Source organism: Cibotium barometz, chromosome 17, assembly GCF_041138505.1.
Source record: "Cibotium barometz isolate CiBa-2024 chromosome 17, ASM4113850v1, whole genome shotgun sequence".
In the NCBI taxonomy this organism is placed as follows: Eukaryota; Viridiplantae; Streptophyta; class Polypodiopsida; order Cyatheales; family Cibotiaceae; genus Cibotium; species Cibotium barometz.
The window spans coordinates 28,290,794-28,362,882 of NC_141062.1; the positions used below are offsets into that span (position 1 = coordinate 28,290,794).

A 72,089-nucleotide genomic window follows, 5' to 3' on the forward strand; every position below is an offset into this window, starting at 1 on the left:
AACAGTTCTCTTCGTCGATCAACTTTTATAAGGGCATTGAGCATTACATCTCAAGACTATACCCCTTCAGATTTACCTTTGATTTCTACAAATCAATCCTAAATCTGCTATTATTATCTAGGCGTACGCTAATCCTTCAAATTAGTACTTCTAGATAAACCATTCAGTTGAGCACTGCTAGCAGCGCTACTAGCCCCTTTATCCCAAGTAATACACACCTTAGGGATTACTTTTACCAGGCAATCACGTGACTAAATCAAACTAGTCACCACTCTCTAGGCCCAAGTAGTGACACTATTGTGTTACTTTTAACAAGGGGCCAAGGCCTTTTGTTGCTACAAACAGTAAGCAACTTGTTTGGACACGAGGCATAACCACATCAAGACTACGCTTGTACATGGTTCTCATTTGCCAAAGTTTATCACAATCTTCTAGCATCTGTTAAAAGATTGTGAAGGGTTATGAGCACTATGGCTCAATTAGGCTTACCTTGATTTCTCGTGATAAGCACTTCGTCTAATTTGGGCACAACTGACGCCATGCCGGTCTTAGCCCAAGTAAAACACACCGCGGTTTCAGATTTACACTATAGCCAAACTACATGACTTTGATGGTCAATACTAAGTGTATGCTCAGCTTTCATTTAGTCTCTCCGAACCAAATGTGTGATCACCACATGTGTTATTCTCAAGGCGTTACGGCCATAGACGTGTTCACTAGGCACAACGGCCATAGAACGGCTCTCTCTCGAAGGACTCGGCACTACGGTCGTGGGATTTGTCTCTCTCTTAGCACGCAGCGTTACGGCCATGTGCGGTGGGTCTCTTTCGTGGAAAACGGGCACTACGGCCACACGGCACGACGGCCGTGTTGGGTTTGTTTCGTGGGGTGCGCCATTGTTTTGTATTTTTTTTTTAAGAAAAAATAAAATAAAATAACGGGCCGGGCCGACCCTCGCCGCTTCGAGCGTGGCCGCCCGCCCGTGGGGAGTGTTCTTTTGGCCGTCTCGCCGCCGCCGCCGCCGCCGCTAGGGCTGGCCGCCTCCTGGGCTGGCCGCCCGCTTCATTTTTAATAAATTAAAAATGAACAATTTAAATATATGTTTTTTTTATTAAAAAAATAATGGACCGGGCCGGCCATTGCCGCTTCCGCCCACCCATGGGGAGTGTCCACAACGCGCTCAGTTTGGCCGTCTCACCGCCTGGCTGGCCGCCGTTGCCAGCTGTGCGCTAGGCAGGCCCATATATGATGGCGCGCCTAAGGGCTGGCCTCCCGTTATTTTCATTATTCATAAAAATGAATAATGAAAATGTATTAAAAAAATAAATGGTTTTTTTTACCCGTTCTTTTTTTTTTTCATCCGATTTGTGGCTGCCTGGCCGGCGCCGTCGCCTGGCTGGCTGCCTGGCTGGCCTGGCTGGCCGCCTAGGCTAGCCGTCGGGCTGGCTGCCTATTCCTTAGACGGCGCAGATGTCAGAGCCGCACGCCTGGGCTTTACGCCCCCACCCACTCGACGTGGTCTTCGCCACCAGCCGCACGCCTGGGCTCTACGCCCCCACCCACTCGACGTGGTCTTCGCCACCAGCCCCCCACACGCAGGTCAATATTTCTTCGCACATTTGTGCTCTCCTCCCGAGTTCTGAGACGACGACCACTAGACACAGTGGGGCTGCTCTTCGCCCCCCCCCACCTCCCCCACACACAGTATAGAGGCGATCTCCTGTCTATGAAGCGAATTTCAACGCAGACAAAGATAATTTCAACCCACAAAAGAAAAAAAAACGAAAATTGCCTACCTCCATTGCTTGCTGTGTGTGACGGGGAGAGAGAGAGAGAGAGAGAGAGAGAGAGAGAGAGAGAGAGTTCTTCCCCTCCATTCTTCCTTGGCCGCCTCCCTCCACACCCTCCATTGGAGATAAGGATAAGGAGATGAATGGTTACAAACCATCGAGTGGGCTCCGGTCCCCCGGTCACGCGCGGACTCTGACGATCCCATCGAACCACGCTCTGATACCAGTGTTACATTGCCGTAACACCGCTACGGCATTAGGGGATGGCCTCTGGCTCACCACCCAGCCATAGAGGAAGAATGAGGATTGCCCCTCATCCCCCAGGCTATATAGTGTGTGGCTTGCCGTCCACACTAGCCTGGCCGCCCATGACTTCGCATGGGCGTCCTCTCCCGCTGAACCCCGGACATGGCCATCCGGTCTGCCGGTCGGTCACACAGGCGTTACAGTCTACATGACACGTCATGTAAAGCAAGGGCAAATGTTAGTAGAGCTTTATGTGGAGATTGTGCTATGGTAGCATGTAAATTAGGTATGAATATTGATTGTTTTGATCCCGAAGAGGATGTAGTGGAAGGGTGTCTTGATGAAGATTTCATTGTAGTGTAGTAAACATATTTATTTGTGAATATTCAAGTGGCGGGGTCATGATCTTATTTGTAGCAATTTGCTTATGATTGTGTCATGATCTTATTTTTCATATTAAAAAAGAGAGAAAGAGGACGAGAGCAACGCATGTTGGGGTTTTGCAATAAGACATCATTCCCCTCTACAACGATATTTATATACAACACGTCATACAAACCAATAAAGAATCAACATTTTCTATTTTGTGTGAATGAATAATGTAGTGAAGCGTTTGTACACTTCAGGATCTGTACACAAAACATGAGTTAAGTAAAATTTGTTGAGTAATGAGAAAGAAATATAGAGAGAGTGAGGAAAGAGAAGGATAGAAAGAGTGAGTGAAAGAGAAAGAGAGAGAGGGAGCGAGAGCAAGGAGAAGGGAAGAGAGAGAGGGAGGATAACGAGAGTGAGCAAAGAGAATGGTGAGAGAGAAGGGTAGAGAGGGGGAGAGAGAGAGTGAGAGAGAGAGAGAGAGAGAGAGAGAGAGAGGGAAGATAGAGAGAGTGAGAAAAAAAAAGGACTTAAAGAGAGAGAGAGGGAGCGAGAGTAAAGCGAAGGGTGGAGAGAGAGAGAGAGAGAGAGAGAGGGAGGGAGGTGAGAGTGAGCAAAGAGAAGGACTGAAGAGTTAGCATATATATATATATATATATATATATATATATATATATATATATATATATATATATATATATATATATATATATATATATATATAGAGAGAGAGAGAGAGAGAGAGAGAGAGAGAGAGAGAGAGAGAGAGAGAGAGAGAGAGTTAGCAAAGAGAAGGATAGAGAGAGAGAGAGAGAGAGAGAGAGAGAGAGAGAGTAAAGAGAAGGATAGAGAGAGTGAGCCGAGAGAGAGAGAGAGAGAGAGAGAGAGAGAGAGAGTGAGTGAGTGAGAGAGAGAAGGGGCATAAGAGGTAAGAGAAGGATAGAGAGGGAGATGAGGATATAGAGAGCGAGAGAGGGAAGAAGGATAGGAGGATAGGAGAAGGATAGAGAGGGAGGGTGGGAGAGTGAAAGGGAGGGAGAGAAATGGATGGTGGTAATAGAAGAGAGAGAAAGTGTTAGCAAAGAGAGACAAGGAGTGAGAGAGGGAGGGTGGGAGAGGGAAAGGGTAATAGAAGAGTGACAGTGGGAGAGGGAAAGGGACGGAAGAAACAGAGGAGGAGGGAAGAGGCTGGGAGAAGGAGAGAGAGGGTGGATTGGGCGGTGGTGAGGCAAGGAGATAGAGAGAGGGAAGAGGGTGGAGACGAGAGAGAGGGAGGGTGGGAGAGTGAAAGGGAGGGAGGGAGAGAGAGGAGAGAGAGGGGGGGTGGGAGAGTGAAAGGGAGAGGGAGACGGAGGGTGGGAGAAGGAGAGAGGATGATATAGAGATGGATATAGCCCACGCCACACACTCTCTCCTAAAGAGAGAGAGAGAGAGAGAGAGAGAGAGAGAGAGAGAGAGGGCAGGATAGGGAAAGGGAGGGAAGAGAGAGAGTGGGAGGGAAGAGGGTGGGAAAAGGAGAGAGAGGGTGGTGTGGGTTGGGCGGTGGTGGGCGGAGATGATGGTGGCAATAGTTAGAGAGAGATTGTTCAAGTAGAGAAAGAGCAGCTAAGAAAAGCTCCCTCAGTGACCATCCCCATTTTGAAGATGCTAAATAGATGCCAGAAAAATTCTTTCGTTCTTACCAAATCTCATCCACTCTTTCGTTCTCATACCATTCATGCAACTAAGGTCAATTGCAACTCAAGCAAGAGAGAATGTTAGTCATAACCTATATGGGGATACCTATTATTTTATCGAAGATATTTTTAGTTTGGATGCGCCTTTTATTTATATGATTTTCGAGGATTAATGTGTTTAATCAACTGTGTGTGCTGGTATGATGTAGTTAGGATTAATGTGTTTAATCAACTGTGTGTCCTGGTATGATGTAGTTAGGATTAATGTGTGTCCTGGTATGATGTAGTTAGGATTAATGTGTTTAATCAGCTGTATATGCAATGGTATGATATAGTTAGGATTAATATGTTTATGCAAGGAACATGAAAATGAAGAAATTGAAAACATGCATAAATATGCCCAAAAAAACAACATGCAATGAACGTATTTCCATGAACCCATATTTCTAGCTTTCTTTTTCACTACCCTCAAAGAAGAATCAGTAACGAGTTGCGGGTCTACATTTTCTTTCCCTATGGATGAGGGACTTTTAGCATGTACATGCAGCGAGTCATTCATAGGTTGTAATGTAGCATGACCGAGAGGGACCGTACTGTGAGTACAGGCCCTCGTCCAAGGTCTCGCTCTATAAAGCCCCTATTCGACAGATGCTTGTCTTGCACCATGGAGATCAAAAAAGAAAAACATACACATATATAGGCCAAGCAAATTTGCAAGAAATCAACCTACACGACCAACCAATGGAAGAGCTTTTACACTCAAAAACTCAAAAGCACTTATGCTTTGTTTTTGGAGTTATCTTTTAAAGAAAACTTTAATACATATAAATATGGTGAGTGGTACAACAGGTCACACTCATCGAGGGGAGATTCAACCTAGTCTTGTGCCGATGATGATCTCTCTCCTATTTTCTAGCTCTCCTGTTAATTTAATTTTTGTTTATTAAGATTTATGCTTTTAATTTATTCCAAGTCTATAGTTTACTCTAATTTTTATGTTGAGAATTAAAGTTCTTCTCCAAGTGTCATAAAGATCTTAACATACATACATACATACATACATACATACACACACACACACACACACACACACGTATGTATATATCTACACATACGTACATATATATACATACATATGTATACATACACACACACATACATATACACATACGTATGTGTATATGTGTGTGTGTATATATATACACACACATACACACACACATATGTATGTGTGTGTGTGTGTGTGTGTGTGTGTATATACACACACATATACATACATACGTATGTATATGTGCATGTTTGTGTACGTATGTATACACACACACACATATATATACATACGTATATATATATATACATACGTATATATATATATATATATACATACGTATATATATATGTGTGTGTACGTATGTTTACACACACACATATATACATACATATGTATGTATATATATATACATGTATATTTGTATCTATATACATACATATGTATAATATATATACAATACATATGTACATATATATACAATACATATACAATACATATGTACATATATATACAATACACTTGTGTGTGTGTGTGTATACATATGCATGTATATATATGTACATATGTATGTATATATATGTGCATATGTATGTGTATATATACATATATGTATATATATTACACACTTACACATACATGTATGTGTGTGCGTGCATGTGTATATACATATATACATACATACATACATACATACATACACACACATATATATATATACATAATATATTATATATGTATGTATGTATACATACATACATATATGTATGTATGTATATGTGTGTGTGTGTATATGTACGTATCATACATACATACATACACACACACACACATACACTCACACACACATACACTCACACATGCACACATTCACACACACACACATTCACACACACACACACATGTACATACATTCACACACACACGTTTACACATAAACACAAGCACAAATACACACAAACACATACACATACACATGCACACACATATATATATGCACACATTTACATGTACACACCCATAAACACACAAACACATATATGTATATATGTGTTTGCGTGTGCGTAGATATATATGTGTGTGTATGTATGTGTGTGTGTGTGCGTGCGTAAATATATATGTATATATATGTGTTTGGGTTTGTGTGGATATTTACATGTGTGTATACGATAGGTATATGTGTATGCATCTATATGTGTGTGTGTGTGTATACATATAGTATATGAACACACACACAAACACACACACACACTCCCACACACACACACATCTACACACACACATACACATGTGCATGTATATATACATATACATATATGTATATGTACACACACATGTCATGTTGTGCGTGCATGCACACACACACACACACACATAAACACATTCACATGCGTGCGCACGCACACACACACACACACACACACACCCACATGCACATGCACATGCACATTCACGCTCGTACACATATTCACATGCACATTCATGCTCATACACACATTCATATGCACATGCAACACAACTCATGTACTAGAGGGACTAGTGCCCTCAACACAACTCTTAAGGAACAGATCCACATGTGAGTGAAATGGATGTGAACATTCCAAGGACTAATTTGTACTCTGATAATGTTTTAGAGTGTATTTTTGGGTTATAATGTGCTTGGAGTTTTTTAAATGATTTTTTAGGTAAAAAGGGGTAAGTTCAAAAAACCACTAAACCTTGTGAGACTCCCATCATTTGAAAAGTAGGTTATAACGTGCTTGGAGTTATTTTTCTGATTTATTTGGGTTAAAAGGGGTAAGCTTCAAAAAGCCACTAGATATACACCTTATGAGGCTCACATCATTTGAAAAGTACGTTAATGGTTTGTTAATCCTAATATATTTTCCCAACCTAGCCTTGGCACCTCAAGAAATTCAAACCTACTAAAAATGTTACCAAATAGATAATGTTTGTTTTGTGTGTGTGTGTGTGTGTGTGTGTGTGTGTGTGTGTGTGTTTTATGTCATTATGATGTGTTAGATGGGCGATATGTTGTACATAAGATGCTGCTTCAAGTCTAAATTTTGTTGATATTTGTATTTTATGTTATTATGATGTGTTAGATGGCTAATGTGTATAGTGTTGTACATAAGATGCTACTTCAAGTCTGAATTTTGCTAAGTTCTATAGGGTAATGATATTTGTAAAAACTTTTAGTTAATGCATCAATTGGTATAGCATACTAATACATAAAATCATTTAAAAAAAGGAAAAAGAAAATCACTAACTACTTGACAACCTAACTAAGTGGGTGATTTTATGGCACCTTATGCAATCTAAATAAGATTAAAAAGGGCCAATAAATTGATAACCTAAGTAGGTAGGCGGTCATTATATGCAGCAAAACAACAACAATAATTGGATGGCATTCTACTCATATGCAAGATAGCCAATTAGCTAGGATGCATGTTATCTCCAACATAAAATACATCGACTCTCATAAATTTAAACATGTTATCTCCAACATAAAATACATCGACTCTCTCCAACATAAAATACATGGACTCTCATTGCAAGCCTGCTCATTTAACATATATTTTGGTGTCCTCATGGATTCAGTGCTCATTGATTTCTTTCTTTATGTGAATTACCCTTGGTCATGGATTAGAGACATTAGTACAAACTTTAACGAAGGTATATAAACTAATGGATAATGCCTCATCATTAAAAAACTCCCTATCTTATGTATGTAATAAAAATAGTTATTTATACTAAGCCTATTTGGTACGACACATCCATTTCAACAAGTGCTATCCCCATGACACATCTGTTCCATGAACACATTAATCATTTATATTTTGGAAGGATGCAAGCAAGCACATGTCTAGACTCCAAATTGATTGGAGTACTTCACAATTTGTGCTATACTTATATTTTTTAAATATAACAAGTTGTTACATTGAAAGCCTTTAACTTATCCCCATTGTGAGCAATCCAAAGTTTATTTCACACACTCAATGAGTATGTTCATTTATGTATGTGTGTACAAGATCGAATAAGAATCATATCCTACTAGTATGCCTTGATCTAGATGTAGATGCAAGTTTACAAAACTCAAGAATTAATAAATGTCTCTTTGTCTCTCTCTAAAATTATGAATGAGCATGAAGGCTAAGGGGGCTAGGTGGCGACGTGGATAGGGAGTAGAGTTGAGATCATATGGAGGCTAAGTGTGAATGGGAAAGTAAATTGATGGGTGTACTTGGGTCAAGGATTCATGTGATAGATTAATTTTGTGGCACATATGGTTTTTTGTTTTGGGGAAATGGATTTATGTATTAATCATATCTTTGCCATGGATGCTTACTTATAGGCATCACAAATTTTAATGTCGAGGAAGTGCATGAAAGAGAACACATCTAAGTCTTTGAGGTAGGTAGGCTATGACAACAAATAATTAGTTATCTTGGAAGGCTAATCCTTTAAGAGCTTGCACAAAATGTTTAAGCATGGCTTAACTTCTAGGAAAATGCAAGCAACACTTAAACCAAACTTTGGGTATCACACTTGAGCTTATAGTTGTGAGCCCCATAAACATTAATGAGCCATATTCTTTCCCCCTTTACAAAAATTTATACCATTGGGATGGTTAGCTATGATATTGGGATTGAGATCATTCTTTACTAGCATCATAACACCACTATATCTTGAGTTTACTCCCTTGGACACATAATCGTCCAATCTTTAAACCACTATATCTTTACTAGCATCATAACACCAATTCAAAGGCTTCAATATCTTTATGGCTTTGTGGTGAGCATAAGGAAGAGAAAAGAGCACGGATCCTTGAAGTGAGGCTTAAGGTGAAAAATAGTGGTTTGTATTACAATACAATTTTCTTGTGAGATTCAAACATTGTCTTGTCATGCCTTCCTGACTCACTAGGGTGGTTTGTGGGGTTTGGATCAATTTGAGTTTTTAATAGCAAAAGAGAACCAAAGTTGCTCTAGGGTAGTTTGTGGGGTTTGGATCAACTCGAGTTTTTAAAGCAAAGGAGGATCAAAGCAAGTTTGGTTCGCTCTTATAAAATGGTGATGAGATGTTAAGTTTGGTGCAAAAGTTATTGTGGTGGGTGCTCTCTCTCTCTCCTCTTCTCTCACTTAGTTTAGAATCTTAAGGGGGTGGTTGTTGGTATTTTCTCTCCGTGCCTCTCTTAAGGGTAGGCACCACATTCTTAATCTGCTAACTTTGATGTAAATGGACTTTTGGCAAGCGATGTGTGTGAAGGCGTCCTCCTCCACGCCTCCTCGAAAGACAGAGGAAACACACGCGCTCGTCTTCGCGCACCTGTGACCTGCACCCTGTTTAGAAACGCTTCTGCTCCGCATAGCTGAACCCCTTACCCTCTTTCTTTTTTCTTTGGAAAATCCAATCACCGTCGCTTTCATTCCATAGCCGCGCTTCCTGGGAAGCGCAAGCTGTCCATAAAAAAGGATTCCTGCACTAACTGCAGCTTTCCATACCTGCAGAAAGCTCCGGTAATCCTAACTTCCTCTGCGGAAACCCCAACTTTTCCTGCTGAATCCTCACTTCCCCTGCAAATGTCCCACCTTTTTGCATTCGCACTGCTTGCATTTCTGCATAAGCCCTAATTTTGCCTGCGTTTCACACTCCATTGTGCGGAGGCTTTACCTGCGCTTTCCTTTCTGCACAAATTTTACCCTTCCCTGCGTTTAAACAGCGTCTGTCACCCTTGGCCATTTAGTGTATAGAGTCATATAGGCATCAGGTGGACGGTGAAGGATTCTGCAGGTGCGCAGAAAGAGGCAGCATTTTTCGGATATGAATATGAGCATCGGGGGCCAGCTATTGTGAAAGTGCAGGGGCCAGAAATTGTGAGGTAATTCCAGGCAAGAGTTACTGTCTTGATAGCATTCTCCACTTTCTCATTGCATCGCCATTTCTCTTCATTGCAGCTGTGTTGGCGTGCTACGAAATGATCCATCCTGTGGTTTGATCTCTTGTTTGTACTTGGTTTACTTTATTGCCTGATGACCGGTTTAATGCTTGGTATCTGTCCGCTTGTGTCTTGAGTTTGGTCTAATGCTCGTAGATGGTTGCCATTCTAGATGCTAAATGATGTTGATCCCTAGCTTATGCATAATACGTAAGCATTATGGACGGCCAGGTCCTCTTATCAGAGAATGTGATATTCAGCTACTATGGAGACGTTTCCGACATCTAGGACAATCAGCTTTTGGGTTGTCGGGTAAGGGCTACAGTGCTTCTTCCTGCCTATATGCTTCATCACTCCTGAAGTCTGTCGGGGTCTGAAGGGTAAGTTTTCCTTTCTCGATCAGCAGAAATCCCTCAATCCCCCCCCCCCCAACCCCTTTCCTTACTCGAATCGGCAGGGGATCCCTGGCCTGTGAGTTACAGGCTGGTGAGATCTCCCCTTTTTATGGGAAAGGTTTGTCTATAAAGCTTCTTAGTTTTCTTTATTGATGGGCTGTGGCTATCACCGCTTACAAGGAGCCTTCCACCCATTTACTTCATTGCCTCTTAGGCTATCACCAGGGTCGCCCTTCAGACATGGAGTCTTCCTGCCCATTAACTTCATTGCCCCTTGTCATAGGGTACCTTTCAAAGGCCCTCCAATACTGGAGATTTAATGGATTGGCCAACGGATGGATGCATGTTTTGAAAGGCTTTCTTGCCTTCAGGATCTCTGCCATTGGGCTGCACTGCCACAATCCTCATTTGTGTTTGGCGCACTCTCTTCGCCCCCGTTCCTACATGCATTTTGATTATAGAACATTAATCCCATTTCGTTTCTGGAATATTACAGAGCAGTACAGAAAGGTGATGCAAACGGGTTAGAACTGTGCTAGAAAAAGTGCCTCTGCCCAAGCATATGGTTGAGTCTGTCACAATTTTGATAGATGGGTCTTGAGGGTTAGTTTTAGCAGGTGAAAAAAGGACAATAGTGCAATTCTTACCTCTCATCGCTCCCCTATTTGTGCATCCAGTCCTCCTTTCAGCCCTCAGCTTTTTACCTGCAGAAATTAGCTCCCTGTAAGGACTGCAATCCCTAGCCCTGACTCAGGCTGCATGCAAAAATGTGATGAAGAAGAAGATGAAGATGGCTTCCGAAAAGATGAAACCCTAGCATGGCATACTATGTTTAACCACCCTACCATTTTATATACTAGTGGCCTTTGTGTCCGGTGTGAACCTTGCTGGCCTCGAACCATACTCACATGCCCCTTGTGTCCCTGTTGGTACCCCGTGCTACACATCATTGATTTTTTGCCTTATAATCATCGCTCATAAACGTTACGTGCGCACACTTAATATGCTTTGTCACCAACATGTCCCACACTTTGCCAACATGTATTCGTTAGGGTTGTAACATTTACCAAATGTAAAGGCTCCAAGCCCTAACCCTGACTCAGTCTGCATGCAAAAATGTGAAGAAGAAGAAGAAGAAGAAAGATAGCTTCCAAAAAGATGCTATCATGTGCACACTCTCGCAAGTGTGACGTGGACATGCTTCTACCCATTGGCTAGCGCAAAGTTCGAGTATGTGGTTGGATTCATGTGTTTGTAAGGGCTATTGTGCCAATTCATTGTAACATTGTCTAGGTGCCCAAGGAGCAGCCAAGTGTGGACATAATTATTGGGTTATCTTTGTTTAAGTCCAAGGATGGCTCCAACCGCCCCTTACCCCGGCTCGAAAAACAAAAAACTTAGTTGGACATTATTATTAGGGTTGGTAGAGTTCGTAGCCAACTCACCAACGTTACGACACTATAAATGGGAGTCTAGGTCTTCATCATATTCATTGATTGATTAGGTAGTCATTATTGAGTCATTGAGTGCTCAGGAGTAGTGCTACCATTGAGTATCTCTATTCAGCATTGTATATACTTCACGTTAGTGATACATGGTAGATTAGGTCATCTCTATCTATTGTGTATTGAGCACGAATTTGTTGTGCATGGTTTTAAGTTTGATTAGATACTAGTCGCAATCGATCCATCATAAACATGCTTCCACAAGCACCCGTATTTTAAGGGACCAGTGAGATGGCTGCCTATATATATATATATATATATATATATGTATATGTATATGTATATACATACATATACAAAAGCACCAAGCACCCGTATTTTATGGTACCAGTGAGATGGCTACGTATATATATATATTTATATACGTAGCCATCTCACTGGTACCATAAAATACGGGTGCTTGTGGAAGCATGTTTATATATATATATATATACATATACAAAAGCACCAAGCACCCGTATTTTATGGTACCAGTGAGATGGCTACGTATATAAATATATATATATATATTTATATCTCACTGGTACCATAAAATACGGGTGCTTGTGGAAGCATGTTTATATATATATATATATATATTTGTTCTCTTGGGATTGTTCCTATGACGTTAAAAAGGACTTCTTCTTCTTCTATCTATCTATCTATACATATACATATCTATACATACATACATAGAGAGAGAGAGAGAGAGAGAGAGAGAGAGAGAGAGAGAGAGACGATGGTACTTCGAGTAAACACAGGAGAGAGATGTGCTAGGAGAGAGATGTGCTGCATGAATCAATGATATTAATTGATGTGATTGTTAAAGCTTCACCAAGTACAATGCTTTTATAGCGTTAGGCTCATCTGAATGACATCATTGCTTATGTCAATTATGTATAATATCTAGATATTTATTCTAACGCGCACACGCGCACGCGCACACACACACAAGCACAATAACCCTTGTAGGGGTTGAACACACACAGACACAAGTGGGTGAGTAGGAAAATGAGTGGAAGAGCAGGAATGAGAAAGCATTAGGACTTATCGCACTCAGTTTAAATAATGAAATCATTCATCACATCACAGGGATACAATGGACAAAAGATGCATGGAATGAACTCGATAAATTATTTGGAACGCAAAAAATTCAAAGATAAATCTGTTAATGCAATTCTACAAACTGGATATGAACGAAAGTGAACCTTTAATCACATACTTGAACAAATATAAAAGCATTAAGCAACAACTGGCAGCCATTGGCAAAAAGGTAGAAGATGATGAGGCACTAGCAGTGCTTCTGAAGAGTGTGGACAAAGGTGAATATGAAAACATTGTAGCAACATTAAAGAATGTACTTGAATTAAAGCTGCACGAGATAGAAGGAGCTCTACTAGAGCAAGAGACCAGGGTCAAAGAGAAGAAATGGCTGGACTCAACAGCAGGAGAAGAAAAAGCATTCTTTACTCGAGGACGAGGACGAGGAAGAGGCAGAGTAGGAGGAAGGACCTTCACTTGCCACAACTGTGGAAAGCCAGGACACATGGCAAGAGTCTGCTATAGCAAACCCAGTGGAGAAGGAACAACATCGGCAAACTTCATGGAGGCTCCTAAGGAAGTGGAGTCAGATCATCTTTTCTGAGAGAGAGAGAGAGAGAGAGAGAGAGAGAGAGAGAGAGAGTTACCCCACAACCCAATGTAACTTGTCCCAACAGAGTAAAATCATCTCTGAGCCACTGATGATGTAGGCCATGTGGTAGATGTATGCATGGTTGATATATACGTACGTACGGATCTGATCCGTACCGTACGGCCGTACTGTACGGATCCGTACACGTACGGATCGATCCGTACGTGTGGGTTTTTTAATGCTGAAAATCGCCGAGCGTGTATGAATGGGCGCCCGCCTGGCGGCTGCCTTTGGGTACATACTAGGCCTTTCAAGTTTAATTATTAGACTCCAGAGAGCGTGCGTTACAGAGAGGCGATAGCAGGAAGATTTCGAAAAAGCCCAGGCGACCACAGCGTTGGAAATTTGCCGCCAGGCGTGCGTGTAGGTAAACTGAGCATCTTCCTCTCTCTCTCTTTCTCTCCCTCTTGAGTCTTGAGTCTTATCTCTTTCTCTTGCATATGTGCTGCGCACTTGGCAGGTGCAGACAAAAGTCTCAAGAGCCATCATGCCTAAGCCAACTAACCCGTATTGGCAAGAGCACACCAATGTGATCCGCATTGTCAACACGCCAGGGCAAGCTGGATCTGGCACGCGACGATGGCAATGCAAGTATTGCAACTTTCAGCTCACCAGCACCATTTCTCGCGTCGTTATGCACTTGACAGGCATTGGCACAACCAATAACTGTGCAGGGTGCAAGGCAGTACCAAAGGACATTAGGGATAAGTTGATTGCTGAGAATTTTCCAGCAATGGGTGCAGGGAAAAAGGTGAAAGGTAGTCAACAGACACAGGATGCTCTCCATGATGCACTCTTGGGAGACTTGGGTGGTTCTTCACAGGTTCAGGAGGAGCAGCCCACTGGTAGTAGGAAGAGGGCTCGTACCATGCATGAGCAGCAGGACTATGTGAAGGATGATGGAGAGATGCATGCACCAAGGCAGACTACCTTGCCTTCTCGAGTTGCCTCTCTTTCTTGGGTGAAGGAGCGCCAGAAAGTGGCTGAGATGGAGATTGCTCGCACTCTCATTGAGTGCAACATCTCCTTTCATGTCTTGAGGACTGAGCAGTGGCAGAGGATGGTCAGAGCCATAGCCCAGGTTGGACACACAGAGGATTGGTCGGGGTTGGAATACAATAAGATGCGGACCACTACGCTTGAGGAGCAGAAAGCATTGATAGATAAGGCATTGGTACCAGTGAAGGCAGGTTGGGGGCAGTTTGGGTGCACCATCATTTCAGATGGCTGGAGTGACATTCGTAGGCGACACATCATTAATATTCTTGTGTCGTCTTGCCTTGGCACGTACTTCTTGCGTGCTGTTGATGCAGGAAAGGCTGGAGAGCGGATTACAGGTCAGTTTATCTATGAGCACATCCGGCAGGCTATACTTGAGGTTGGCCCAGAGAATGTGGTGCAGGTTATTACTGACAACGCCTCCAATTGCAAGGCTATGGGTGAGATGATTGAGGCAGAGTTTAAGAACATTGTCTGGACTCCATGTGCAGCTCACTGTCTTGACTTGTTGATGGAGGACATTGGGAAGTTAACATGGGTGTTGCCTATTGTTTCCGATGCCACAAAAATGACTACTTTTTTTCGCAAAAAGCACAAGGCATTGGCTATCTTTAGGAGTCACAGTACACTTGACATGGTGCGGCCCTTGAAGACCAGATTTGCATATATGTATCTTGTGTTGCAGCGACTCTATGCAGTGAGGGATCCACTTCTACAGACAGTAGTGGACCCGAAGTGGAGAGAGATGCATCACGCACAGGAGGAGTCCACTAGATACATACAGCGGCGGGTGCTTGATGAGTCCTTTTGGTCGGAGGTGCAGGCTATGATAGTAGCATTGCAGCCAATTTATGTGTTGCTGCGTGTCACAGACATGGAGGGCTCCACCATGGGCCTAGTCTATCATCTCTTCTCAGAGATGAAGACACACATCAGAGGCTGCAGATCACTGGCGCTTGATCGGTATGTACTTGCTTCTGCAATGATTACTCTCGAGTCTATTAACTATTTAGTACAATACTATAATGTATAATAGTAAATACTATAATCAAAATTCAGCCTGTTAACTAATGTTGCGTCAATGCTTTTACAGTCGGGAAGAGATCTTGGCTATTGTAGACAAGAGATGGACATTTATGAGTCGGCCCATTCATGCGATGGCTGCATTGCTTCATCCTTTCTACAAGAAGCCAACTCTTTTTAATGACAGGAGTCTACTACAGGGCAAGGATGCGTACATTGGCTTGATTTGCGAGGAGGATGAGCAGTTGGACATTGATGCAGAGCTCGCAAGCTATGAAAATAATTTAGGGTCATCCTTTACTAGAGCTGTGGCGTTGAGGCCGGAGGCAACGAAGTTCTCTCTTACATGGTGGCAGAGTTATGGAAGACAAGGTCTTCCAAAGCTCACTCGTATCGCTTTACGTGTCCTCTCACAGGTAAAGTTTTCTATCTTTACATTTTTCATACATGTGTTTTGGACCTGGGACCATGGTTCATTGTCCAATCATCAATGTCTATTGTCTATGACCATGTCCAATGTCCATTGTAATTTGTCACCATTGACACGTCACAATGCACATGTGACATGTAGGATTGCTCTGCTGGTGGATGCGAGCGCAATTGGAGCGCTTATTCGCTAATTCACACGAAGATCCGTAATCGACTCAGCACTGCACAGCTAGAGAGATTGGTCTACTGCCGAGCAAATATGAAGCTTGTGCGAGATTACCACGCTTTGGGGACACCCAAGCAGGTTAGAAAGTTGAAACTTTGGGCTAGCGTTTATACATATTACAAGCGAATATTTGTAATTACTAATTACTACTTTCTACGCTGTTAATAATGTGAACACTGAATTGCATTTTGTTTTTTAACAGACAGATCCATCGAAATTGAAGTTGGTCTCGGAGGGGAGTGCAGAGGAGACTGAGCAGCAGCAGCAGCAGCTTGTGAGAAACGATCAGGAGGAGATTATTCGCATGCTGCACAGAGAGCTGGAGAGTGTGGATCGACGTGTGACGAGGTCACGTGCGCGAGTTCTCAGTCTCCCGTTAGTCGGGCGAGATGCAGGTCCAGAAGTTTCACGACGAGAGACCATTCGGCGAGGAAAGCTTCCTGTCCGTACTCCTCGGAGACGGGCAAATGAGGCTGTTCCTCTCATTCAGCCTACGGAGGATGATGATCCAGGACAGCAGAGTATGATGGCAGAGCCAGAGTATGATGAAGAGGGCAACGTCCTGACAGATGGGGACTTGCTCTCTTCAGGAGTGTCATCATCCTCATCCGATGAGGAGTTTTGAGATTCAAAGAGTAGAGTCTCGAGAGTCGAGTCGAGACTCTTTGTTATTGCTTAGTGTTTTTTACTTTTGAGTCTTGACTCTTGACATCAGACATTTATGATTTGTTATTTGTATGCTCTAGTATGAGCCTTTTAGGTTGACATCAGACATTTGTTATTTGTATGCTCTAGTATGAGCCTTTCTACGTCTATTTTGTCTTGACAGCCATTGTGTCAAGTATATGATGTGTTTTGAAATTAGTACATACTACATGCAAATTGGTTTATTTTGATTCTTGAATGTTTCAAACTTTTATGTACCTTAAATGTAGAAAGGTGTTGAATGTCCTATTGTTTGCCAATGGTACGTATTTTTACGTACATAAAAAATTTTACTGTACGGAACACCGTACAGTACGTACATATACACAACGTACAGTACGTACACATCAACCTTGGATGTATGTGTGAGGACTTTAGTCAAGGTCACGGGCATTGGTAGTAGCCTTGGACACATAGAGAGAGAGAGTGTCAAGGACTATGAGTTTAGGGACTTGAGGCACTGGTCGCGGACTACCAAGTAAGAGAGAAATCTGGTATAGGGTCCAGGTGAGCTAGCATTATTCACTTGAGGGGAGGTGTTGAAATATACAAGTGAATAGGGTGTGTGCGGGAACAAGCCCTTAGCAAGAGGCTGTAAAAGAGAATCTGTAAATGAGTGAGAAGCTGTGAAAAGGTGATAAGTATCTACTGGGAGAGAATAAAGGATAGCATGAGAAGATTTAAGAGATGTGGAGATATTCTGGGAAGAGGTGGAGAGAATCAAGCAAAAGTGGTGGAGTGAATCAAGGAGAGATTAGTGGGATTAGATGCTTGGATGTAAACTCTATAAATTGAGGCATTGGCCTAATGAGAATTTGCTGGTTTTTGATTATCCATGCTTACATTAAGCTATCAGTTAATTGCTCACTAATCACGTCTTAATTATCGTCTAATCTCTTTTCTAATGATGTTGATTCTAGCATTTGATTCACTATAGCTCATCACATTGCTGTAAATTCAACAAATCCTAACTAACCTCGCTTCGGAGTCAGGGTGGTGTTATAAGGATTGACCTTCATATCTATGGCGATTTGGGCCCATAGTCGCACATGTGATTCAAAAGATCATATTGGCCAACACCTTGACTTTCATGCTAGGCCTGATACGGGGCTTGACCACACATGCCATCCTAAACTACCTCCCGGACTCAAAACATGGATAAATTGAAGTATTGGAGTCTTTTATAACACAAGACACTCTATAACATTTAGAATGCCGAATCAATATCTATCTCTGAAAGAGACAGATCAGAGAATGTGGTAGCGAAACATTTTTCAAGTGTTGAAGTAGAGGTTTCTGGTTGCTTTAGAGCATCTTCAAACTCTTCATCTTCATCTGCATTTTCAGCCACTGAGTTGGCATGATGATTCTTCTCTTGTTCTTCTACCATTCTTTTGAAGTAATGTTCTTTTGTGTGACCTAGCTTCTTGCAGAAGGTGCATTTGATAGCTTTCCTTTTGTTCTCGCTCTTTTGTTTTGTGAAGAAACCCTTCTCCAAGTCAATGGTGCTAATAGCTTGCTCTTGAAGTTGTCGGCTAGCCACCATGTTTTCATCGCAGTGTAGATAGCACTTCTTTGAACCTCTCAGTCTCTTCTAGGCTGAAGAAGAGTACCATCTTTTTGTCATCTTTGTCAATGTTGGCCTTTAAGACACCCAATTGTTGTAAGAGAGAGCCTATGGTGTTGAGGTGCTCTTGAAGAGAATGGTGCTCTTTCATTTTGAGATTGTAGTATTTTTGGTTGAGAAAGACTTTCGAATTGTTAATTTTATTGCCAAAGAGATTCTCAAACTTATTCTATATCTTCTTTAAAGTTTAGTCGAAGTCGAGGTGATGTATAAGATTGTCTACCAGTTTCCAAGATCTATATGTGCCAAAGCTTGGTTGTTCTTGTCGTTCCAGGCTTGCACGACTGGCGATGTAGAGGCACCTTCAGGTTTCTCCTTTGCTCCGTTAACGACATTCCAGAGCCCGTCCTGCATCAGCTTTAGCCTGATTTTGGTTTGCTATGTCGGGAAGTTGTTCTTGTTGAATCTTTCTAGGGCTAAGGTACGTCTGTTTGACTTTGTCATGTCCTATTTTGAAAAAAGGCCTAATTTATACTAATGTTGGAATGTTTAATTGGATGAATATCACCTCATTTGTGAAAATATCTAAATGTGAATTGATACAGGAGGGGTACAGTGGATCATTGACGATGATCCAACGGCGGTAGTGGTGATGAAGGTTGTAGGTGGGCGTGAGGAGTTGCAAGTGGAGTGGGGAGGCACCCAACGCATGGATAGCAGAAGGGAGTGCAGGCGGCCCTTTTGGGCCAGCGAATCAAACGGAGGGGCAGAGTAGGGCAGGCAGCTCTGACAGGCCTTCTGGGCAGGTGGATGGTGGCGCAGAGGGGGACAACTATATTGTGTGGGCAGTTGCTCTGATACCATGATGTAGTGCTATTGTCGACTCGATTGAGGCACGTAGCTTAACTTGGCTTTAATACCATGATGGATTTCATGGTATTAGTGAGATGGCTCCGTGCGAGAGAGAGAGAGAGAAAGAAAGAAAGATATATTAACGTCTCCTAAAGGCCGAAATGGCCCATGAGACCAAAACAAGGTACAACTGATGATGATGATGTCTCATCATAACAAATTTGAAAGAAAGAATGAAAATAGTAACATCCTAAGAGAGCTAAGAGCTGAAAGCTGAACTGTTGAATCGTTGCGGTAAACTCCTCCGGTGGCGGGCAACAATGGCTCGAATCTGCCGATGGTGAGGGAGTCGTGGACGCAATCCTCGTGGTCGTGGGCGTCTCGCTCTACAGATGGCAATGGCTCTGTCCAGGGTGACTCCTCTGGAGGGTGGTCTGCCAGGTAGGCTTGTAGATGGGGGAGTAGAGGCTAGTGGGGTTACAATGCTGGCTTTGAAAAAATCTATGAGGGCTCTCTGTCTAGGCGGCTTTGGTCCCACTGCCCTCCTGTCCCTCAATAGGCTCTCTCTGTGGCGCCTAAGCTCAAGTATGAAGAGCCCTAAGCACCTTTGGTCCTCAAAGTCCATGATGCGATGCAAAGGTCCAAAGCCTTCACGGAACAGGCAGCGGTACCTCCCTTGGATCTCATACTAGACAGTACAACGACATATAGTGTTCCTTCGACTCCACCTCCTGATGGCAAAGCTGGCATATGCGGTCCTCTAGTGATATATCCTCATATCGACCTGTCTCTATCCTCAGCTGGTGTGAAGGTGCGAATCTGTCCTATAGCACTCCGAATACCATGTGAGAGGTGCGTGTCCATGTAAGCATGGTGTATAATAAACCCGTCCGAAGAGGGGTAGAAAATGACTATGGTAGTGTGCCATTTTTGTGCCCAATGGCTGCGGGGGCCTGACCCATGTCCTCTCTGTATCTAGTCTCACAATGTCCATCCTGATCACCCGATTCAGCTCTGAACGGCTGAGATCTAAGAATGGGCAGTCTAGGCTGTAAGCAAATGGCGGGAGTACATCAATACTCATGCCATGGAAGGCCAGCCATGTGCGCATCTGGGCTCAATACTCATGCCATGAAAGGCCAGCCATGTGCGCATCTGGGCATACGAACACTGGGTGTCTCCCTCATCTGCAAGCTGTGTGGAGGAAGTGAGTGCTAGGCGAGGGTAAAAATATGAATGATATGATCTCAATGAATTGCTATCTGATGATGAGTTCTATATAAGGGATCTTTATCCTAGGATTCTGTTGGGTTGACCAAACTATAAGGAACCCCAAAATCAATTGGATCTTAAGGGAAAGAGTTGTTCTCTAGTTTGCGAGATGAGGACATCTCGCGTTTTTTAAGTGGGGTAGGATGTAAGATTCCTCCCTCTAGCTTTTGAGGTGTATGGGTGTAAGAACGTTCCCTTCTGATCTTATAATTATTCCCCTCTCTGAAATAAAAGAAAGGTCCTGTTTTACCCTCTCTAGAGAGGTAATTCAAAATGTCTAGAGAGAGATAATTCAAAATATCTAGAGAGAGGTAATTCAAAATTGAGATATTTTTGGATATAAAAATTCTCCAGTGTCTAAAATGATTTCCCTTGAAACAGAAATTCAAAAAGAACTTTCCAATGTGCAATGGAGTCTCTCTCAACACCTGTGCAATTCAGATCTGGTCGAGGCAATTGAGGTGCTTGATTTTCGGTTCATGGGGCTTTTGTGAATTACTTGCTTCATTGCAAAATTCAGGTGCAGGTAGCAGTACAGGGCAAGTTTTGGTTGTAGGGTTCAGAGAAAATTTGGGGATTTTTCAGAAATTAGTGCTTAATTGCACAATTGCAGTTACAGGACAAAGAGAAATTTGGGGCTTTCCTAAAATTAGTGCTTAATTGCACAATTAAAGCTCATTAGTACACAGATTTTTGGGTCTTTCGTGATTTATGGGCAATTGACACATAAAACAGTCTATTCGTGCACAGAAATTTGGGGCTTTTCGCATTGCAAGCCTTGTTTCCAAATTTATGCAGTGATTGTGCAAAGATTTGCATTGCATGAGTGTGCATACTCTTGCTCAGATAGAGTGGCATCACTTGGAGGGTAGGATCCGCACCCACTTGCCGCGCCTTCGTCCCAGGACGGATTGTCATTATTCCTCGTCTAAACCCTCGCCCAAGACTCTTTGAGTGGAGTGCAATTCCGCTAGTTCCGCCTCACACAGAGATTGATATGAGGATAGTCTCATTGAACATACAAGGTTTAGGGGGGCCTCAGTGCTTTCAGAGAGGAGGCATCCTTGGAGGAGAGCTTCAAAGATGTTGGGGGACCTATAGACATTCTTTTCCTCTATGAGCATCACCTTTCTGAGGGGCGGACCCGCCGATGCTGGAAGATTTTACCAGTCAGGAGTCACTGATTGGAGATGATAGCGTTGGCTCCCTCAATGTTTATGCCCAAACGCTGTTGTAGGTAGAGCCCTCTTTTGGAGCACAGTCTGACAGGCCCTTCCCCAGGCTGATTTTTGGTGCATGGGTAGTGGCTTCAACATGATAGAGGCTAGGATTCTGGACAGCCTCATTCAAGACCTTGAGATCTACAGTAAATATGGGCGGGATTGGACTCTATCTCAGGGTCTGCTGTGTGCACTTTAGATGAGGCCTAGGGGAGATCAGTGGCTTCTTGCAAGAGGCAGTCCAGAGCAGATTGGAGGGATTTCGGGAGAAGAAGAGGAGTCTGAGGAGGGGTGTGGCCTCTTTACAGCGGCTTTGAGAGAGTTGCCGAGATAGCCCGTAGATTGAGACTCACCTTGCTGTCGCTCGCACGGAGATTAGATCCATTGAGGAGAGGAGGATGGAGTACAGGTACCATGCCAGAGCTTCATTTTGCACTGAGGCCGGTGACAGAGTCACAGGGGATTTCTTTGAGATAGTCGGCCCCCACAGGAGGAGAGATGGTATTCACAGGTTGCGTGGCCAGGATGGAACTATTGTTTCTGATCCCCCCCATGTGAGAGCCATCGCCACTGATTTCTTCTGATCTCTTCTCACTGGTGCCCCATTATCCCCATAGGTGATGGACACGCGCGAGAGGGTCTGGCGGCACACGAGAGAGGTGGTTCCCCCTCTCTTCGGTCCTTCTTATCGACCCCATTCATTGCAGAGGAGTTGGTGGAGGCGTTGACGGCACTACCCAGGGGAAAATGCGTGGGGGCGGATGGGCTTCCAGTCTCTTTCTTTCTTCGTCATTGCGACCTCATGGAAGGCAGCCTTTGAGCTGCCTTCAGTGAGATTATGCTCACAAGTGCCATGCCAGAGAGCCTCTCAGAGGGTTTAATACATTTGATTCCTAAGGAGGGTGGTGACAGATTGGAGATTGTGGAGACCCATCACTCTTCTAGGGATTGCCTATAAGATCTTGGCCAAGGCCATTAGCATGAGACTTTATGACTTAATTCATGACACTCAGATTGGCTTTGTTCAGGTCGGAGCATCTTGGACAACATCTTCACCTTCTGGGAGGCGATAGCGTTGGCCAAGATGCGGCAGCCGGACCTCATAGTGCTACTACTAGATTTTGAGAAAGCTTATGATAGGGTGGATTGGAGCTTTCTGGAGGGCACGATGAGACGGATGGGATTCCCTGTGGAGTGGATTTGTGGGGTTTCTGGACTCTACTCAGCCTCACACAGCCAGGTTCTCATTCAGGGAGCCCGTGGCGATAGATTTTCCCTTTTCCACTCGGTCGGCAGGGCTGTCCTCTGGCACCTTACCTCCTCCTATTCGTTGTCGAGGCCATGAGTAGTTTTCTCTTAGCCCAGGAGACCGGGCTTCAAGGGTTGTCTCTCCTCCTCCGCCCTTAGGAGGAGCTACTTGACTTAGAGTTTGTAGATTACACAGTAGCTTACCTTTCAGGAGATGTGGGGAATCTCCAGAGATTTGTGGATGCGATCGAGATCTTTTGTCGCGCATTAGGAGCACTAGTCAATTGGCATGAGTCGTGTGGTTTTTGGGTAGGCTCTGCACCCGCCTTGACTTGGCACCCAGTTGAGGCTTTCCAGTGGATCCCGAGGGGCACTCCTGTTCACTATCTTGGATGCCAGGTGGGCATTGATATTTCTTGAGTAGCAACTCGCTCCTCTTCTTCTGAGTATTTAGAACAAGCTTTTATACTGGAGTTGCATGAGACTCTCCCTTGTAGGTAGAGTGGTGGTGGGGAACGAGGTTCTTCTTGCCACTATGCGGTACATCACTTTGTGTTGGCCCTTCTCTCGAGCTTGTATTGGCCAGGTACAGTGGTTGATCCAGAACTTCTTATGGGCAGCTAGTTACGGGAGGTTTGCCAAGGCCAAGGTGGCATGGAGAGTGATCATTCAGCCACGCCGTAGAGGGGGCGCTAGGCCTCATTGACCTTGCTATTCAGAGCCGTGCCCTGCTGGGCAAGCTGATTGTTCGAGGACTCCTCCTTGGTGGTGAGCCTTGGAAGGACGACTTGTTGGCTTGCATATGAGCCCGCACCCCGAGTCTAGCGGGCCCTTGGCCACAGAGCACCAGATGGATCTTCACAGAGATGCAGGCCCACGGTTTTAGTCTAGCTTTTGAGGACAGATTTGTGCCGCCCAGTTTACTTCGAGCTTGGGACCACCTCAGGCTGGCCCTTAGGCAAACTGCTTCTGTAGTCTCAGAGGAGCGGCTTCGGCAGCCATTGGAACCCCCTGATCCGTTTACCCAATGGCCACATGTTGTGGACCCGACCTCATGTATCATGGGGAGCGTTGAGTATAGGATTTGCTAGGTCCCTTGGAGACTGGATCGCACACAGACAGTTACCCTTGGAGGTGCAGGAGAGAGTCTTGACAGGGATCCGGGGTAGAGATAGGCTCGGCATCGACATCGACTCAGCTATTCCTTAGGAGTGGCTGATTCCTATCCCATACCCGACCCCCCCTGTGTGGCTAGGCGTGTTTACGAGGCATGATATTCTTGTGGCAGTCCATGGAGTGGATAAGGGCAGCAGTCTGCTCACCTTTTCTATCGGATCTCATGGCAGATTAGAGATCCGAGCTCCCTTTAGAGGATTTCAGTGGCTGCACCCTACAGAGGGTGAGGGTGATTGGATCTCAGGCTCAGGAGTGGCACATAGACCCCCCACCACTTGCCAAGGTGGCTAGGGAGAGATTCTAGCAGCTATGCATATGGGAGTGGTCACACGCCTTTAGTGGGACCGGGCAAGTAGACATGGCATGACCCCGTTGATCGGGAGGAGACTTTGACTCTGGATGCTCCCTTCTTTGCATATACAGCGTGGTTAGGTCGTAGGATCTAGATGCTAGAGATTGACGGCGCCCCGGGAGCAGTAGCACACCGGCAGTCACACAAGGCCTCTCAGAGTGTTTCCTCTTAGATTTTTGGAAGAGGCTTTGAGACAGTTTTCAGCCTAGAAAGATTACCCTCTTTCTTTGGCTGATGGCACACAGGAGCTTGGCTTTTGGCAGTTGGAGGTAGGCCAGCAGCTTGCCTGCCCCTAGGAGTCTTAGTGACATTGTCTTTGGGATTGCCCAAAGGCTTAACAAGTTTGGCGGCGGATTCTCTACATCTTCACTATGGACAGGGCATCGACCCGGATCATTACATGAGGCATTGTCGCTTGGGCCAGAGAGGCAGAGATGGTCAGGGCTTATGAGGAGGATGGGGGAGGGCTAGCCTTTTAGGTCTTTCACCACTGCATTTTCGCAGTACCAGTCACAGCCCCACCTACAGCTCACTGGCGACCAGGCTCATGCCAGAGATGGGAGATTTGCAGTAGCATTGCAGCCTGGCACATATGGCAAGCTAGATGTAGCGAAGCCATTAAGGGTGCCCACACTCCGTCAGCTGAGTCTATCAAGAGCATTTGGCTCGATATCATACATACCCTCCATGGCGAGTGGGGGAAGTTGCAAGGTGGATTTGATCGCATGTGGAAGCTGCGGAAAGCTTTCTTGAGGCCTTGGCGGCTTGGCCCTTTTCTCAATAATACAGGTAGTGACCCCACTTGGCACTACAGCCTTCTGGAGAGGTCGACCAGCTCTCTGTATCGTACAGCCGACAGCCACAAAACCTCTTGAGCATAAAAAATGACTAAGATCTTGCGTTACACCCTTAAACATGTAGATATGAGGACGATCAGGGAACAGTAGCACACACAAACATGACAAAGGCTCCTGCTTTTTCCATAGAGATTTAGTGTTTTCAAAACCGTCTACGCATATTTAACCATGAAGTCTTCCCTGTTCACCTTTGACTCTGCTTCGTCCTCTGTCCTAAGTGTCCCATTCCACTACCGGGCCATGGAAGACTAAACGCAGCCCACAGGTTCGACTTCGTGCTCCGCCCTAAGTGTCCCATTCCATTAGGCCTTGGAAGACTAAACGCAGCCCACAGATTCCGTCTACGCACATCTAACCATGGCGTCTTCCCTGGTCACCTTTGACTCTGCTTCGTCCTCCACTATAAGTGTCCTCTTCCACCCGGCCTTGGAAGACTAAATGCAGCCCACAGATTAGAACCTGGAAGATCCATGCGATGTATTTTCTCCTCTCCTTCTGGAGTGTTTCCCACTTAATTCCAGCAGGTCTGGCTCTGATACCAGTGTCAAGTTGATAGGCTAACAGACCCTGTGATTCAGTATAAACAAAAAGGAAAACACTAACTCATAAAGTCACTTTTATAGGCCGCCTTTAAAGCAAGCGGCCTATCTCATAAAAGCTACTAACCCTCAGTGACGGGAAAGTTTGGGGGGCTGTGCAATTTGGAGATGGAAGGAGAGATGCACACACATGGAACAGAGGACAAACTCTAGCAAAAGAAGGGGCGGGGGGCACTTATGACCGGTGGGGTCTCCTGCACATGAGACCAGCGGGGGCTCCTGCTGACATTATCTTGACTAAACAGCCATTCTCAAGCCTTTGAAAAGTTAGACACCTTGTCTCCTTTTTCCAGGTTTGTTGTGGACGAGTTGTCTGTGCTAGAAGTACTGTATCATTTCTGCTAGGTGAACTCTACTATACTCTTTGGAGAGGAGGATATTTTGTAATTTCAAGTCTCTTTTATAAAAGTATGGAGAGGGATGACAGTGCTGGCAATGGGAAAATCTTTACTGTGAGCTTGGGGGGTGATGAATATCAGGCAAATAGCAGCAAGTGACCTGTTGATGATTGCAGCATTGGTAATTCCTTTTTCAAACAAAAGCGAATGGATGTGGAGTTGGGGACAGGGAAGATGATGTGCATAGTAGTTCTGCAGGAGAGATTTTGTTAGCATGAGCAATGTCAGGCTCTCATCAAGCCAAGTGACACAATTTTTGGGATGATATCTTGTGTGATGATGACCATAGATCTGGATCCAGCAGGACAAGCATGGATAATGAAGGGGGCCCTGGACAGGGCCCACAGATGAGGTTATCTGGATATTGTGAGACAATTTTGATTTTCTTCAGGCTGGAGGTTATACAGGAGGTGCCCATGGGGCCGGGGGGGGCGGTGTGTGGTGTTTGTGTGTGTGCTGTATGTGTGTCCGCCCAACCAGAAGGCCGTTGGACAAACAAGATGGGGGGAAGAGGTGAGGGGGGTGAGAAGGGGCGAGAAGGGGGGGTCTGCAAGATGAAGGCGGAAGGAGAGGAAGCATCAGGTGAAGGGGGGGATGCATGCACATGGAACAGAGGGCAAGCTGCAAAATTTTGACTAAAGAGCCATTCTCAAACCTTTAAAATTCTGACACCTTGTCTCTTTTTTGTTTTTCAGGTTTGTTGTGGGCAAGTTATGCGGTAGAAGTACTGTACCAGCTACAAAGAACAACATTCTCTGCTAGGTGAACTACCATACTTTCTGAAGAAGAGGTTGATATCTGGTAACTTCCAGTCTTTTTATAGAAGTATGGAGAGGGATGACAGTGCTGGCAGTAAGCAACGCTTTACTTTGGGCTTGGGGGATCATGAATATCAGGCAAACAGCAGCAAGTGGCCTGTTGATGATTACCCCATTGGTAATGCCTCTTGTAAGAAAAGTCAATTGGATGTAGAGCCGGGGGACAGGGGAGATGATGTGCATAGAAGTTCTCAAGGTGATATTTATCAAGCACGAGCAATGTCAGGCTCTCATGAAGTCAAGCAACACAGTTTTTGGGATAGTATCTTGTGTAATGATGAACATAAATCTGGATTCAGTAGGACAAGCATCGATAATGAAGGGAACCCTGGACAGAGCCCACAGACAAGGCTATCTGGACATTGTGAGACAGCTGGCTTTGATTTTCTTCAAGCTGGCGGCTACACAGGAGGCAGCAACAGTTTATCTAGCACTGTTCCTAGCTGGGAAGTGGGAAATAGCTCTAGGGAAGCAATTCCCACAGCTGGAACGGGAAACTGGAGTAGAATTGCTGCTATATCACACACAGGCATGGCTTGCTTCATGGGGGGTGCTCAATTAGATGAAAATGGCATGAGCAACTGGGGAAGTTCATCGAACCAATCTTTGGAAAACATAGAAGGTGAAGGCTTTGTATTGGATGATCACAACAGAAAGGTGCATAGAATTGCAGGTAATCACATGGGCCAAGCTGACTACAAAATTTCTAATGTAAGGACAGGTGTTGAAGATGGAAAGTATTTGGATTCCTCTAATCATTCGTTTTCGTTGTCACTCTCTGAAGTGGAGGACGAAGAAAAACTCTCCGATCGTGGCAGTGTTGCTTGCAGATCGTTAACCCACTCTGCCAATAACAGGCTTGATCACGGGCCTGAAGTGAGAAGAAGCTCTTGCAAAAGGAAGTTATCTACCACTGGTCTTGCTGACATCTCTCCTTCCCAAGGTTCACATTCCTCTCTCTGGAGGGAGTCTCTTCCTTCTGGCACTGGAGGAACCGGGTCAATCAGACAAGATTCTAATGGTCTGAGTTCTTCTGCCAGCTTCAGTATTACCAGTAATGATCCTATGATACAAATTTGGGATGATTTTCCCGATGACAGAACTCGCTTCACTTGTAACACCAACCATTCTCTTGAGCCTCTCAGGGGTGGAAATGGGAAGGCCTCAACTTCAGATGGAATTGGTGATGGCTGCCCAAGGACACTTGAAGACCAGTCAATCAGCATGTTACAGGAACCTAGTTATTCACAGCTACGCTCTCTTTTTGCAAGAAATTTGAGCAGATCTATGCCTGCTCCACATTCACAAAACTTTTACTCGAGAAGGGTGGCTTTTGCTGAACAGCAGGGAGGTGAATCTGGTGAAAATGGTACAAGTATTGCAGGTGATATTGATCAGTGGTCTACTCTGTTTCCTGAGAGAAGCTCTACCTCTTTGGTTCCTGTTACTTGTGGTGGCATCAATCCTTCTAGGAGAGGTAACCCAACAGTTCCCAGATTTGTTGTCAGGGAGAGGGCCTCCAATGTGTTTGAAGGAAGTCGCATGAGAGGCACGTCAAATAGGGTCTCTAGAGTGACAGGAAGAGCATTGTTGGACAATAGATTAGTAAGTCAGGATACCTCTGGTCAACTTCTTATTGGTGCCACAGTGAGAACCATAAACTCTTCCGAAACCAGAGTTGCAAATTGTTTTCCTAATTCGGGTGGTGCTTCTTCTTCTCACCTTTCAGCATTATTGTCAAATAGTCAAAGCTCTGGCATTTTTAACAGCAACACACCTCTTCCTGTTCTGCCAGCAACAGTGAGCGGCCGCCCAACTCTCATAACCTCAGCTCTACCACCCAGAGGTTCACAGTCTGGTTTACATCCCTCAGGCTCTCGTGCAGCGTTGTTTGTGGATGGGCGGGGTGAACGTATCCCGGGAGCACCTATTCAGAGTATACTTGGACTTCCCTTTCATGGTCTACACATGCTACCGGCTGATGGGGAGCACCGTCGGAGGTTTCTTTCGGAGGTTTGTGCTTGTTGTATAGCTCATGCAGCATCTGTAATGAGCAGTGTGTACAGTGTCTCTAATGTAGGTTCTACAAGGTGTTTGTTTGGTGATAATGCTAAAGGCAAACTGTTGATTGTTTTTTATTTTTTGGGTCACATGGGCAGATCTTATCTACATTGGAGCATGCTTGGAGAAATGAAGATATAAATTTTGAGGTGAGATCTTTTTCCAACATGGGACTAATGGTACTTATTTGACAGCTCAGCCCTGACTCCCAATCTGTAGTGGTGTTCCTTCTTTGGCGCACCCTACTCATGTTCTTCCCATGCTTTTTCCACCTGCATGCCTCCCACTTCTCAGCTGTGCGCTTGCCTTTATCTTCTCTCCCTCCCGCATGTTTGCCCATGCCTCCTGCCCAGTACCGTCTCTACCATCTCTTTGGCTTTTCACTCAGGTTCCTTGTCATTATTTCTCTCTCATCGCATGGCACATTGATGTCACATATATGTAATTTAAGATGGTTTAACTTAATGTGCATGTTTTCACTGACATGCAATCCAAAGATTTTTGCTTCTATATACTCCTTTATAACTACACTCTGTTTCAGTGTTTTTTAATACACTCTTGCTCTGTCACTCAAACACACACTCACATTCACACACCCCAACCTCAGCCTTGGATCTCGCGCTTGCTCCCTCTCTTGCACTGTCCTCTCTCTCTCTCTCTCTCTCTCTCTCTCTCTCTCTCCCCCGCTCTGCAGAAGCTATTAAACTTTCACACTTTCTCTTGCTCGTGCTACCCACCCTCTCGCTGTCAGGGCGCCTTGTGGAAGCAATGCAATAAGTAAGCTTAGAGAAACACACGTCTTCACACTTGTACACTGCTGGGTTCCAATAGCCTGCACTAACATAACATCCCCCATTCACCCCCCCTCCCCACTCTTCTCTCTTTCCTCTCTGGAAAATAAAAGTAAAAGCGATGGCTGAACAACTGCAAAAGTAACCTCACTTGTGTTCGCTAACAAACCGGGTAGGCAATCGATTGTACAGTCTCCGGTAGATTCAACCTTCTACTTCCTCCTGCTGCTGAAGGGTGCAAGTATGGTTGCATTCCCCCCCCCCTCCCCGCCCCGGCCCCACACATCCTACCTCCCCTTTTGCTTGTTAGCCAGTAAGCCCAAAAGTGGGGGGTTGCGCCTTTTTACCGCTATTTAAGGGCGTTTTTGCGTGGCAGCCCTTGGGCAGGCTGCTGTTTGGGTGCGCAAACTGCCCTTAAGCCTGCTTCAAAACTGACTTGCACAGATGCTGACTGTGTCTGTTATGTTCAACTGTGTCCATCTTGCATTTGTCTGTTGTTCTTTAGTCCCCGATCTGCTCATTCTCATGGGACTTTCGCCTCCGGGCATTGATTATCCCTTTTCGAGGTGTGCATGTAGTCTAATTGTGAGACTAATGGCTAGATGCTAGGGTTTAACAAAGAAGAAATGACAGTGGAAGATTAAAAACACACAAATGCAAGCACATTAGTGATTCGGTAACGTACTACTGTATCTCTACATTATTGTGTGAGCAAATGTCCAATTTACAAAAAGATCGTTCCACAAATAGCACAAAGGTAAAAGGTGACAAATTGCAGAAAAATGTGCAAGCTGGTGAAACGTTGCTGCCTTCCCCTGATGCTGGTTGACTCTATTGCCGCGTGCTTGCTGATGCTTGCTTGAGTGCTCCGTTTGAACCACTTGACTACTGCAGATTGATTGATAAATGAAGTGGGGAGGGGAGAGGTCTATCTATAGGATTGCGATTGACCAGAGATGGGTTTCATCACTCCCTCAAAGTGGATACAGGAAAAGCAGAGCAGGAGCTCATATGGAGACCCAAGGAGGAGAGAATTTACTGACTATGCACATAGAGGTTGAGACAGAGGAGCATTACATATGTCGCTGCCCAGTATACTATGAAATCCACGGGAGGTTTCATTGTCTATTCCATGAGGGATTTGGCCCACTCTCTTATGATCATTGACTTCTTGGAATAGCGTTGCCTAGGGCTCTTCCTGCTTGAGCTTTGTAGACACAGGGACACTTTCTTGAGAGAGCTTCGGCCTCAGCTACCTCGACCCCTCCCTCTCTAGCCAACCATCAGGAGTTTTTTTATGGACCTTGGAGGAGGAGGACGCCCATACAGGGGATCCCACGCACCCACTTCGGGCTGCTGTGGACCCACCTCGGGCTGCTTTGGACCCACCTCGCCCAAGAGGAGTTCCCTTGGACCGAGCCTCCGCATTCCAACGTGACCGAAGCCCCTTGCCCCTGGACATTGGCCATGATCCCCTCATCAGCTCTAGATTCAACACGTGCTTCATTGCCATCGAGCTACCTTTCCACATGACATAGTTGAGGGAGACCTTTCGGCCATACTCATTGGCCCCATGCTTGATATGGTGGAGAGTGGTATGCCATCTATTGGGGGCTGATGCTCCTCTCATGTTTCATGTTCCTAATATTCCATGATGAGATTTCCATGGACAATTTTGTGTCACTCCAGTGAAATAGTTTGTTTTGTTTCTAGTTTATTTTCCTTTCCATGATGAGATATGCCATGGACACTATTGTATCACTTTGGTCTCACAGGCCCATTGGGTCTTTAGTAGACATTTAATATATCTTTCTTTCTTTCTTGCTTAGATCCTTTTGTTAGTTATCAAAGTGCAACCAAAACGGCTAATTTCATGACCCAGTGTCAATAATCACGGAAGACAAGAAAAAATAGATGGGGATAGAGAGGGGCTCTTCCTCGTTGGCTGGCCGCTCTCACAAGGCTATCTGCTATCTCATACAATTTATTTTTGAGGGACAATCAAACAGGTGGCTTGTAATGCCAAGTGACCTCATTGTCTCTAACCATGAGGAAAGGATCGCTACCTGTCAAATCCCCATAGGATCTCCTCGTGGAACGCTCCTGGTACATGACTCGAAACCTGCAAAGAAACCAAACAAATGTGAAGGGGGTGCAAGCCTGACTCACCTCCCAACCTTGACAGCCGTGGGCAAGCCCACAAGACTTGGTTGTCCCCACCGAGCCACGAGCTGAGCTAACTAGATGGACATAATGACCAATCTCTACCTCGTGACGTCCCATATCGCCACGAAGCTACCCTCGCAAGCCTCGGACCGTTGCCAGCCTCGGCTGCATGAAGCAGGTGCACGTCTGCACTAGATCCAGGCTCTTGACCATAGAGCTCTCACAAAGACACGTGAGACTCTATATGACTAATGACTAACCTTGGCCACCCTTTTATAGGCTCTTGGCCGATCATCGGGCGTCCACACTTGGGTGCCCACCCGTTAGTCTATCCCTAACACAGCTCGCCAATCAGCCTGCCTAGCTCCAAGCTTCCCCAAACCTCGAAGCTAGTCTTGTGTGCGTGTAGCACACGGTAGATACACACTGTGCACATGACATACTCCCCTTCCTCTAAGAGCTCACTCCTGAGCTCACTTAAAAGCCAGGGTAATCCTCTGAAGAGTAGTCAATGTCTCTCATGTAGCGTCCTTCTCAACACGATCCTTCCACTTGATCTTGTATTCCGTGATAAGCTTATTACGCAATCTTCTTTCACGAAATCCAAGAATCTTTTCAGGTGCGTGTTCCAATGTGTGTGAACAACTGCTAGTATGTATAAGTCTCTTATGTATGAGCAGCCTCTTAAAAGGCATATGTGGTGGCATCATATTTGGCATATGTGGTGGCATCATACTTAGAATATTTGGTGGAATCTTATTTAGCATATGTGGTGGCATCAAATCAAGCATATGCTTAGAATATGGAATGAGGTTTTTGTTAGAATGTATAGCGAAAATATGAGACAAATGCAGTAGAGAGAAAAACGCAGAAGAGAGAGAGAGAGAGAGAGAGAGAGAGAGAGAGAAGCTATATAAACTCTGTTCTATACACAAGATCCGGTACAAAAGGTGTGGAGGACCAAGGGTGGTATTTATACCATCCTCCTATGTCGGTCAATCAGGCAAAAAAATGGTGATGTCCACGACTCCAAACAAGTGGTCGGCTAGTAAGAGAACAGTCGGCCAGGTACAGGGCATGAAGTCGGCTAGTACAGCACAAGTCGGCCAGCATACAACAGCCCCACGACCAGTAAAAAAAATGGAAAAAAACATGGAAAAATGGGAAAAAAAGATAAGAGCTCATGGGCGGGCACACCCACAACAAAGGCCCTTTGTGAGCACTATGGTACACACAGGAGATGACTGCTAACGTCCCCTCTCAGCTCCTGGATGTGGAACCAACCCCAGTGAGCTGGAGGGCTGCCGGAGCATTCCTCCACATTGTCCTCCGTCGAACAATAAACAAGCAAGATGTCACTAGCCAAAATCTTCTCACGAACAAAGTGAGATTGTATCTCTATGTGCTTGGTCCGGGCATGGAAGACCGGGTTTCGAGAAATAGCTATACATCTTTGGTCATCGCACCGGATGATCGTGGGTTCCTTCTGTCTCGCCAAGCAACCTCCGCAACCACACAACCTCACAAGAATCACCACAAGCAGCCCGGTACTCTACCTTTGTAGATGATAAGACAATAGTTGGCTGCCTCTTGCTGCTCCATGAAATAGCTCCTGAGACAAGGGTAAATCCGTAGCGTGATGTAGATCTCTTCGTGTCTGGATCGCCTCCCCAATTTGAGTCACTCCAACCTTGGAGTCGGACTCCATCCTTCGTTCCCCTTCTAGTGTCATAGAAGAGTCCAAGATCCTTCGTACCCTGCAGATACCGCAAGATTCGCAATCCTGTGTCCCAATGAGTCTTCAAAGGCATCTACATGAATGAGCTCAACAGCCCCACGAGAAAGCTCAAGTCCAATCTCGTGTTCAGTAACCAAATCAATGAACCAACGAGCTTCCGATACAGAGAGATATCAATCTGCTCGCAAGAATCATTCACTATAAGCTTGGTGTTCAAGTTCATCAGTGAAGTAATAGGCTTGCAGCTCTCCATCCCAAAGCCCTCAAGCAACTCATGAACATACCGCTGTTGAGAAACAAAGAATCCCCTTTGGGTCTGCCAAATCTCCAATCCCAAGAAGAAATGGAGTAAGCCTAAGACTGGCTCGCTGAAGCTTGACTGGCTCGCTGAAGCTCCCGCCCCTCCCTGCTCGCGTTACCTGCACACCTGCGCCCCCCCCGCCTACCTGCCTGCTCGCCCCTTCGCGCCCCCTCGCCTACCTGCCTGCTCGCCCCTTCGCGCCCCCCTCATTCCTTGCGCCTCCCCTTGCCCCCTCCGCTTGCCTTCGCTACTGCGCCCCCCTCCCTCGCTGCACTGCCCGCCGCCCCTCCTCGCCTTCGCGCCCCCCCCCCTTCCTTTTCGCGCCCACCTCCCCTCTGCAGCGCCCCGACCCCCCCCTCCACCAGCTCTTTCTCCCCTCCACCCCTCTTGCGCGCAGCTCCCCCCCCCCCCCAGGGCTACTCCTTCGCCGCTTCGCCCCCCCTCCCTTTTCTTGCTGATTTCCGCTCCCAGGGGGGTTTTTGCCTTTTTTCTTCGGCCTTCGTCTTCCGCCTCTCTGTGTGCAGCTCGGTTCTTGCAGGATCTCCGCTTTCGCCTCGCCGTTGCCATAGCTTCAGACTCTGATGGAGGCTCCTCCCGCCCTGCCTCAGAGGGACTCCCCCGCAGCCCCCTCGCCCGCCCTTGAGGACACTCCCATCAAGCTTTCTCTTTCGCCAAAAGAGGAAGCGAGCCTCACCGCAGAGGTGGAACGCCTCCAGGCTCATTCCACCATCTGCCGTATAGTCGGCACTCGCCCCAGCAGAGGGGAGATCCGGGATCTTCTCTAGGCCCGCCTTCTTGCAGATGTGGACAAGATCCTAGACGTACAGCTACTGGGCCGTGGACATTACCAGATCGAGTTCGAGACCGCCCAGAGCGTGGCCAAGGTCCTAGCCATGAGTCCCCTTGACATCAGGGGTGCTCGGGCTTTCTTCAGACCTTGGCAGCATGGCTTTGACCCAGCAGCGGCTGAGCAGGGAGAGCGCCTTTTCCATGTTACAGTTTGCTTCCCTGGACTCTGCCGGGAGTATCTTCCGCTCCTCTCTAGGCTAGGAGCATTGGTGGGCTCGGTACTAGAGACTGGCCCCACAGCAGCTTCAGTGGTGGCCAGAGCAGCTGGGCTACCTTCTGTCAGAGTTTTGGTGTCTGACATCTCCTCCCTTCCTAAGGTCATTCAGCTACCTAGGATAGGGGGGGGATGGATTGATCAGAGAGTGGAGTTCTCGGGGCTCCCGAACCAGTGCTTCATTTGCAGGCAGGTCGGTCATCTGGCCAAGGCCTGCCCTCGCAGGAGACCCCGACCCTCACCACAGCAGCAGGCCCCTGATGGCCCGCCCACAGATGAGGCTCGGCGCAGGTGGCCTCCGGGACATCTGCTCAGGCCACAAAGACCTCGGAGTGGCAGCCTGGACAGGGGTGCCGTCGAGGGAGACAGCCACAGCAGCACGCCCAGAGACCGCTGCAGCAGCAGCCACAGTCTCAGCATCACTGGGTTCCCGTGAGGAACAGCTTTGCTCCCCTCCAGGAGGAGACCCCTGCGACGACTGAGAACCAGGAGATGCCAGCACTCCCTCCTTCACCCCCCCCCACCCCCGCCCCCTCCCACCGCCTCGCTTCCACCTTCGCCTCCTCCCGTCCCCGCTCCGGTTTCGGCAGCGGCTCCCTCCCCCCCCCCTCCCCCCCCCCCCCCCCCCCCCGCCTGCCTCACCTTCCCGGGAGGCCCTGGCAGTCCCCTGGCGTTCACCTGCAGTCCGGAGGGCGTTGAGCACCGACCAAGCTCGAGCACCACAGAGGAGACCTACCATGCCGATTCGGGCTTCACGGATATCATCTATCCGCAGTCGGCTGAGTCGCCTCGGCATTAGACAGCGCTCGGAGGCTTTTGATTACGCCTTCACACGGCTTTTTGGAGCGGAGGGTCCCCATGAGCCAGCACCCATCCGAGTTCATGTAGTGATACCTCCGGCCCGCGGGGAGGAGGCACTTGATTTAGCGGTGGCCTTCTCGTTTTCTCTATGTGGCCCATGCGACCGGGAGTGGGCTCTAGAGCTCGCTCTTAGCACTTTGAAGACTCAGGCAATTGAGTTTTCTCATCATGTGAGCGATCTGGAGGTGACAGATGTGATAGGCCGACTATGGGAGTTGGCTCATTTTTTCTTGGATCCCGAGAGAGTGGATGCCTCAGGGATTCGTCATTTGGTCGTTCGCATAGTGGCAGACTTAGCACGCGACCCTGGATATGTATGTATACACGAGGTTGCTCTGTCAGAGCGGGAGGCAGTCGCCATGGCCCACAGCCACTGGCGCCTGATCCGTGATTCTTGCAGTACACTGGGTGGGCAGATTTGCAGCCGCTCGGATGGGGACTACTCTCCATCCAAGCCGCTTGCGAAGGCCCGCCGTACGGCTGAGACAGCATCCACCTCGGTAGGTCATCCATGAGGATCATCTCATGGAATGTACAGGGCCTTGGCGGAGCACATTTTATACGCTATCGTGGTTGCTTGAGACAGGAGCTTCAGAGATGCCTGCTTGGTGGCAGCATTGATATTTTGATGATGCAGGAGCACCACTTGGGTGAGAGCAGGATCCGGAGATATGGTTCGGTGATGCCTGGTAGATGGGACACCTTTTGGTCTGCAGGGTTTGGTCCTTTGGGTGGATAGGGAGGAGTATGCATGGTCATTGCAGATGTATGGTTGCAGGTCATTGTGGATCCAGGGATCATTGTGCCTGGTAGAGCACAGTATGTCATTCTGAGGATGCATGATGAGCTATTGGGCGTGCTCAACGTCTATGCGCCCAACCATGCTAGTGCCAGAGCAGAGTTCTGGACCCAAGTTACGGATGCATTGCCAGAGGCCGCACATTGGTGTGTCGGGGGAGACTTCAACATGCTTGAGGACCCGGCCGATAGGGTGGGAGGCAGTCATGTTACAGTGCACGGCACGGAGCTTGCAGCTTGGGACCGGTTTTGCATGTCACTGAGGATCACTGATGCATGGCAGCATGGGGCCTTTTCCCGCTCTCAAGACAGTCTTAGTTTCTCTCGGTCGGATCGCCTGTAGGGAGGGACTAATCTATCACGGATTGATCGCTTTTATGTGGGCGACTGGTTAGGGGAGCGAGGGGGCTCCGTCGGCATTCTCGCTGGCACCTCATTTTCAGATCATGCGCCAGTTATCTTGACATTGGAGGAGAGGACACGGGAGCCCAGCTTGCAGTTGAGGATCCCAGAGAGGGTACTTACAGATCCCAGTCTCACTGAGGACATTGAGAGGATCTGGCAGAATAGTCAGTGCTCTGACCTGGATGCAGCAGGCCAGTGTGCCCAGGGACTCATCGAGCTTAGCTCTTTTTTGCACGCTGCAGCTTTGACACGGCTGGGAGAGATTCGCGAGCGGGAGCATCGACTGAGACGCAGCCCTTCTTCGCTTCAGCGCCTTCAAGAGCAGCAGCCTGCATGTGAGTGGGTGGCGTCCCAGCTGAGCCAGGCACGCCAGGAGGTAAGAGAGGCAGAGGAGCAGAGACATGAGTTTTACTATCGTCGTCAGGCCTCTCAGTGGATGCAGCTTGGTGATAGAGTGATTGGGGAGTTTTTTGAGATCACTGGATCCCGCCATGCTCGAGCAGGAGTCCGTCAGCTTGGTAGGCCGGATGGATCGGTAGCTACTGAGCCCGGGGAGATCAGAGCCATTGCCACTGCATTCTATAGAGACTTGCTTTCAGCGGAGCCAGTCACTGAGGATCGGGATGCTTGCAGACAGACTGTGTGGACCCTTGTGCAGAGGAGGGTCACAGATCGTATGCGTACAGTTCTTGGTGCGCCTCTTTCAGAGATTGAGCTTGTCGAGGCCTTGAGGGTCCTGCCGCGACATAGTTGCCCAGGGGAGGACGGACTGACGCCGGCCTTTTTTATGCGCTATTGGGACCTTTTGGGGCCAGGCCTCCGCAGGGGCTTTCAGTATGTTTTGGACACTGGGGTGATGCCACAGAGCTTTTCAGAAGGGGGAGGGAGTATCAGATGATATTCGGCATTGGAGACCTATTACGATCCTCAATACTGTCTACAAGGTCTTAGCCAAGGCCTTGAGTTTGAGGATCCAGCCCTTCCTGGGGGAGTTGATTCATGCTACCCAGACAGGATTCGTCAAGGAGCGCAGTATCCTTGACAACATCTTTACTTTCTGGGAGGCGACGGCCCGAGCTAGATTTCTTGGTGAGGACTTGGTCGTGATGCTTCTCGATTTTGAGAAGGCATACGATAGAGTTGATTGGGATTTCTTAGAGGGCACTATGCTTCGCCTGGGCTTTGAGCCAGGCTGGATTAGAGGGGTGGCGGCTCTGTATTCCACAGCTCGTAGCCAAGTGTTGATTGCAGGAGGACGGGGGTCGAGTTTTGAGCTGACCAGATCAGTCCGTCAGGAGTGTCCCCTCGCCCCTTTTCTTTTTCTCTTCTTTGCGGAGGCTATGAGCATGTATTTGACGGCAGAGGAGGTTGGTTTGAGAGGACTCCAGCTCCTAGTCCGGGGGGAGGACCTGCTTGATGCTGAGTTTGCTGACGACATGGGCTTATTTTTGCATGGCCAAGAGGCCAATCTTCTTCGGGCAGAGCAGTCGCTCTAGGTTTTTAGTGCAGCTCCGGGAGCATTGATCAATTGGCGCAAGACAGTGGCCTTTTGGATCAGCAGTGCTCCCACTCCGGCATGGAGCTCGGACCCCGGTTTTAGATGGATTCCTCCTGGCATAGTAGTGCGATATTTGGGATGCCAGATTGGACTAGATTTGTCACCTGAGCAGCAGATTGCCCCGCTTCTTCTGAGCATTCGGAAGAAGCTTTTGTATTGGAGTACAGCTCAACTATCCTTGGCTGGGAGGGTGGTGGTGGCAAATCAGGTGCTGTTAGCGACCATGTGGTACATTACGTCTTGCTGGATCTTTTCGAGCTCTTGTATCAGCCAGGTACAGAGGCTGATCAGGAACTTTCTTTGGTCTGGGCGGGACGGTCAGCTAGCCCGGGCAAAGGTTGCATGGGCAGTTATTACACTTCCGCTGGCTCAGGGAGGCTTGGGCATTATAGATCTAGTCGATCAGAGTAGAGATTATTGGGGAAGCTTATTGTTCGAGGGCTGCTTCCAGGCGCAAAGCCGTGGAAAGAGCTTCTCTTGCAGTGGCTGCAGGCTCGGGCTCCCCCAGTAGGGGGCTCTTGGGCACCAGAGATTCGTTGGATCTTCATAGAGATGAGGAGGACAGGCCTCAGTAGAGGATGGGGTGACAGATTTGCTTTGAGCATCCTGAGAGCTTGGGAACTGCTGAGACCGGGGCTCTCTCAGCGACCTCCTTCTTGTGTTGAGGAGTGGGCCAGACAGCCGCTCATATGGAGCCCAATGGTTCGCACAGAGCAGGGTCATATGCTGGGTTCTCGGCCTCGTCTAGCCTGGGGACCTTTAGCGGCAGGCCCAGCACGTAGTTTTGGAGACTGGCAGGCCTTCTGCAGTCTCCCAGAGGAGATCCAGGTGGAGAGGCTGAGTCACTTCAGAGGGGGGTTGATTATGAGAGATGATATTCAGGAGGCACTCACAGAGGAGTGGTTCACGCCTTTCGAGCTAGTGGCCCCACGGTGGATGGGAGCCTTTACATAGTTGGAGATCCTGATTGCTGTTAGAGCTTGCACTGAGGATGGCAGATGCCTCTACTATGAGATTCACGATGAGGGTAGACTTCAGAGAGTAGAGGTGGAGTCGCCTTTGGTTGCAGAGTGCACCTTTCAGAGGATACGGGTAGTGGCCGCCGCTTCTCGGAAGTGACATATTGACCCCGACCCTGCAGATGTGCTCCCGGATTGGCGCATATGGGCATATGCAGCGCGCCCCTTGGCCCGGCTACAGTGGGACCCTGGGGAGTACGAGTGGCATGATCCTTATGCATCCCTTGAGGCCACAGAGATCACCTTTTTCCAGTATACTGTTCGGCTGGGGCGGCATATTTTGACGGCGAGGAGGATGGTATCTCCAGCTGCAGCGGGGCACTGGCGGCTATAGGGACTCTCGTAGGAGTTCGTGGAGGATTTTTGGGCTCGGCTCTGGGCTAGTCGAGAGGCCCGTAGGATCTCGACTTTCCAGTGGGCTGGTCGCCCACATGGGCTCAGCAGTTGGCACCTGGCTTGTTTACAGCGGTCTTCCGGCGGCCTGCGTTCGATGCGGCCACTCTATGGAGACACAGAGACATTGCCTATGGGATTGCCCTCAGGCGCAGCAGATTTGGCTGCGGATGCTGCGTATTCTGGCTCCCCTCTCTCCAGAGGGTATGTTTACGTGTCTGGTTCACCTGGAGGGCTCGATGTTTCACGGCCTTTGAGGGGGGACTGGAGCCACCAGCAGAGACTGTACGGGGGATTTGGCAGGAGTTGATCCACACCCTGCGAGGACAATATGACCGCATCCGGGGCGACTCGGATGAGGCGATCTTGCGGCGCCAGGCCTTTCACACCACCTGGCGCAGCGGCCCCTCTATACCTTACACACGGGATCCCCCCGTTGGCATTACAGGCCACCTGTTTGGCTTTTCCCCCCTCCTATTGTATGATTTAGCTTCTCAGTCCTTTGTACTGATGCTTGTATTTTGCAGCACCTAGGGAGAGTCTCCCGAGCTGCCTTGCTGTATTCACTGCTCTGGTTCTCTTATAAGCAGGAGAGATCTTTTGTAGCCCTACGGGCGTTTTTATATAACTAATGAAAGGATCTTTTCTCGGAAAAAAAAAAAAATGGAGTAAGCCTAAGTTGGTCATCTCAAACTCGTTTGACAAGGCATCCTTCGTCACTGTTGTGTGCTCCACATGACAGCTGGTGGGAATGAGATCATCCACATAAAGGATAATCAACGTGACCAAACCGCGTTCTCGAAAGAGATACAAGTTAGGATCTGCAACTGATCTTTGAAATCTTGTCCGTAGAAAGACGGAATCAATCTTCTGATTCCAAGCTCTGGGAGCCTGCTTAAGACCATACAAGGCCTTCCGCAACCTGTAAACCATCCCCTTCGATCCCGGAACCTCAAAGCTTGGAGGTTGCTCAACATACACCTCCTCTTGCAAGTCACCATTAAGGAACGCGGATTTTACATCCATCTGATATACGGGCCACTGCTGAGAAGAGGCAAGGGCAAGAACAGTCCGAATCGTGGTCATCCTTGCTGTTGGTGCAAAGGTATCCTCATAGTCGATGCTAGGCCGCTGAGCATACCCCTTAGCCACAAGTCTGGCTTCGTGCTTGTCCAGTGACCCATCAGACATATACTTGGTCTTAAAGACCTACTTGACACCAATGACTGACCGTTTTGACGGCCTCGGAACCAACTCCCAAGTTTAATTCTTCTCTATGGCATCCAGTTCCACTTGCATGGCTTTTGTCCAAGTCTCTTCAGAAAGAGCTTCCTTCTCAGAAGTGGGCTCTTTGTCCCGAATGATACGAGACATCAACAAAGCATAGTTTACTTGTAATAGCTCCGTTGAATGACTTTTGTCACGAACTCTGTGCAATCTTCAAGGTCCGTCCTTTGTGGTCCACTCGGAGGGAAGCTCCGTAACACCTGACTCTCGAAGGGTGTCTAACAACCACTTTGGTACTCGAATAGAACACAGAGTCTCTTGTTGTTGCTGGGGCTCATCTCCAGTCTCGGGCTCGACCTCTACAACTGACTAAGGCTGTCTAGCTAGAACAATAGACTAGGTAGGAATCATTCAGACTTGTTTGGTTCTCCAAGAAGTGGCGGCTCATCAACAGTGGAAGCTAGGACATGCTCATCAAAGACAACATCTCTGTTGACAATAACCTCGTTCCGCTCTGGGTCATACAACCTGTAGCCTTTGGAAAGAGAGTTATATCCCACAAATACAAGCTTTTGGGACTTCGAGTCAAGCTTCCCCCTCTCTTTCTTTGGAATGTGAACATAGGCATCACTCCCAAACACACGGAAATGAGAGATATCTGGTTTCCTGCCGAAATAAGCCTCAAATGGAGTCATCTTTGGTACTGAAGTCGTCAGAGATCGGTTGAGGATATGGACAGCCGTAGCCATGGGCACTCCCCAAAGTGGACGAGGATGCTCGAGCATCGTCCTTGCCATCTCCACCATAGTACGGTTCTTTCGCTCAACCACTCCATTCACCGAAGGTGAACCTGTATTGGCTAGCTCCGGCTTTGTGTGGGAGAAAGAAGGAATTAGGGTTAGGTTAATTCATGTGTGGGAGACATACACAGAGAAGAACAAGGGAGAGAGAGAGAGAGAGTTGTGGGGATAAGTCAACTCATGAGGCATGAGTGTGTGACTCCCCTATCACACATGTATATTGCACTAGTACACATAGTGCACTTAGTACATTAAAAGTACTAAGTGTACTATGTACTATAACTTATGGGCTTGTACACACTATAAGGGTGGGCATAACGCCTTTACCCCAACAACCTCCCACTTAAAGGCAAAGTGCCCTTAAATGAAGGAAAAGAAAAATCAGCATGTACATGATAATATACAAGGCCAAATCAAGGCTGAAACTGGCCTCATCCAATGCCCATCAAGTGTCTGCAATGAGCAAACCGCTCCGGAGGCAAACTCTTTGTCAACAGATCAGCCGGGTTGTCATCCGTATGAATCTTAACAAGCTGAATTTGCTTATTCTCTATCACCTCTCTGATAAAGTGATACTTCACATCCACATGCTTCGTCTTTGCATGAAAGACAGGGTTCTTTGCGAACTGGATGGCACTCTGACTGTCACAATGCAACAATGGAATATCCCCTGTATAACCCAAATCAACCACTAACCGAGATAGCCATAATGCCTCCTTGCAAGCCTCAGTGGCTGCAATATACTCGGCCTCTGTAGTAGATAAGGCTGTGCACTTCTGCATCCTGGATATCCATGACACAGCACCTCCTGTGAATGTAAACACATAACCGGTAGTAGACTTCCGGTTATCTGGATGACCGGCATAATCCGAATCCGTGTAACCATGCACTAATGCATCCTGTTTGCCAAAACAAATGCACATATCCTGTGTGCCCTTCAGGTATCTCATGACACCTTTCACTGCTTCCCAATGCTTCTTGCCAGGGTTGGCCATGTATCTAGAAACCACTCCCACTGCAAATGCAATGTCCGGCCTAGTAGCAACCATGGCATACATGAGACTACCACAAGCTGAAGCATACGGAATCTTGGCCATATCAGCCCCGTCTCTATCCGATTGTGGGCTGTCCATAGCACTGAGTTTCACATATGGAGGCAAAGGAGTACTAGTCTTCTTCCCCCCCCGTCCATATTGAACCTCTGCAAGACTTTGCCAATGTATTCCTTCTGAGACAAATACAACACATGCTGATTTCTGTCCCGAAGTATCCGCATACCCAAGATGTGATTTGCATCACCCAAATCCTTCATATCAAAGGTTTGATGCAGCCTCTGCTTCAAGGTATCCATCTCCTTACGAGATTTCTCGGCAATCAACATATCATCAACATACAAGATGAGGATCAATAGACTGCCATCCAAAGCTTTCTTGGTGTACAAGCAGTGATCTATGTCACTTCTCCTGAATTTCTGGGATTTCATGAATGTATCAAATTTATGATACCATTCCCTTGGTGCCTGTTTGAGCCCATAAAGATTCTTTTTCAGCTTGCATACAAGCTTCTCCTTTCCACTCACTGCATAACCCTCTGGCTGCTGCATATATATCTCCTCATGGAGATCACCGTGAAGAAAAGCAGTCTTCACATCCATCTGAATCAAATCCAGATCATCATGCGCAACCAAAGCTAACACAGCTCTTAAGTGTGGTCATTTTGACCACTGGAGAGAAGATCTCATCAAAGTCCACACCATATTCCTGCTTAAAGCCCTTAGCCACTAACCTGGCTTTGTATCTTGGCTTTGCATCAGGTGCAACTTTGAGCCTGTAAACCCACTTGCATGGCAAAACCTTCTTGCCTGCAGGCAAATGCACCAACTTCCAAGTTCCATTTTTATGCAGAGAATCCATCTCTGACTTCATGGCATGCTCCCATAGAGCTTTGTCTGCCCTCTGTAAAGCCTCCTTATAACATGAGGGCTCCCCACAGTCAGTAAGCATCAAATAGTCAACCCCTGGAACAAACCTGTCAGGGGCTCTGGAGGGTCTAGTGGACCTCCGTACCCAATGACCATCATTTGCAGGTTGCTGTCCAGCTTGCATATCACCCATTGGTGGCTCCTGTTCCATGCCATAAGGCTGAATATCATGCCCGGTATCTCCTCTAACTGTGGTATATCCATAGGGATATCTTCTGCCATCTCTGGCTGTCCATTTGGACCATTTTCAGCACCATTTAAGGGCTGGTTTTCTTGCTGTAATGGCTGATTTACAGCCCTTTGTTGTTGTCCATGATGTCCATCATCATCAAAGATGACTCTGTTAGGCTCCTGTTGCCTTGCAGGCTCCTTATACATGCATGTTTCATCAAAAATGACATCATTGCTGCGTATGATCTTTCTATTCATGGGATCCCAAAGTCTATACCCCATTTCACCTCTGTCACCATATCCTAGGAATATGCATTTGTGAGACTTAGGATCAAGTTTGGTGCGCCACTTTTGCCCTTTGGCTTTACATCTTTGGCTTCATCTTTCTCTTTGTCTTTGCCTTTTCCCTTTTCTTTTTGATCATTTTTCCATTTGTAGCATTGCTTTTTAATGTGTCCCTTCTTGCCACAATAATGGCATTCCAAATCCTTTTTGGAGCGAGACTTGCTCCTTCCCCTTTCTTGGCTTTTCCCCCTTTGCTGGGATCTCCCACGTGCATTCATTGCATTGGACTTTCCAGCAGAGTTGTTTTTCCTGTTCATCTCTTCTTGAAGAAGAGCACCCTCAACATCTGCATATGACAGCATAGCATTCGAATTGCTAGTGGCTGTCCTGAATGTGTCCCAACTCTCTGGCAAAGTGCATAACAGAAAAGTGGCTTTGAACTCATCGTCCATTGCCAACTTTTGATTAATGACCTGGCTGACAATACCATTAAACTCATTGAGATGGGCTGTCATAGATGCCCCTTCCTTCATCTGAAGACCTATGAGTTTCTTCAACCAATACACTTTGCTTGAGGCACTTTGTTGGGCATACAAGTCCTGCAATCTCTGCCACATTCCCCAAGCTGTCTTCTCTTCACGAATGCTGAAAAGTAAAGAGTCTGACACAGATAACATGATAGTAGATCTTGCCAGCTCATCCATATCTTCCCACTCTTCAGCAGTAAGAGAAGCGGGCATCACACCCCTTTCTTTGATAGGCTTGTGCTGCTTTTTCTGGAGCAACACATTGTAGCACTGGGTTTGCCAAATATCATAATTATGCGAGCCTTCAAGTTTCTTGATGTGAAGCAATGAAGAGCTCTCACCTGTGGTTGCCATAGCAATATGCAACCTGTCAATGCCTGACTCCCTACAAAATGTGCAAACACTGCACCAAAAGCACACAAAGTGCTCACAGTTTTTCTCCCAAGCTTTATCTCCCACTGCGGAAGCACGAATGCAACTTTTCTCCCACTTTATGTGATGAAATCACCAAAATCTGGTTGCTGCAGATTTTGGACAGCACCTTAAATGTGCTCTGTTGCCCTTCCAAAGTACTGTACAGCAGTACCAAGTGCTCACCAATGATGTACCAAACCTGTACTGGCAAGTACAGTAGCTGAAATTGAACCTTTTGGTCACTCAAAACAGTGTACAGCCATGCCAAAACTTGCACAAAGTTGTGCCAAATCTGTACCAGCAGGTACAATAGCAATAAATGCTCTCCTGGCTGTCCAAATGAGTGAAAATCAGACTTTTACAGTCCCGTACACTGCATACAACAGTCCCGAACAGAAATTGGGCAAAAGCCCCTTGACTGCAAGCTGATTTTTGAGGATTCAAGGCATAAATGTCTTGCCTGCTGCTTTGCCAAGCTCAACAAGCATACGAACTTGAAAAGCCCCTTGATTTAAGATCAATTTCTGATCATACATGGTACATTGACGCACATGAAGGCATCTAGAGTGTTCACGATGCTTCCCCCTGGCCACATATACATCAAATACATGAAAGCCCCTTGATTTACAGGCACATTGAGTGCTTGTAAGGCATCAACACATTATCCACAGCATCAAATGTGATTGCCTGCATGCAAATCAATCCAATCGGCACAAAAGCCCCTTGATTTGCACTGCAATTTGCTGCAATTTTGCCCAAATGTGCGATTTTTCACATCATACAGCATGTATGAGTGCTTAATTGCACAATTACATCAAAAGCCCCAAATTTTGACATTCAATTTCCTACAAATTGATCCTGATTGTGACCAATTTCCTGCAAATTGATCCTGATTGTGACAAATGTCACCCAATTTTGCCAATTTTGCTCAAAATTGAGCAATTCGACACCTGTACCTGCTCAATTGTTGATTGTACTTGCTCAATTGCAAATCCCAAAAAAAAATTGAGGAAAATACCTTGTAATTTTCTGATTTTTCTTTTTGTTGCAGGAAAATGGGGTTGATGATTTTTGCTGCTGTTGTGCAGAAATGGGTAAGTGCAGGCGTACAAGGCTTCTCCTAGCTGCTGGTTTTGTTACTGTTGTAGAAAGTGAGGCCAGAAGGTGTAAGGCGATGGCACAACGTACAATTCGTTGGCTGCCCAACATACGTGGAGCGAACGAATTTGCCTGAGGAGAGATTCGCTGGTACACGCACAACAGATACTCCTCGCTCGCTTGCTCGCCTTCGCCTTCAACATGAGTCAACGTGCGCGCTAGCCTTCTCGCTACCTCAGCCTCGCTACGGGTGCTTTCCTTCCCTCACGCCTGATTGCTGCCTTCGCATAGTGTGATTACCCCAACATGGCTGGACACCGGGTGCGGACGAACTGGACAGCGATGGCCATGTGAATGCGCACGGATGCGTCGGAGGAGGCCAAAACTGCAGAGAAAAGGTACCCTGTCCGTGTAAGCACAAAGTGGGCTGAGCTCTGCTGGCTGAGATGCAAGGACCGCCCGTTGGCTGGCTATTGATGGTTCTCCAACTAGCGCCGGTCAGCCAACGGAAAGGGGCAGAGGTGGTTCTGCCTGCAGTAGTGCCGCCAAGACTGGCTGAGCAGAGCGATGGCATGCGGGACAGTCTGAACGGAAGTGCAGCCAGCAGCTTGAAGGCGCACAACTGAAATGGGTAGCTCCAGGAGTGACTTGCTCTGATACCAGTTGTGTGGGAGAAAGAAGGAATTAGGGTTAGGTTAATGCATGTGTGGGAGACATACACAGAGAAGAACAAGGGAGAGAGAGAGAGAGAGAGTTGTGGGGATAAGTCAACTCATGAGGCATGAGTGTGTGACTCCCCTATCACACATGTATATTGCACTAGTACACATAGTGCACTTAGTACATTAAAAGTGCTAAGTGTACTATGTACTATAACTTATGGGCTTGTACACACTATAAGGGTGGGCATAACGCCTTTACCCCAACACGCTTGATGGCATGTTCTGCACAAAACCGCTCAAACGCATTAGGCATCACTCCCAAACACACGGAAATGGGAGACATTTGGTTTCCTGCCAAAATAAGCCTCAAATGGAGTCATCTTTGGTACTGAAGTCGTCGAAGATCGGTTGAGGATATGGACAGCCGTAGCCATAGCCTCTCCCCAAAGTGGACGAGGAAGATCACGATGCTCGAGCATCGTCCTTGCCATCTCCACCACAGTACGGTTCTTTCGCTCAACCACTCCATTCACCGAAGGTGAACCTGTATTGGCTAGCTCCGGCTTGATGCCATGTTCTGCACAAAACCGCTCAAACGCATTAGGCATCACTCCCAAACACGGAAATGGGAGACATTTGGTTTCCTGCCAAAATAAGCCTCAAATGGAGTCATCTTTGGTACTGAAGTTGTCGAAGATCGGTTGAGGATATGGACAGCCGTAGCCACAGCCTCTCCCCAAAGTGGACGAGGAAGATCACGATGCTCCAACATCGTCCTCGCCATCTCCACCACAGTCCAGTTCTTTCGCTCAACCACTCCATTCTCCGTAGGCGAACTTGTATTGGCGAGCTCCCGCTTGATGCCATGTTTTGCACAAAACTACACAAACGCATTAGAAGAGAACTCTCCTTCTTTGTCAGCCCGAAGAGTCTTTATGTGCAATCCAGACGACTCCTCCACCATAACATGCCACTCCTTGAACCGAGCAAAAGCTTGATCCTTTGGGGAAAGGAAATGAATACATGTAAATTTGCTACAATCATCAACAAGCAGCATAAAGTACAAAGAATCTCCCAAGGATGGGGTTTGCATCGATCAGCACAAGTCAGTGTGTACCAACTCCAAAGGTTTCGAAGCCCGCCTAGTAGCTTGCTTCGAAAAAGATTCCTTGTGCTGCTTACCACGAATGCAAGAACTAGAGCGTCCCTGCCTGTTGCCAACATCTGGCAAGCCATCCACGATTTGGTCCCGGAAAGCCCGCCACAATGCATCCACATTCAAGTGGCCAAAACGAAAGTACCACAAATCACCAATTTGAGTGCCTGTGAGAGAAGAGAGTGCGGAACAGAATGCTTCTCAAACTCCACCTGGAAGCCAGTCTTGCAAACCTCATGCACTGACAATAGATGAAAACCAAGTGCTGGGACGTAAAGAACATAAGAGGAAGGCTTCCCCCCCTGCTATCGGGAATAATCTCCATCCTACCCTCACCGTGAATTGGTATAGTGGAATTGTCGCCAAGGAAAATGCGCCCTAACTGTCGTTTAAGATCCTGTAATAACTCTCGGGAAGGAGTCATGTGCCTGGAAGCACCACTATCGAGAATCCACTCCCGAGTATCCCTGGCGATGAAACCAACTGCCTCCCTGCTCGAAGAAGATGAAGCATTTGCGTCCATAATCTCCAAGTGCACAAAAGCTGGAGTCTTGGTAGCCGAAGTTGAAGAATCGGCACTCTTCTCGGTACTCTGCTTAGGACATTTCCTCCAATAATAGCCTCTTGCCACAATTGTTATAGGTCCGCTCGGCCTTCAAATTATTACGTTATGAGTCGGGCTTCTTCTCAGAAGACTCTTCCGATGAAGACTTCCATTTCCTTATTGTTATTGTTGTTACGGCCTTTCGACTGCTGGCTAGTCAAGGCCTCAGAACCTCCGCCCTGTGGAGGGTTTGTAAAACGCTCTTCTTGGTCCAAGACCATAGGCACAAGCTCCTCCCATGTGATGGTGCTGAGCTTGCCACTGGTGATCAAAGAGGAGTAGAAAGCTGAGTACTGAGAGGTTAGATGAGACAGCAAAGTGATGGCCATGCCCTCTGAAGATATCTCCTTCCAAGCCTGAAGAACCTCTTGCTGAAGAGCTTGCAACTTGTTGATGTGCTCCCGCATTGTCGAAGACTTTGCAGGATTCATCACCCGCATCTGCACTTCCAAGGAGATCCGCTTCATGGGTGATACCTTGTTATACAAAGAAGTTTATGTTGCCACTCTGGCCAACGTCATATGTTTGATATGATTATCACCTGTGGTGTGCAATTAAGGAAGACGAAAGAATGCACACGGGCATTGACACAATCCCATAACTGTTCCTGAGCCTCCCGTTCTTTTCGAGTAGAGGGTAAAAGCTCTCTGTCCTCCAACACCGGCGGTGGAACACCAACCACAATGAAATCAGCCAAGTCATAAGACTCCAAGATAGACTCTATCATTACCTTCCAGATGCCGTAGTTGGAACTAGGTCCCGTCCAACTATCGGTCCACCGGGAATGTCGGGAGAGTACGGATCTTCACGTGCTTCTCAGCATCTTCACGAGGGTTCACAAGGTCTTGTGAAAGGAGGTGGGGGGAAAAAAATGAAGAAGCTGCAAATAATATGCAAGGTGGCTGTCCAACGGTGATGGCCGCCTTCTACCCGATCTCCAAGTCCCGAACAGCCCAAGCAATCTCCAATCAGCACCACAAATCAGCAAACCCTCAAGCTCCCACTGTCCCCAAGCTTCAAGCCACCTGGGGCTCTGATACCATGTTGGAATGCACAACGGAAATATGAGACAAATGCAGTAGAGAGCAAAACGCAGAAGAGGGAGAGAGAGAAGCTGTATAAACTCTGTGCTATACACAAGATCTGGTACAAAAGGTGTGGGGGACCAAGGGTGGTATTTATACCACCCTCCCATGCTGGTCGGTCAGGCAAAAAATGGCCGACTGGCTGCTGGTGATGTCCACGACTGCAAACAGGCAGTCGGCCAGCAAACGGAGAAACGCGTTTCTAGGGTCTGAAATGGCCGTTCCGTGTGACTATGACAGTAGGTACATCAGGCTGGGTACGATAGGTACAACATGTACAGAAACAGGTACAACAGGTACACAACAGTGCCGTTGGGTACTGTAGGTACTGGTCGGGTACAACAGTTACTCAGCAGGTACACAGCAATGTCGGGTATGGGCACGGTGGCCGGTACAAGTAGGGTACAGTCAGTATGGTAGCAGGCACAGGTGAGAGCAGCCACGTACGCAGCAGGTATGACAAACTAGTACAGCACAGTTGGGTACTGGAGGTACTGGTCGGGTACACCAGGTACTCAGCAGGTAGCAAAGTCGGGTACGGGCATGGTAGTAGCCAGTACAAATAGGGTACAGCCGGTATGGTAGCAAGTACAGGTGAGTACAGCCACGTACCGTACAGCAGCAGGTATGTCAAACTAGTACAGAAACAGGTACAGGAGGTACATACCATCCCAACCCCCCCCCCCCCCCCCCAAACTTTTTTTACATTTTTCTGGAGGTATTATATCTTTACGTGCTTAAAAAATAAATAAGTTTTTACTTTTGTGCTATTTGTCTGAATTCTTTAAATTGTAAGATTGAATATATATATCAATGTCAAAAAGTTCACATAATAAGGCGACATTTTTATCAAAATAAAATTTAGAGTTTGATAAGTTGTAAATACATCTTTTGGTTATTCTGGGTGGAAGAGTTGTTTTGTTTTTTTCCTGCGTTTGGCTTTATTAATTTATGTTCAGTGACAGTGGCAAATTACCGCATTCTTTTTTCTGTAATACCAACCGTCTTCATTAGTAAAAGAAAGTTTATAGGGTAGAACTTTATTCACTACTGAAGTGAGTCAAGGTTTTCTAGATAAAGTAAAGGGCCACAAATTATCTCTTACCAAGTGGGGTCAGGGAGCTCCGTGTTGACTCGAGTTTGTTCGCCTAAGAGTGCAATGTCTTTTAAATGAAATTCTGGTCTAACCTCCAAGGCCCAGGCAATGAGTTTGTCTTTGGGTTACTAAAGTGGGCCATCCTCTTATGGTGAGGTAGAAACCGACAGGGCATGGGGTATCTGCTTTTAACCTGATGTAGTCACAGTCTTAATTGTGAGCCTACTAAATGATGTTTGTGCTGATATTTGAGCTGATGGGTGAGAAATGTTGTGCAGGAGCTGGTTATGTTGGATCCTTCTTTGATCTATGGAGGGATAGACGCACACGATCAGCACAGTGACATGCGTTTGGATGTGGATAATATGTCTTACGAGGTAATTGAGTGGTAAAAGTTGTTTCTGCTTGCGAATCTGTCCCAGTAAATTTGTTAATACCTTGGTGATTTGGATTTTGTATGGCAGGAGTTGCTGGCTTTAGAGGAAAGGATCGGTGATGTAAGCACAGGACTGAGTAATGAAATGATATCTGTATGTGTGTGTGAGAGCAAGTACTCTTCCTTAGATGCAACGGTTGCTGCCATTTCCCAAGAAAGTGATATGAAATGCAGTATCTGCCAGGTGATGTTCGTGGTTTTTAAAGCTGATGGAATACATTTTTGTACAGAGATATGTTGATGAGAACGTGTTGATGATCTGCAGGAAGAGTTTGTCGAGGAAGATGAGCTGGGTAGACTGGATTGTGGTCACGGGTATCATACTCTCTGTATCAAGCAGTGGCTCCTGCAGAAAAATTTGTGTCCTGTATGCAAGTCTCCTGCATGCTCAAAGTCATAATTCATTGATACAACTTCACTGCATTGGGCTCACACCATCTACTGGTGACTTCTGGAAGTGTTTTTTGTTCTAGCACATGATGATAGTCTGTGCACATGCAGCAGTGGTCTGGCTTCCATGATTTGTTCACATCTAAAAACTGGGGTGTGATTGGCACCACTCACAATTTGTATATGTTGTTTGGAAGCATAGCTTCCTTGGGAGTAAAGGCGGAGATGGATGGGAGGTCACATGCAAACAAGGGAGTTATATGATAAAAAAGTGACCATGCATTGGGATGCTGAGATGCTGCTCATGTTTTAGAGCTCTGAACATACGATCTTGCATTCAGTTATTTCCAGTTGCTTCCGGATAAGATTTTATCCTACAGCATTGATGCGGGACAAAACTCAGTTCTTCAAGTTAGCCATTCTCTTAACTGTCCTTGATAACTTCATGATAACTAGATTCATACAAGGTATTATTGAGTTTCATGATTTAGGATCTTGACAGACAGTACCCTTAACAGTGGACGGGTGGGCATTTTATGGAGGAAGGTATGGTGAGTGAGTTTTCCCTCTTCACAGGTGGGGGCTATCTGCAAAGACCCTTACTTGGCGTAAACACTATTTGATGTTAGTGCCTTTACCTGGTCAGCCAGGATCTTACCTTGATAACTTGTGCGACGGTGCTGATTACTAGTATTATAAAGCATCACATTTTTAAGAGGAATATAAAACCTGCTGTTCCGTTTGATGCCATGCTACATAGCAGGCCCTTGCTTCTTTTTCATGCCGAATGTGTCAATTTTTTTTGTCATGAATATGTGATTTGTTGCCAACATGAATTATTCCTGCAGACTAAATGTAATAGAATGTGAATATAGGAATGTGCCATTACCCTTAGCATTGCGTGGGATATATCATGAGACGTGCCTTGCGTCAGGACTTGTCGAAGTGTTATGTGCTGTGCTCCACAGGTAAGGGGTTTGAAAATAAGGAGGAATGAACAAACCCTAATCTTCTGTTTTTCTGCAACATGTGGCTCGCACAAATTCTTAGAATCTTCCATAAGGTGCAACACACATAGCATCACAGACAGCAAGGTATGTCTCATTACTTTTTTCGTTGCCAGCCATGTGTTTCTACAAATCGGTGTATGGGGGGTCTCATTAAGTCATACATGTATGCATGCACACAAGTCATGCATCCATAAGTCATATACGTGTATGCATGCACGCATAAGGCATATGCATGACCTATAGATTTTATTGCTTATTCTATTTTTTTTGGTTTGTTTTTAATCTTGTAGCCCCTCCTTGCACAAGCCTACTCAAAGTCACATCTACTCTCTTTGTAATCTCCCTCAGTTTTTTTTGCTCCTCATTTGTGTTGGATCACACCCTTGATGTGCAATGGGTTAAAAAATGTACACAAGTAGAAATATGATGGCTAATACTTTAAGGGGTTATGCATAAGCCCTTGAACATTAGACCTTTGTTGAAGGAGGAGTGGAGATTCCTACTCCTCCTCTTCTATTTTAATGCTTCATCTTTGTAAGCTTAAGAGGAAGAGCACGAAGTTGCATGGAGCTTAGGTGTCATGCATGCATGCATAAGGCCTATGAATGGATAAAAAAGATGTTTTAGGGGCGTGTAGCCATGCTAAAGAAGAAGAATACAAAGTTATTCTCCTTCCTCTTCACATTTTTGCTCATCTTTTCTTCTTGTTTCTAATGTCTTCTTGGCATATCAAGCCAGGTGGATTAGAATGGTGGCATTAGCATCATCGCTTTTGTAGTAGCGACCTAGGTTTCATTCAGATCTCGATATATCTAGAAACACTACCATTCTACCACTTTCCCTTGGTTAGAGAGTACTCATTGTCAAGTTGACGTACATCCCTCTTGGTGAATTCTTGATTTATCCTTCCACATTGTAGGGGTGCTTTGCAACAAACAGCCCTATTGCATGTAATTTGTGATGAGAGGAACGTCATAAGAGTGGCCATATCTTGTGGCCACTCCATGGCTTGTTATTTCATAGTGGGGTCTTCTAAGGACCTTGGGGAAGGAAAGGAACTTTATCTTCTTCTCTACAAACATCCATGCCATGAAATCATCGCCCCTAAGTCATGGTCATAGCTACATTCCTCCTCCCTTTGCTCAAGGATTATCTCGGGCACATTTAATTCTTCTTTCTAATTTCACGTTGTGGATACATTGCATGGATATACTATGTCCTTGTTGCCTTGTTGGCCCTTAGTTGTTCCTAAAATTTTAGTTTAACATTTTTCCACTAGGGCTTTAGCTTTGCTTCTAACGTCCTCTTTAGCGTTTGTGTATTTGTTGATTCCTTGAGAAGTTGAAGGTATGCTATTGCTTCTATTTAGAATCCGCCATCATTTTCTATAGTAATATATCCTCTTCACTAGACTAGGTCGGCCTTGAATATATGGTTCCTTCCATCCAGACCATCTTGAATTTGTAATGAAGTAGATTTGGTATGCACACACACATAGGGGATGGGGCCTAGGCATTTGGGCTTAGAGTTTTTATATGTATACTTTTGAGGGCCCTGGACTACATAGATTTGGTATGCACATGGGGGATGGAGCATAGGCATTTGGGCTTAGGGGCATGTACATGTGTACTTTTGGGGACCTTGGGCTACATTAGGCATAGGGCTCATGGGTAGTGTACCTTTTTACCCTTTTTATCGTATAGACATCTATGTCTTCTTGGAGCTTATGCCCAAGCTTCCATGGTGACCTTCACTCATGTATTGGACTTTATGTAAACGATGTCCTGTGTTCTCGACTCCATGTTAACGAGCCTTCTCTCTCTTTTCTTCCTTCTTTTAGAATTTGGACCATAGTTTCACCCTTGTCCACTTTCTTAACCTATCTTCTTTAGAGCCTGGTTTAGAGGCTTATATCAGTAATATATCCTCTTTACTAGATTGTGTCAGCCTTGAATATATGTTTCCCTCATCCAAACCTTAGTTTCACACTTGTCCACTTTCTTAACCTATCTCCTTTAGAGCTTGGTTTAGAGGTAGACGTTCATATTAGTAACTGAACATCTACCTCATCTTTGATCTTTTGTTGGGTTTGGAGACAAGTAAAATGTTTAGTGGGGTCACTCTTTACATCTAGGTTGTGTAGACTAATCATGCGAAGAACTATGACACAATTGGTAGAAGTTGACAACTCTTCACTTGATTTATATGGACAACCTTTGATTAAGTGGTCTAGTCGACACTTGGAACATGTATAAGGTATATTTCTCTTTATTTATATAGGAGCTTGTGGAGCTTGGGGTTGAGTTGGCATACCTAGCTTGATCGGGCATTTATGCCACTCAGTTGGGTCCTTGATAATGGAAGCATTGCATTGGGGCCCTCCTCACAATTGAGTTAATGTCTCGTCCTTTCCACTGAATAATGATTTGAAACATTAGTGCTGGCGTGACTCCTTGTATAACGTAGAAGTTAGGCACGATATTCGGATGGGATCCTCATAATAGTCATTGTTTAACTTTGACTTGCACAGACATTCAAATTTCTTACAATGTTTATTCGATCAAAACTTGATTACGTAGGTGGCGGTGGTAAGATCGGTGGTGGTATAGGTAAATTGGTACTCTGTACATACTGCTTGGATAGTTTTGCACATTTTTATTGTACAAGGCTAATAGCTACAATAGCATTAATAGGTGGTCCTGGTAAAGGTTTCCTTGGTGTAGGCAATTAAGCTATTGGTTATGGTCACATGGTGGTATCATGATTTCTTAAACACATATAATGAGCATAGTAAAGCATTTATATGGGTCATAGATGTGGGCACTTAGTGCTCATGTGATTCCGTTTATATACCAACCACTAGATTAGCTCTCTTCATAGATAGAGATGCACATTACCTGGCAACTCTCGTATCTCTTTTAGTTTTAGCTTTTCTAGTATGTCTATGCTATCGATGGTCATATTGTTTACTTGTTTTTCTCCAGCTGATCTGAGAAGATGTAGCACTTGATGGAGACTTTGTATAATCTAGCCGTGTAACTCTAACATGTGATCATTGGTCAACATCTCTGGAAGTTTACACCGTGAGTTTAGATGTTTTAATCAAAGAGACATAATCTCTTCATCGACTTATGCTCTTGGTTGTGTCACTAGATTCTATCTATCACCATAATATGAAAAACTTAGCACAAATACATATTTAAGCTGAGTGAAATCAAGTTTATCCTCATGTTGGTTTAATACCAATGGTGAGCCTTCCCATCTAATGTTAGGAAAAAAGAATGAATCTTTTTTGGTCATCTATGGACCCGCATGTTTTAGATTTGTCTCAAAGATATCTATATGTTGAATTGGGTCTCCATCACCCAACAACCATTCTAAATAGATATGTTGGGGTAGTTGTGGCCGTTGGTAGGGTTGACCATGGAAGACTAGTTACGTTGGGCCTTCGACTAAGTCTTACCGGATTAAATACCCCCCTTCCTCCTCTTCTATCCCATATTGGGTCTAGCCACATAATAGGAGTGTGTTCTCTATTAGTTCTTAGACTTTCTCAATGGGACTTCTTGCATGATTTGTGAAAATATTGCTTGCATGAGTGCAAGGAACTCCAGGTTAGACAATGGGTTATTAATGTTTTCCTTTGTGTATAGTTAGTCGGTTAGTCCTTTCTTCGTATCATCATCAAGCTCTCTACAACGCTAAGTTATATAGCTCTCTCCTACCAACTCTCTTTCAAGCCTTCTAAAATTAGCTCTATGGGGTGGCATACCCTCCTCTAGGGCTTGGGCCAAATTGTGGGCTTGTGTGGCCGCAACTTCTCGAAACTTAAGTTGAAGTCAATTGATTCTAGAGCTCATAGTCTCTCATTGTTTCTCCACTTAGCATTATCTCTTCACACATCCAAGCCTTGCCTTTTGTGAATAAGCATTTGTATGCATAGTTTTGATTTGCCTCCTCTACTTTCACATTCTCCGTAGTAGGAAATAATGCTTCTCTAGTCCTAAGAGCACTGGGGCAACAGCTCTTCTAACGCGTGCAAGGAGGGAAATGTGGTTGTTCAGAGGTACTCGCAAGAGTATCCTTGCACAAATACTAGAAGGGGAGGTATTGTTTGAGTAACTTTCCTATCCTCAACATCTGTTAATCCCTTGCTCATTACTTGACCATCGTAAGATGATTGAGTTGCTTCTTGTTTAGTCTTTGGTTGTAACCCAAATAGTTCCTTGGTATGTCCAAAAGGCTAATGGATTTTAAGGGAGAAAATACAATCCTCTCATCCACTTGCTTCTCTATTCTCACAGCGCTCTCCATGGATTTCTCACTACTAGTTTTAATATGTTCTAATCCTCTCTCCAAGCAAACACAACTCAATTGGGTGCTCGTCGAGTGACAAGACACCTGACACTTAAACTGGCAAGAGGATCTTGGGTGCCACTATCTTTTGGAGTGTGATTATCATTAATCACTTTTCCACATTTTAAGCGTATGAGAATAGCTAGACAAGCCAATTTCACTCACCACTAGTTCAATGTTTTTAAATTTTTTTTAGTTTCCAAAGAAATGAGTTTTTTATGAACTAAAAAACTAATGGAGATTTTCATAGTGATGACTCTACCTTGGAACTTGTGTTTTTTCAATGTAGGAAGTATGCACTATACTCTAATAAACAAATTATGGACTTGGTCTTGAGTTTTTCATGACATGAAAAACTACATGGTTTTTAATGGGTGCAAAAAAGACATTCTCATGATGTAGAAAACTATGCACTTTGGATTTGTTTTGGAGGTTTTTGTTGATGCACCACTAATGTTCTTTGATGTTTTAGGTCAAATTTTTTTCATGGACGTGAAAAACCAATATTTTAGTTTTTCATGGATGTGAAAAACTTGGATAAAGATAAGATTCTTTAAGATAAGGAACTTTTATATTTGGCATGGAATCCATTTAATCATGATGTGATTTCAAAGAGTCTTTCACGGACATGAAAATTGATTTTTACGAATGTGAAAGAATTCACAGGCATCAAAGGTAGTGTACATGAAAAACTAGTAAATGATAATTTTTTGATTTGGAGGATTAGAGGATTGCTTTTCATGTCCAAAGTTTCTAGTTTAAGTCTCTTTAGCATGAATTTTGTATTTCAATGGGACTCAATTTAACATATTTTTTATGAATTTAATGCTTTTTTTTTAAAAAGACACAAGAAGCAAAAATCTGCACTTTCACGACACGGATATGTAGGGATCAAAACATGTAAAAGTGTACAAAAATAAAAGGTTTTCTTTCGTCAAGGTTTTACAAGTACTCATAAACATAAATAACAAACAAAAACATAAAAATAACTATTTCTTTCTTCTTTTTCTCACCCAACCTTATCCTCTTCTCAACCTACGTAACACTTCCATGGATAAGGGAAAAGACAAGGGAGTGGAGAAGCTAGATTGTGAGTGAGAAGTTGGATAAGAACAACTTCCAAGCATGGAAGTTTAGGATGAGAAACTTCCTTATAGGAAAAGGATACTAAGAGTTTATTTCAGGTGACGAGAAGGAGCCAGAGCTTTCAGAAGAAAATGTCACTCCTTTTAATAGGCACAACTAGTGAAGTGATGCAATGGCTGTCTCTTAGCATGTTGGATGTTATGATTCGTCACATACAAGATGTAGTGACACCTAAGGATGCATAGGGTGTCTTTATTAAACTATATAGCATAAGTACCAAGGCAAGGACGATGCAGTGAAAGCAAGAGCTGCATAATATGTGAGGAATAAGACCAGTATTGGATTCATTGAAAGTTAAAGGGCTTGCAAATGCTCTTAGTTGTAATGGAGCTCCTATGGATGATGATGACTTGGTGTTGGTCACATTGAATGGGCTTGGCAAAGAGTATGATCAGGTTTGGACATGTATTAGAACTCGAGAAAACTTTTCAAACTTTGATGATCTTATAGTCCTTCTTATCCACTAAGGAGATGAATGTCTTAAAAGTAAACCATCTTTTGGAAACATGTAGGAACAAGCCTTCTACACGAACACAGGTAGAGGGGCAAATCATCATCTAGAGGCCGAGGTGCAGGTTTGTTTGGAAATTAAAATAATGGGCAATGATAACAACAACATGAATCTAATGTACAAATAGGTGAAATAGGCTACTCTAGAGGAGGGGGAGTTAGAGATGTCGAGGTGGATAATAAAGAAATTAGAGTGAAAATAGCATGGAATGTTATTATTGTGGAAAACAGGTCATATATGAGTGCTATAAAAACCAAAATGACATTAAATGTCGAAAGCTACAATATGGGAACTATGTATCTTCAAGAAAGCAAGCTAAAGGTAGAAGCATATGCTTAGTTCTATGACTGTAGATGCATTGAACTCTGGAGACATCATTGATTTTGGGACTTCCAACCAAATGACCAGCAATGGAGAGTAGTTTAATTTTATGACTACAAATGCACAAAACCCTAGAGTTGTATGGTATGTTGATTTGGGTGCTTCTAGCCATATGACCAATCATGGAGAGTGGTTTAGAGATGTAAAACATGAAAAAACTAGTGTATGTGGAAATATGTAATGATACTATGCATCCTATTACGCATGTTGGCAAGGTATTATTGTCTATTAAGGATAACAAAATGAAGTACATGACTGATATACTTCATATTCTAAATATTACAAAGAACCTGGTTTCAGTTGGATGAATGGTTGAACAAGGTCTATAAGTGAGGTTTCACCCTCATGGATGTTATGTAGAAGATTTGAATAACCAGTGTTGCGTGGTTGCAAAGAGTAACATGATTGGCAAAATGAGGTAAACATGTATAAAGTGAAGGCTACAATGTTTGCACATGGGACATGTGTGATTGCACATATTGACATTTGGCATAAGTAGATGGGTCATGTTAATATTTAGTGGTTGACAAATAAGTAGGCCTAAAGCATTGTTATAGGTTTGCCAAAGTTCAAAATGGACGGAATGCACCAAGTATGTGAAGCATACTAATTGGAAAATCAGTCTAAGTATGCATTTTCACATGATAGGAATATGTAGGCCCAAAGCATTGTTACAATTTGCCAAAGTTTAAAATGGACGGAATGCACCAAGTATGTGACACATACTAATTGGGAAATCAGTCTAAGCATGCATTTCCACATGATAGGAACAAGACCATTGGATGTGGTGTATTATGATGTTTGGAGAACCAAACAAAGATAACATCAATCAAAGGATTCCACTATTATGTATCTTTCATTGATGGCACTAGGAAAGTGTGGGTCTACTTTATGAAGGAGAACAACGAAGTGTTTATGCACTATCAGAGACATCAAAGACAACATCAATTAAATAATGCCATTATTATATATCTTTATGAAGGAGAAAAAAAAGCGTTTATGTATTGTTAGAGCTTCAAGGCTATGGTTAAGAAGGACAAGGGTATGCAGATAAAATGGCTAAGACCGAATGGTGGGATAATATTTCTCTGATGAGCACTGATTATTTAAGAGAGCATGGGATAAGGAGACAATTCACATGTAGGTAAACCCCGTAGAAAAATGGGGTTATAGAAGAAAGGAAGAACATGCATATTGTAGAAGTTACCCATGCAATGATGAATAAGAAAGGGATGCCTCATTACCTTTGGGCTGAAGCACTAGCCACTATAGTTTACACTATGAATAGAACTCCCATTGTAGCAAATAATGGCATGTCATTGAACAAAATTTTACTGAAAAAAAACTAAATTTAGCACACGTGAAAGTGTTTGGCTACATGGCCTATGTATATATGCTAGATGAAGTGAGAAGAAAACTAGATCCCAAGGTAGAAAAATGTATCTTTATTGAATACTCCCTTGAACAAAAAGGTTATAGATGCTATAACCCCGCTACTCGTAAGATGCAACTGGTAGAGATGTTATTTTTAATAAGATGAGTAGGTGGTATGCTCCAATGAAGGATTCCATTGAGGCTGATGTAAACAACAATGTGGCTACAACACATGGAGAGCAACCAATCACGTACTTGGTGGACCTTGAGAGTCTTCTAATAGTGGGTCTATTGTTAGATCTTGGTCAGGAAGGTTGAGGCAGAATGTGAGGAATTTTGACAGATCATTTGGTTGTACTATAGGTGATGAAAATTCACAAAAATTTACATGCATCACATAAGGAAAAGAGAACTTTTATAATGCGTGATGTTTCAGTAGGCCATTTATATGTTAATGGGGATAGTGGCTTAGAACAGAGCCTTTATGAGGAGTATAGGATCCTGACTATTATTACACCTGGTGTGCATGTTAATAATCATAGTATTCGTGTGCAAGAGAGTGCTGAACAGAAGATCTAGTGGTTCAAACATGAGAAATGCCATAGTTAACGAGAGCAATGAACACTAATTACTATAATTAAAGGAGAGAGCAATACTAATCACATGATCACGTTTTTGCATTAAGAAAATGAGTTTGATACATCCATTTATAGCTCTCATAGAGTTATCATCCACATGCTCCATGTACCCTTGTGCCATCCTTGTGTTTATAAATGCCCACATGCCTTGTGCACCCTTGCACTTTCCACTTGCCTACTTTTTGACCATTGACTCCCTTTTACATTCATCCATTCACATGCCCAAATAACCTTAGCCTTAATCCATTCCTATTTCATATCATCTTAGGCTTCATCTACCTTGCTCCCACATACATGTGCTCCATACATGACATGACGGAACCATATTTCAACACCCCCCCGCTAATGGAGACACATACATACATCACTTAGCCTACATCATCAGTGGGGCTAGAGGTGATTACATCAATATGAACATACATTGGCAGAACTTCCCATTTCCAACTTGTCTCACTCGCACTAAACTCAAAGGTTGGAATGACATAAGCATCATCATAGGACATGACATAAAACATCATCATCACATCCACATACACATGGGAAAATCTTCACCAAGGGTCGCCCAATCCCAAGGTTGAGCATACATTGAAATAAACATTGTTGACATCAATCATAATATCATGATGGCATCAACATCCATTTGTGACACCATCATATCATGGTACCACCATCATCGTAACATCATCTTACATAGGCATAGACCTAGCCTACATCTTGACATCGACTTTCATGGAAACATACATTGAAGCATTGCATACATTGCTTCACCATATCATACTGAACCATCATCCTTGAACCATATAAGCATTGCATAGCCTCTTCATCCATGGCTTCATTGGAAAGCATCCGTTGAGCATAGCACAAAATTAAAGCATAACATCCATAAGATAAGCATACCATAAGCATGGAGACCATCATTTTGGAGTAAAACATTGGATCTTCATCATCATTGTAGCCTCTATCTTGATTGGTCTTCATGGCATCACCATTGTTGAGCCAACATCGATACAATTCATAGGATTCTTCATCGATATGCATAGTGACATAGTTGTTCATCACCTGAAATGGGCATAACATCATAATCATTCCATACAATGACATGGTGGCATACATGAACCCCTTCATCATTACATCATAAGATATTGTAGTATTGCATTTAGGGGCCATAGCATACATGAGAGAGATCATGAGAGGCTTAGTATGCAAATTATAATTACTGATCCTTGTACAAAGCTAATATACCCCAAATATCCCATTTTTAACTTTCAATTAAACCAATTTATGCTAATGGTCCTCTTAATTATAGTGCTTAGTGCTGTAAACAATGATTAGCAACACCATGACTTGGTGGATATTGAGCATGTGTGTGCAAGCATTAAAGGGGATTTGGGGATTTTTGCACAAGCATATTTTAATTGATGGGGACTAATGTCCTAAGTAGGAAAAACGAGCTCGAAATGCCAGGAACCGGGCGGATTCACGCTTCTAACAGCGACTAATTTTTAGCTCCATTTGTGGCGACTTGTGTGTGTTTTTCCTTGGGCTTTGAGATGTAGGCTCCTTGTAAGGTAAGGAACAAGGCCAAAAAAGGGCTTAGGCCAATTTTAAGCACACGCCGATAATGGAGCAAATAAACAGGTGGTCAAAATACCTGAATAACTGGCGGGGCGGTTGTGCATGAATATGTGAATTTCCTTTGGTTTGATGAGTTGAAGATTAACCCAATAGGATTTTGCAAATGGATGCAAGGATTGGCAATGGTAAGCTCGGGAAAATCAGGCCACAAGAGGAGAGTGTGGATGAGAGTGACTAAGGCTTAATAGAATGACGATTAATAGTAATTAGTACTAATTAGAGATAGATTTGATGCATATGAGTGGAGGAATGGCAAGTTGGCTTTGATACCATGTTAATAACCATAGTATTCATGTGCAGCAAGAGAGTGCTAAACGGAAGCTATGGTGGTTCAAACATGAGAAATGTCATAGTTAACGAGAGCAATTAACGCTAATTACTATAACTAAGGGAGAGAGAAGTACTAATCACATGATCACATTTTTACATCAAGAAACCTTTTAAATAATCATTTAGTGAAATTATAGTCACTGATCAAAATCCTCCAAAATCTCTGGTTGAATCCTTAATTCCAATCAGTCCTTCATCAGTGTACCTATGGCATCATTAGCAACCAGATCCCACTCAGGGAGCCTTTTCGATAGTTCCTAGCTCATAGTAACCGGCAAATTTTTCACATATCAAAATAGAATCTCCGTTGAAGATCAGCAAGGTCAACCAACGGATCCATATAAAAGAGCCATGGACTCATCCGTTGAGGACCAGCAAGGTCAATCAACTAGATCCATGCCCGAACTTAGAAAACAATTCTTACTCCTTGTTCCAATATCTTTCTCGATGCACGCATGGGTATCGTCGGCGACCGTATGGTCAGCACCCTCTAGGATCCTTCGCAGGTGATCTAACACTTCACTCATAGGCCGCTTCCTTGGTCCCTCATCCACCGTACCGGAAGCTCACCATTTTAATCGAACCGAGGCTGGTCAAGACCTCGGCCGATCTTCCTACGCGAGACGTCTCCATTGACTCTCCGTCAACTGTTGTAATTTTATCAGACTAGGTCTCCACCCACAACCTCATTCACAAGACAGTCAAAATACTTCCCCAGCATTCTTGACATAAAACAGCCATTTAAAAATAGGTCATAAATACAGTTTCTATAACGAACTCTCGTCTTTCCACATTGTTCCACATCAATTCTCATTTATTTCATGTGTATTCCCATTCCCATTCTCATCACATCATTTTCCATTTCATCACATCTTTTCTCATTTATCCTTATCAGATCTCATCCACTCGCATCATCTACCCATATCCACATCTCATCACATCACATTCATTCACATCTCATCCATTCAGACCACATCACATTCACTCACATCTCATCCATTCAGACCACATCACATTCACTCACATTTCATCACATCTTTTCTCATTTATCCGCATCAGATCTCATCCACTCGCATCTACCCATATCCACATCTCATCACATCACATTCATTCACATCTCATCCATTCAGACCACATCACATTCACTCACATCACATCTCATCCATTATGACCACATCACATTCACTCACATCACATCTCATCCATTCAGACCACATCACATTCACTCACATCACATCTCATTCATTTTACCTCACATCTCATTCATTTACATCTATCCCAACCGATTCACATCCCATCACATCTCATTCATTCACATCTATCCCGACCGATTCACATCCCATCACATCTCCATTCATATCCATTATATTCACATTTATTCATATCCATCACATTCACATTCATTCATATCCATCACATTCACATCTATTTGATTCACATCACATCTCATTACATCTATTCACCTCACATCTCATCACCTCTATTCACATCACATCTATCCATCCATTCACATATATCTGATTCACATCACATCTCATCACATCTATTCACCTCATATCTCATCACCTCTATTCACATCACATCCATCCATCCATCCATTCCCATCTATCTGATTCACATCACATCTCATCACATCTATTCATCTCACATCTCATCACCTCTATTCACATCACATCCATCCATCCGTTCATATCTATTTGATTCACATCACATCTCATCACATCTATTCATCTCACATGCATTCACCTCACATCTCATCACCTCTATTCACATCACATCCATCCATTCACATCTATCTGATTCACATCACATCTCATCATATCTATTCACCTCACATCTCATCACCTCTATTCACATCACATCCATCCATCCATTCACATCTATCTGATTCACATCACATGTCATCACATCTATTCACCTCACATCTCATCACCTCTATTCACATCACATCCATCCACCATCCATTCATATATATCTGATTCACATCCCATCTTATCACATCTATTCACCTCACATCTCATCACCTCCATTCACATCTACCTGATTCACATCCCATCTCATCACATCTATTCACCTCACATCTCATTCACCTCATCACCTCTATTAACATCACATTCATCCATCCATTCACATCTATGTGATTCACATCACATTTCATCACATATATTCACCTCACATCTCATCACCTCTATTCACATCACATCCATCCATCACATCTATCTGATTCATATCCCATCTCATCACATCTATTCACCTCACATCTCATCACCTCTAATCACATCACATCCATCCATCCATTCACATCTATCTCATTCACATCTCATCTCATCACATCTATTCACCTCACATTTCATCACCTCTATTCACATCACATCCATCCATCCATTCACATCTATCTGATTCACATCACATCTCATCACATCTATTCACCTCACATCTCATCACCTCTATTCACATCCATCCATCCATCATTCACATCTATTCTGATTCACATCACATCTATTCACCTCACATCTCATCACCTCTATTCACATCACATCCATCCATCCATTCACATCTATTAGATTCACATCACATCTCATCACATCTATTCATTTAAGAGAATTCTAATTTTTGATATAAAGATTCTTTATGCATCTATTTATGTATAAAAATCAACTTTAGTGGGAATAACACTTGTATAAAAATCCTTTTATGCATCTATTTATGCATAAATTCAAATTTAAAGAAAATAACACTTTTGAAATAAAAATAAATCCTTAATCCTTTGTGACCTTCTCAAAACCTATGGATCACTTTGTACACCTTGTGCTCTAGCATGTGGAGGCACATATCTCTCTTGCCTTACACCTAGAGTACGTAAGGCTGGGATGCCAAGTTATTTATCTAAGCTTTCCGAGCTAGATGGCTTATAACCTGTTTTGCCAATTCCTTCAACCTTCTTTTTTTCTTTGTCAGCAACACTTCCACTTGTGCTCACACTACCATGTCTCAATCTTCCTGACCATGGACTTACATTATCACTTCCACTTCATGTTTCACCTAGCCCAGATAATGAAGTAGTGCTCTCTTTTGGCAAGTTCACATGCACATCTACATCTATGTCATCCACCATAACATCATCTTTGTTTTTGTACCAACTTGCCAACTCATCAAATACCACATCTTTAGAAATGAGCACCTATTTGGTTTCCAAATTGTAACAGTTGTAAGTCTTTCTATCTTGTGCATAACCTATGAAATATGCACACTTCTCAGTCTTTCGGTCCAATTTCCTTTTCTCATCCGCACATGTACATAGGAAATACTCCAAAAACTTTGAGATGCCCAATGTATGGCCTAAAACTTGTTACCCTCATCTCAAGAGTACCCTCATGTATGGTAGCTATAGGTGTCTTATTCAAAATCTACACCATTGTGGCACATGCTTCTACCTAGAAATACGAAGGCATACTCTTCTCATTCATCAATGCTCTTGCCAGTCACCAATCACATGATTCTTTCTCTCAACAACTCCATTTTACCTGCACATAAGCTACCTTCTAATACCATGGTCTCTCAAGAATGCATCAAATGCATGTGAGATGTATTGACCACTATCTATCCTCAAACATTTAATCCAATGACCATATTGCTTTTCCACAAGTTCTTTGAATTCTTTAAACTTGCCTCTAAGACTTCACTCTTCTCTTTCAGAAAATAAATCCATGTCATCTTGCTGAAATAATCAATAAATGTGATGTAACACTTGCTTCCATTTATTCATTGGGTTTACGTGGGACCCCATATATCACTATGCACAACCTCAAGTGGTCCTCTACTCATTTGACTATCCGTGGTGGGAAATGGCAACATTTCTTGTTTTCCTACATTAGCATGCATCACAAACATATATCATATTTGAATCTAAGTAGACCACTGAAAATGTCTTTTGTTTGCATAGATTTCAACTTTTGAATGTTACATGACCAATCCTTTTGTGCCAAATATCAATGTCTGGCATTATCCCACGACTATAAGAAAAGATGGCTGACTTTAATTCTGGAATGCTTGTATCTAGCTTGAACAATCTCCCTTCTTTTTGACCTTTAGTAAATCAATTTGCAGCCATGCTTAAAGTCCTCAACAAAACAACCATGCTCATTAAATCTTACTTGCAATCCTTGTTCCACCATTTATCCAACTGATGCCAAACTCTTTGTAATAGATGGTACATATACAACACCTCAAACATAGTTTTCACCTTGCCATCATGCATCCTCAACTGCACACTACCAACATGTGTAATAGGACGTTGAGTATCATCACCTGTAGCAACATAACTGTAGTTTTGTGCTAGCATCATGTTATCAAACCACTCTCCATGACATGTCATGTGGTTTGATGTACCCGAATCCATATACCATGTGTCATCACTCTCTTTGATGTATGTCATAGTACCCATCAAATGATTCATAGAAAATAAATGATCTGTATGTCCTTCATTTGCTAGATGATGCATAATTTCTATGTTGTACTTTGCCACCAACGAACATCATTTTGCTTTTAACACCATATTAGATAATTTGGAAAAAATCCCATTCCCATTTGAAAAATGGGATCATGGTGAACCTATCCAAGCTTTTGTCAAAACCCCATCTTCCCTGAGCTTGATATCAAACTCTTGATCATTGTCATTGTGGATGGGCAAGATTTTTTATTTTTGGATGATATTCAGAAGGCCAGGGGCCTTAGGAGGGAGGATGAAGCACTTCCAATCCTCACCAACATAGTAGGTTATCTTAACATCGAATATAATGATAGTGACTTCACAAAGTCTATGGATTTACCTATCATACTTAAGTTTTGTGATCAAATAAGTAGAGCCTTTTTACAGTCACGTGTCTATAGAAGAGCTTATTGACAATAATATAATACTGACTGGTGATGACCAACAAATAGGTGGCTTCTTCACCTCTGGGCTCTTATATGTCTCAAAAAGCATCGACATCAGCAAGATCAAGTCATTAAAAAAGATGACTTAGTGGGAAATTTCTCTATGTAGCTTCTACTACAATGCTGGATGTGGGAAAACAAACAAACTGGTGGGGTTGTGGGTGTCGTTGCCACCATCGACTCCTTTGCAGGGAGGAAAGGAAGAGTCTAAGAAAAGTTTGGAAGAGATGTTGCGCTTGGACACTACCTAGGGAGCCTCTCACCTTCGGTGCTACGAGTGGTCCATGCCCACTACATAAGTCATTCAGCCGAAGAGCTTCACAGTGCAGAGCACTAAGTTAGCAAAAGCCTGTGTGAAGAAGGCATTACCAAGAATGCCAACAAGGCATTGTTATTACTTAGAAACATGGCCCTCTTTTGTTTTTGCAACAGCAGTAACTACCCAGGGAGACTCTTGTTGAGGTGTGCTTTTGCTTTGTCTACTAGGAACATGGACCCACATGTAGCAAATACTCTCCCTTGGAACACACTACAAGGGACTAGCCGCACAACTAAGATTAAAGCCTTATTGGAAGACCAAAAAAACAATTGTAGTCAATTTGACCCACTGGGCATGTATAGCTTTGAAATCTGATTTTAATATGAGTTTCTTTCTCAATTTTGTGTTTGTGTCGAAATTGAGTAATTTTGAATGTGTGAACTTTAAATGATGTAAACTATGTCAAAACACATCTCTTACGTATGTCAAAAGGTAATCATTATGTATGTCGCGCCATGTACACATCCCTTACAATGTTAGAACATACCCCTTATGTATGTTAGAACACCTCAAAGGTATGTCAGAATCTAATCATTACGTATGTTGTGATGTACACATCCCTTACAATGTTAGAACATATCCCTTATGTATGTTAGAATCTAATCATTATGTATGTTGTGATGCACACATCCCTTATAATGTAAAAACATATATCCCTTCTTGCATATGTCTGCCATGTATACATCCTAAGTTCCGTACATTTCTAGCCCCATGGAGTACTAGGCAATGTAACAGATGATGACACACACAATAATTAGGATAGATATAGGTTGTAGACGATCAAAAATGCCAGAAGAACCTACCAACAGGCTCGAGAGAACCAAGCAACAATTACTGATGAAACAAAGACCAGTGTGGCCTGTTTTGAGCCCAAAAAGCACTTTGAGGGGTTGTAGGGGCCAAAAAAGTAGCCAAGAGCTGAGTTAGTAAGGCGCGGAATGCCAGATCCACTCACCAAGCCCGGGAGAATTAGGCAACACTTTTTGATGAAACAAAAGGCAATTTGGCCTGTTTTAAGCTCAAAAAGCACCTGGGAGGGTTGCATGGGAATAGCCTACCAAAATCATTACATCATTTTCTCTTGGACTCTGTAGTCTTCCAAGCCTACCTTGTCCATGACCTCTTTTGATGAAAGATAACTTTGGCATTAATAAATCTATTTTAAAAAAATATTTTTGTATCTCTTGGAGTGCTTTGAGCTTTGCCTTCTCCACCTTGGTGGAATGGGGGGGTGGCATTGGCTGATTGCCTCATGGGCACAATCGTTCTGAAACTTCATTCTTATTTGGTGCATGGCTTGCCTGGCGTCATCTCCTTCTTTCCCGTTTACTCTTCCTCAATTTGGTGAGCTTCTTCTTCCTTCTTACCCTACTTCTCTTAATGGCGAGCTACTTCTTCCTCTACTTGGTGTGTTGCTGCTTCTAATAACTTGTATTAATTCTTTGCCCTCTTCCTTGCTCTGTGAGCTTCGTACTCTTCCTTGAACATTTTGGGCACTTCGTGTTTCTTGATTTCATCTCCACTCTTTGACGTATAGCTTGAGTTGCTTGAGATAGCACTGGCTATTCTTGCCTTATCTCCTCAATGTTCCCTAGGTTTGAATAGGAGCCAGGCCTTGAAAGATGTCCTATGTGCCGGCTACCTGCTGTGGGGTTGTGGGGAGTGCAGTCCCAAGTCCATGTTGCTCTAGGTGGTTCCTCACCTGTGGCTTCAATGTTGGTAATTATTTTTAAGCCTTTATATGCGGGAACCATCGTATTAGACCCAATAGCCAACTTAATAGGTTTGGGTTGAGGGGAAATAATAGGGTTAGGAAAGGGGTGCTCTCAACTATGGTGATTGGAATAGAGGTGGATTTTGTACTAGAGGTGGTGATTGGAATAGAGGTGGATTTTGTAATATTGGGACAATGGGAACATGGGGGATGGGGGGTTTAGGAGGTCGTCTACAAAAAACTCATCTAGCAGACGATTATGGTTAGGAGATGGCAGGTTATCAGGGTTAATGCTCATGGTTTGCTGATGAGATTTTTGAGCTAGATATATATCTACGTTGCCTACATGAACCTGAACATGCTCACCTTACTAGATCTACTTGCAGAGCACAATATTAGTTGGTGTAGAGACAATATGATGTGTAGTTTGTCCTTGCCAAACAATGAATAAAATAAAGAGTGAGAGCTATTTATAAGAAATGACACCTACATTAGAATTCATGGATTGTCTTACCATGCTAACACTATAACGAGTCGGAAGCAAGGGTCTCATTAACCCCTTTCCCTTGTGTGCATCTATGAAGATTCTGTATATTGCTTCATACCCCCTATGGCTAATTACACCACTGTCACATGCATGAAATATATCTACTAGAATAATAAGACCCTTTAGTTCCTTGGTAAACCTATTGTGTAGCATGTCATGTAAACACATGTTATTGGGATTATCCAGCATCTTGATGATATCTGCATTTTTTATGAGGTGATTTAGGAGTTCTTTAGGAGAGAGGTTCCTGTTTACTTTGCTCCAATGCCATATCCCATCATCTAACAAAATTTCTACAAAATAAATCAAAGAAGCATCCTTAAGTAATCTACCAACATTCAATGAAACTTCTAAAAATGAAAGGCCACTTCCTTTTTCTCTCTGTATCCCATTAGCATATTCGTTAGTTTTTATAAGTGCTTTTAAAGATTTTAGTCCATTCTCTTTATGGTGAAATTGTTGTTACACTAGTTGTTACATAGCCGAACTTTATTAGCTTCTAGTGCTTTAATGTTTTTCTCCATGATAGTGTGTTGTCCTTCCATTGCCTTTATTATAACACTAAGCTTCTCAACTTGTACATGCATTCCTCAAATTATTTGCTAACTCAATAGAATTAGATTCTCTATTTGTAACCTATTTGGGCTTCACCTACTACAACTAATAAATGTAGCCTTCGATAGTATCCACAGGAAGACCATTGAATCCATCACCTAAAAAAGG

The 72,089-nt window shown here is 44.4% G+C and overlaps 2 protein-coding genes across 4 annotated transcripts; both read left to right on the plus strand.

Moving 5' to 3' along the window:
- Window positions 1-9,318: 9,318 nt before the first annotated feature.
- On the plus strand, window positions 9,319-53,213 carry LOC147629860 (uncharacterized). 3 transcript variants are annotated; one of them, XM_086811394.1, is made up of 7 exons: window positions 9,362-10,014; window positions 18,927-19,073; window positions 27,262-29,397; window positions 29,544-29,594; window positions 51,923-52,021; window positions 52,109-52,264; window positions 52,346-53,213. In XM_086811394.1, the coding sequence occupies exons 3-7, from the start codon at window positions 27,394-27,396 to the stop codon at window positions 52,478-52,480; spliced, it is 2,445 nt and encodes an 814-aa protein (XP_086667520.1). In that variant the 5' UTR covers window positions 9,362-10,014; window positions 18,927-19,073; window positions 27,262-27,393; the 3' UTR covers window positions 52,481-53,213. The 3 variants fall into 3 exon arrangements, with proteins under 3 accessions (XP_086667518.1, XP_086667520.1, XP_086667519.1); XM_086811392.1 differs by lacking the exon at window positions 18,927-19,073 and having other exon boundaries at window positions 9,319-10,014; XM_086811393.1 differs by lacking the exon at window positions 18,927-19,073 and having other exon boundaries at window positions 9,362-10,024.
- LOC147629861 (uncharacterized) lies at window positions 13,731-17,213 on the plus strand. Its single transcript, XM_086811391.1, has 4 exons — window positions 13,731-15,605; window positions 15,736-16,081; window positions 16,237-16,398; window positions 16,523-17,213. The coding sequence occupies exons 1-4, from the start codon at window positions 14,131-14,133 to the stop codon at window positions 16,943-16,945; spliced, it is 2,406 nt and encodes an 801-aa protein (XP_086667517.1). The 5' UTR covers window positions 13,731-14,130; the 3' UTR covers window positions 16,946-17,213.
- Window positions 53,214-72,089: the final 18,876 nt, after the last annotated feature.

Bases quoted from the DNA above. Each gene is read 5' to 3' on its own strand.
- LOC147629861 (XM_086811391.1), top strand. From the start codon at position 14,131: ATGCCTAAGCCAACTAACCCGTATTGGCAAGAGCACACCAATGTGATC. The intron at 16,082-16,236 runs GTAAAGTTTTCT...TGTGACATGTAG, and splicing joins CTTTACGTGTCCTCTCACAG to GATTGCTCTGCTGGTGGATG. The intron at 16,399-16,522 runs GTTAGAAAGTTG...GTTTTTTAACAG, and splicing joins CTTTGGGGACACCCAAGCAG to ACAGATCCATCGAAATTGAA.
- LOC147629860 (XM_086811392.1), top strand. From the start codon at position 27,394: ATGGAGAGGGATGACAGTGCTGGCAGTAAGCAACGCTTTACTTTGGGC. The intron at 29,398-29,543 runs GTTTGTGCTTGT...TCACATGGGCAG, and splicing joins GTCGGAGGTTTCTTTCGGAG to ATCTTATCTACATTGGAGCA. The intron at 52,265-52,345 runs GTGATGTTCGTG...GATGATCTGCAG, and splicing joins TGAAATGCAGTATCTGCCAG to GAAGAGTTTGTCGAGGAAGA.